Source organism: Chenopodium quinoa, unplaced genomic scaffold (genome assembly GCF_001683475.1).
Source record: "Chenopodium quinoa cultivar QQ74 unplaced genomic scaffold, ASM168347v1, whole genome shotgun sequence".
Classification (NCBI taxonomy): Eukaryota; Viridiplantae; Streptophyta; class Magnoliopsida; order Caryophyllales; family Amaranthaceae; genus Chenopodium; species Chenopodium quinoa.
The window spans coordinates 335,626-407,714 of NW_018742589.1; the positions used below are offsets into that span (position 1 = coordinate 335,626).

The 72,089-nt window shown below is 34.1% G+C and overlaps 4 protein-coding genes across 4 annotated transcripts; 3 read left to right on the forward strand and 1 right to left on the reverse strand.

The window, feature by feature from the left end:
• Positions 1-8,071: 8,071 nt before the first annotated feature.
• Positions 8,072-9,374, reverse strand: LOC110721059 (uncharacterized mitochondrial protein AtMg00810-like). Its single transcript, XM_021900176.1, has 2 exons — positions 9,290-9,374; positions 8,072-9,057 (listed from the first exon to the last, which is right to left on the reverse strand). Exons 1-2 carry the CDS (start codon positions 9,372-9,374, stop codon positions 8,072-8,074), a joined length of 1,071 nt encoding a protein of 356 aa, XP_021755868.1.
• Positions 9,375-12,048: 2,674 nt separating this feature from the next.
• Positions 12,049-13,230, forward strand: LOC110721081 (protein GLUTAMINE DUMPER 4-like). The gene has a single exon (XM_021900201.1). It carries the CDS (start codon positions 12,190-12,192, stop codon positions 12,673-12,675), a length of 486 nt encoding a protein of 161 aa, XP_021755893.1. The 5' UTR covers positions 12,049-12,189; the 3' UTR covers positions 12,676-13,230.
• Positions 13,231-22,735: 9,505 nt separating this feature from the next.
• On the forward strand, positions 22,736-29,397 carry LOC110721083 (probable receptor-like serine/threonine-protein kinase At5g57670). Its single transcript, XM_021900202.1, has 9 exons — positions 22,736-23,293; positions 23,541-23,659; positions 23,807-23,925; positions 24,207-24,715; positions 26,436-26,690; positions 26,897-27,054; positions 27,165-27,386; positions 27,548-27,697; positions 28,049-29,397. The coding sequence occupies exons 1-9, from the start codon at positions 23,155-23,157 to the stop codon at positions 28,208-28,210; spliced, it is 1,833 nt and encodes a 610-aa protein (XP_021755894.1). The 5' UTR covers positions 22,736-23,154; the 3' UTR covers positions 28,211-29,397.
• A 28,001-nt stretch (positions 29,398-57,398) lies between these two features.
• On the forward strand, positions 57,399-59,321 carry LOC110721084 (zinc finger protein CONSTANS-LIKE 5-like). The gene is made up of 2 exons (XM_021900203.1): positions 57,399-58,481; positions 58,588-59,321. Exons 1-2 carry the CDS (start codon positions 57,630-57,632, stop codon positions 58,903-58,905), a joined length of 1,170 nt encoding a protein of 389 aa, XP_021755895.1. The 5' UTR covers positions 57,399-57,629; the 3' UTR covers positions 58,906-59,321.
• Positions 59,322-72,089: the final 12,768 nt, after the last annotated feature.

Genomic DNA, 72,089 nt, shown 5'->3' on the forward strand with positions numbered 1-72,089 from the left:
GAACAAAATACTTATGGGGTACGGTGCACCAGGGTGTATATAACAAATTCCACAAGCTCGATGATTGCAATTCTAAATCATATGATTGATTGAATTGTGTGTTTGGTGCGTAAATACTTTAGATTTTTTGTTAGTTACTAGTATCCGTTTTCTAATAATATGTCTAATATCGATCTCCTCCTTTAAGGGTCTGTTCATGTTTACTGAGTTTAACTGAACTAAACTCAATTGATTGGAGCTGAACTAATTTGAATGTTTTATGAGAGAAAGGAACTAGGAACTGAACTGAACTGAATATTTTATGGGAGAAGGAATTTAGGAACTGAACTGATTGGAGCTAAACTGAACTGAACTGAACTGAACTGGACTGAAATTAAGCTGAAGTGAGCCTTTATAAAAATATCTTAGTAAATAATGGAACAATGCCAACAATAGCTAAATTATTGACATGTCTAATTGTTAGTTATATTATCAAATATGGACGGAAATCCTACATAATCGAATATAATAAGGAGTTATTAAAAAAAATACTGAAAATAAAAGACAAAATACTCCTCTGAGCGGTGAAAAACAGGAAATTTCCCATTAAATTGTGAATTAGTGTGTGCAAAACCAATTTAACAATCCAGCAAACTTACCAACAAAACTATAGTGGTGAGCTATTATTGGAGAATTTGAGATGTTGGTTGCTTAAATATTTGGGGCCATAGTCCACAAGAAGCACTTGCAAGTTGCTAATTTGTACTACCAACTTAGTACGATAGATAATGCGGAATGTGCATCACAACATTCCATGATTGGCTACTTTATATCATCTTATTGCTGTAGCTAGTTCATTCTCTTAAGCATGTGCAATAATGTTTAATGGGTTTAGTAACTTGAATGTGTACCTTAAAAAAAAAAAAAAAAAAAAAAAAACCTTGTATCTGTGATTCAAATAATATTAAAATAATTTCATCCAGTCGATAGAAAAACCTTTATCTGAATAGTAAAAATTAGTGAAATTCAACTAAGTAGTTGACGATAAATCATAACTATTACTTTTTCACATCTTGTGGGCAGATTATTACTTCTTAAGTAAATACAAAAATCACCGTCACTAACTAGTTGGCGAATGGCGATAAATCATTCTTTACAATGTTAATACAAGTGTTTTATACTGTAATTTTAAATTCTATTATCCCTTTTTAAAACTAAATCATGCTTTGCAAATAATAGAAAATCGGCACGAGGTAAAATATATTCTCCACTACCATCACTTCTCATGTCAAGAATGTAAGCCATTAACGAAGTAAATTTTGGGTGCACAATATATTTTAATTGTACGATAAATGTGCCATGATTAGCCAAACATATTCTCATCTTATAAATATCTTACAACTTCTTGTCTACCTACTTCGATTCATAATTTCATATCCTACATTCCTACGTATTAATATGGCATATATGTTCCTTTATTTTGTACTGCTTGGGGAAAAATAATGATAGAATTGTCCTTAAATTATTTATTAAATTAAGAAAAGTTGCATACTTTTGTATTTGTATTGATTAATTTTATAAAAGTCATTTTTGTATAGATATTTCTATAATATATTATGTATTTTGTAGTAATTTAATAGAAATAATGATAGGACTGTTGACACTGAGTTTGCTTTTACACTAGTTATCCACTACATAGTTGAGGTTATATTGTTGGTCCCTCAAATCCTCTATAATGTTGTTGAGATTATATTAGTATGGACTAAGCTAAGGGATAGTTGAACTCAAATGGATTGCACTACCATACATTCCATTAATATGCTATATTGAGAACAAAAGCAAGGGAGGTGAAAATTATCAATAAAGGAAACCTTGTTATTAACTAGATGACTTTCCGGCTAAAATAACAATATACTTTTAGGGTATTATTTGTGAGATATAAAAAATTTCAAAGTTGCAGATAACCTTGTTGGAGAGACAATTTGACGATCCTTTGTAGTCGTGAGGATGTTTTTATTCAATTAGTGCTTCATACACACAAGTGTACTGTATGAAGGAGAGAAGCGGTGAGTATTTTGCATTAGCTTCATGAAGTATTTATATACAAGCTATGTAACTAACCTAAGCTATAGTCAGCCTTACAAAGCCTATAAACTAGGAGTAGATATGTACTAAGTAGAATAATAAACTAACAGAAGCTAAAAGATATACATCTAAAAGATAAGAATATAATCTAAGAGATAATTACAAGAGTTAACTAGTTTGACTCAATTATCACTATCATACTGTACCATGCGCATGGTACATCTGGATTAAAGCGAATGAACATCGTATGTAGTTATAAAGAGCATCATGAATTTATAAAAGAACATATACTAAAATACAAAGAACAAAGTAATTTATGATAAATGGTATTTAAAAAAGGTAAAATAATAATTACTAATTGAGTTTTACCAAAAATTTAATGTCAAATCATTTCAAAATTACTCCTTATTTAGATATATTCAAGTGTAAAGAGCATACTTAATTTATATACCTTGAAGAACATTGTTTGTAATATAAAGAATATATAGTTAGGACTCAAAAAACATATTGATTAGACTCCAAAACATATTTGATTCCATTTTAAAAAATGATAAAAGAACATTCATCAGAATATGAAGAACATCATCTTCAACCTTTGAAAATATTACCAAATAAAAAAAAAGTGAAAAATACTTTTCTTCAACAACGAATTCGTCAATTACACCTATTCATGGGAATGATAAAATCAACATGGTAATAACATTAAATCACTTCAAAATCCAAAATTTATCATGGCTTATCTCTCTATAAAAACTATATTTCTCTCTGTTAACAAAAAAAATGAAATATATACTAAAAGTAATATAGAATGTAAATAATAAATCAATTTCATAAATCAAGGAATATAAGTAACAAACCAATACCTTAAATCAAGGAGAGAATCGTTTTTTTTTTCACTCGTGTACTTTGTATTTGCACACGATGTTCTTTCTGCGTTTATATAACTCTTGTATTCTAAGTGGGTGTACTATGAGCATGGTACACCCGGGTGTATAATATAAATTTCAGTTTTTCTTTTGTTTTATTTGTATGCATTCGAAAACTTGATAACTTTTTCACCAAAGAAATAATTTCACGACAATCCATTAGATCTAATATCATGGATTCAAAAGTAAGAAATTTCTCCCCCGAAAGGAGGAGATAAACCTTGTCTTTCGAAGGAGGTCGAAAAACCCTTGTCTTTCGAAGGAGATCGGAAACCCTTTCTTTCGAGGGTGAAAAGTTCCTCCCAAAAGGAGGAAGTATTATTATAAAACCTAAAAAAACTTTCCACCGGTTAAAACCGATGAAAGCCCCTTTAAAATTCAACAATGGAGGCTAGGGTTTTGGAGAAGGGAAGGAGGTAAGAGGAGAGGTTTTTTATATTGTAAACATTTAGTTAAGTTAGTATTGTACTTAATAGACCTTGAAATTTGATTGGTGGGTCAAGCTTTTCCTACCTATCCACTTATATATGTCTCTTTATTTGAAATAGGTATAAGAATTTAATTATGTGAATCTTAGAGGATTCTCAGGTATTGTAAATACTTTTTATTATTATTATAATCCTTTTTTGATTTTATTTTATTTTATTCTATATTCAAAAGAAGAATAAATTCCTGAAGAAAGAAACAAAATAAATAAATTGATTTGGGGAGTACTAAATGCAGGCATAATTTTACCTAAATGCAGAATAAATTATTTTTAACAAAAAAAATTATATTCCATATTTGCCCTTGTTTTAATTTAACCCCTTACACTTTTTTTAAGGATTAAAATTAAATCCTTAACACTCCTAACTATATAATCATCCCTACCGTTTAATTTACAACCATATTCTAACGTATTCAACCTTTTATCCTATTAAATATTCAATGCGTTACAAATTCATGGATAATAATAAAGTGCATTACGACGATTTTTTTGAGATATGAAAATTATGTGCTGTAATTTTTTTTTCTTCGCAAAATCTAAGTTATAGATGAACAATCAAACAAAATAAAATTTCCATCTTAAACGGAACTTTTTATTCATGGGCATGTATCACGGTGCCGGTTGTGTTGTCGGGGCTCAACAGTACCCCCGGCTATGATTTCCGGGGGTCAACAATACCCCCCGGCTACCATTTCCGGGGGTCTCCAGCACCCCCCGACTACGATTTCCGGGGTCTCCAGCACCCCCCGGCTATGATTTCCGGGGGTCTTTAGTACCCCTTGGAAATCATAGTCGGGGTAAAATAGTACCCCTTGGAAATCATAGCCGACTGTGAACGACTTCTTCGTCTCTATGGCTTAGATTGAAATTTTTTGAGGGAAATGATGAAATGAAATGAATAGCAAAAAAAAATGGCGACTGAAATGGTGAATGAAATGGAAAAAAATAGCGAATGAAATGAATCACAAAAGGGAAAATGTAAAAAATAAAAGTCTGGTGAAATGACAAATCAATTTTTTCATTTTGGAAAAGGATATTTCAGTCTTTTATTATTTTCTTATCATTAATTAATTTCCGCATTTAGGTTATTTTGTACTGCATTTAGTACTTGCGATTGTTTTTATATGATTATACATAGCATAATCATTTTTTAGTAGTCTCGACACATGATTAAGTACTTTTGTACCTTTCATTATATTCATAGTATGTCATCATGATGAATTATGATGATGCTTATATATCCATTATTGTATTTGATAATGTTATGTAAATTATTTGAAATTTAATGAGGTTCAACATCAATTAATTATTTTCGTCCAAAAAAAAAACATCAATTAATTATTAAGTTTAATATATTTACAAGAATTTTATAATAATAATAAGTTCTTAATTAAGAAAATAAGTCCAATATTAATGCTTGTATAAAAAGATTTTCATTTAACTATTTAAGATGAATCAATTATTTGAGCCCTATCATCTATCTAATTTAAGCCGCCCTTTGAAAAAGAAGGTCGGATTTGGAAATTTTAATTTTTCTTCCAAGTCCGTACACATGTATGTTGAGATTGAGCAAGTCATTAGAAGTATTAGGAGATTTAGGACTCATTACCTACCTACCACCATAAATTCATATTTAATAAAAAACACTTTATTCCATATTTTATAAATTTCTTACCTATTTGGTACGAGTACATAAATATTGTAGGTAATTTGATTGTGTATGTAATAGCTCCGTTTTTATTTAGTTGACACGTTTTGACTTTAGCACTATTCACAGTTTCACACACTTTCCTTTGACCTTGTTTTGTGCTTTATACGTGATGAAAAATATAGTCTTATTGGGTGTCTTATGTGGATTGGGAAATTTGTAATTGCCTTTGAATTGGTTTAGTGAAAATGATATTTACTGTTCGAAAAAAATTTTTTTTACTGCAATCAAAGTTGTACACTTCATAATTTTTAATTTATTATTCTTTTCTACACCCTATGGCAATTATTTGAAGATTTGGCAAGAGCATTATATAATAATTTATATAGTATAATTAAAAATTGTTTTATTATTCATTCCATATTCACTAATTAATGAACAACATGTAACATGCATGTTAAACCCAAAGTTCACGTAAGCACTAGTGATTAGACTATTAGAAAAACACCAAATCTAATAAGTGACGTACTACCTAATTACTCCTTTAATTATCAAAGATTCACACCCCATTAATCTACAAACTAAAGATACTTTACTTCCATGCAATCAATCAAACGAATACATAATGAGTGCTATAATTACTGGGATTAGTGGATTTTTATCATATATCATTAATAAAAATATCATGGGTTGGATCTTGCTAACAAGCGTCCTCGAGGAATTAGAGCACCAATTATAATAATTTCTAAAGAAGGTATTAGTAGTTTGGAAATTCATGCCAAAATCAAGCGTCAATTGGTGTAAATAATACTTATTTTCTCAATATTTCTACTTTTAATTAGTCATCTTATCCAATGTCCCGGAGGCGTTTGTTAGCTTTTGTCTTTTATTATTAACTCATACAAATATCTTAAACTAAGATCAAATCTCATTTATATCATTACTCTTTAAATTTGAGTGTATGTTAAGTATATACAACTAAGTATTAAATGTGTGTTTGTTTTAAGTTTCTCATATAACCATATCGATCTATAATTGGTGAGTTAGTGAAGTATAACCACAAGTGTCATGTGTCCCGGCCTCTTCCCATTTTCTCTTTATATTTTTTATTTAGTTTACAAATACGACAAAAAATATTAATTTTGACTCACATACGTATTTAATATTTACTTCATATCCCCGAATTAATATAATTTATGTTGTTTGTGAAAATTTTGGTGATACCCTTAATTTTTTTTCTTCCTACCACAATAATAAAATTCTTTTATTTTTTATTTTTTGGAAAAAAAAAAAAATAAACCCCAACATTTGGTCCAAAATTGAATTGTAATACTATACGTATTCAACTAGCTTTACCTTGTATTTATCCTACCTTTCGTCATGGTTATCAACTGAATTATAGAGATTCATGAATTGGTTGACTTCTTGGATACATGAAATTAATTAATTGTCAACTTTCCGATTAGCTAGCATGCTCTTATTTTGCTACGTCCGCTATCAATAAAGTAAATATAAACTTCTAATAATATTTTATATTTATAATACATAAAGCTTGTAATTTTTTTATCATATAAAAGGTTCGGCAGCTTGTTACAAAAACATTAGAATGAATTGTGGAATTCAATTCATCCATTCAATTCAAACCTAAAATGAAGAAAGTTAAATGCTACTATTGATTCAAAAAAGGACCAAATCATGTTATAAAACGAATTTCTTATCCCTCTAAAAGTATTCCATCCCATGAATTTGTAAGCTAGAACTCGCACTAGCTCACTCGTGATCAAAGCATCTTAAATTTCTAAATATGATGACAGTCTTTTATTGAACCTAAAATATGTTGAGTCGTGTCATACTAATATACTATATTATATCCTTCCTCGGTTATGAGTGAGTACCAACTTTAATACTACCTCCGAACCTCCGGTCCAAATTACTCGCAACTTTGGAATATTTTATAACTCACAAATAATACCCCAAAGTTGCGAGTAATTTGAACCGGAGGTAGTAATCTATTTGGACAAAAGAGCATATATATAATATTATATATATGCTATTCAAGAAGTTGAGAATAATAAGTGTTAGGCTCGATACCGTCACCCACTATGTTCCTAATTGGTTGTTGGAATCACCTGAACCAATTCTGCAAGTACTATACCTTATTGAAAAATAGATTTCAAAAAGAGAAGATTATCCAAAGGAAAAAAAAAATACTAAAGGATACTAAAGGTGAACCATTCCTTTACTTTATTAGTTGAGACTGAGATAACATTCATTAATCACATTTTATTATACATATAAACAAAGGCAATTATCCACCAACTACTAAAGAAATTTATAATTTTATCCGAAAAACGCAACACATTAATAATGTAAGCCATATAATAGTAACTAGTACGACGTAGCATCATGATGTTGAGCTAATTTCATCTTTTATAAAGAATTATTATTATTGTATACTCCGTGGTACATTAGTACTCCTACAATTAATTTATATTGTGCAAAGAAATGAAGGGTATGTATCATATCATCTTTTATATGGGCGGATGTCCTACTTAGTAAATATTACAATAACAAGTAAGGAATAATAAATATATTTGCTGTTCAATTTTGTTGAGCATTTTTGGATCAACAATTATATTGCCTCTTGTTGTCAATTTTAGGTAGTTAGGGCCTTGTCGGGGTCACCTGTGGAGCTTACAAATTAAATTACGAGAGTCTCTGAGATATTGAAGTGAATCTTCTAATATTCAAACTAAGTTAGTTGCTAAGTTAGAGAGAATATATTAAATTGAACAAACTCAATTGCTTGATTTCCATTGATACGACCATAGCCAATATATAATACAAGGTTTCCCTAATCTGATAAAATTAGGAAATATCACAAAGATCTCAAAAGATTATATTCTAGGCACAAGATATAGCAACTAAATATTATCATATAATTTCCTAATATATAATATCCTCAATACCCCCTCTCAAGTTGGAGCATGGGGGATTGTAAATGTCCAACTTGGAAAGAAGATGATCAAACTGAGACTTCCCAAGCGCCTTAGTGAAAATGTCTGCAAGTTGCTCCTTAGTGGAAACATAGGAAGGATCAATTAAGCCCTCTGTAATGGCATCACGAACAATGTGACAATCAATCTCAATGTGCTTCGTACGTTCATGAAAAACTGGATTTCGAGCTATATATAAAGCAGATTGATTATCACAAAACAACTTGATCGCCTTAGGGTGTTCAACACCCAAACTCAAAAGCAAGGCCTTCAACCATTTCAACTCATGTGTGGTTGAAGACATGCAACGATACTCAGCCTCCGAAGAGGATGTGGCAACTGTGGGCCGTTTCTTGGTCTTCCAAGAAATAGGTGATTTACCAAGGAACACAAGCCAACCTGTCAACGAACGACGGGTAAGAGGACACGCCGCCCAAACAGAATCACACCATCCCTGCAAAGTCAGGTCACTATCTACACTCAACAAAATACCCTGTCCTGGGGTACCTTTTAAATAACGAACCACCCTGAGAGCTGCTTCCCAATGCTCAATCCGTGGCTTGTGCATAAATTGTGAAAGAATATGAACCGAATATGCCAAATCCGGTCTAGTCACCGAGAGATAAATAAACCGCCCTACCAGTCTACGATAAGACTCGGGATTCTCAAGTAACTCACCACTAGCAAGACTTAGCCTGTGGTTCTGCATCGGGAAACCACTTGGTTTCGCACCTAATAGCCCTGCTTCAGAAACAATATCCAAGGTGTATTTTCGTTGACACAAAAACAAACCTGATTTACTACGAGCAACTTCAATGCCCAAAAAATATTCCAAAGGACCAAGATCCTTCATCTTGAAACAATCACCAAGATAAGCTTTGAACACATTTAATGCAGCGGAATCATTCCCAGAAATAATAAGATCATCAACATAAACTAAGACATTAATCTAAACTTTGCCTTTAGTGTATGTGAAAAGAGAATAATCAGAGTAAGACTGAATAAAACCGTACCCTTTTAGAGCCGTAGTGAGTTTTTCAAACCAACATCTCGGAGCTTGTTTCAACCCATACAAAGACTTTCTCAAACGACACACCAAACTCGAATCCGAGCTCTCAAAACCTGGGGGTTATTTCATGTACACTTCCTCTTCTAGATCACCATGTACGTAGGAAAGCATTATGAACATCCATTTGCTGAATCTCCCAGTTTTTTGAAACTGCTATAGCAAGAAAAGCACGAATAGTAGTCATTTTTGCAACCGGAGCAAAGGTCTCACCATAATCAATGCCTTCTCGTTGATGATTACCAAAAACAACCAAACGAGATTTGAGACGTTCAATATCACCATTAGACAAAAATTTTGTCTTATACACCCATTGTCAACCTAGAGCTTTCTTGCCGGGAGGAAGATGCTCCAATGTCCAAGTCCCATTATCTTCCAATGCCCTTATTTCTTCTTTCATAGAACGTCGCCAACCTTCGGATTTCATCGCTTCTTTAAAGGATTTTGGATCCTTTCCCAAAACAACAGCTGCAAGAAATTTGCGATAATTCACATAAAACATGTCACAATTTATATAGTGTGCTAAAGGGTAAGGCGTACCTGAAGGAGGGATTGAAGACGGACTGGACGGAGACAGACTTTTAGCAAAAACTGAGTGAGTCACATAGTCACGATGACGAACATTGGGAATTTTTTGTCGAAATCCACGACCTATTTGATTATCATTGGAGTCGCTTAAATTATCTAACCCAAGTGAAGTGGGCTGATTTGGAGATGATGAAACGGGCTGCCCAATAGGCCCAACATGCGTTGTGTTGTCAGCATGAGCAATGGGTTGCGTTGGATCAGTGGCAGCGTTGGGCCGCGTATGAGAAGGCCCAGCAACCGATGGGTTTCCAGCGGCCTGAGCAGACTCCAACTCGGGTTGTTGGTTTGGAGACCCATTGGGCGCTGGTGATGATGGGCCTGTCGCTGGGTCTGGACTTGGGCCTAGTTGGACGACCTGGTCTCCAACATTTAATTCCTCCTCAAAATTAATGTCAGAAAAATCCTCATGAATTTGTTGAGCCTCATACTCACTATGTGAAATGTTCACAGCTTCAGGATTTTCAAAAGGGAAAACCTCTTCAATAAATTTGACATCCCTTGAAACAAAAAATTCTTTTGTAGTCAAATCAAATAACCTCCATCCCTTTTTACCAAACAGATATCCTACAAACACACACTTTCTACTGCGGCTAGCAAATTTGTCTCCATTTGTCTTTTGATTATGAGCAAAACACAAACATCCAAAAATACGAAGAGCATCAAATAAGGGTGGTTTATTGAACAAAATTTCAAATGGAGTTTTATTTTGTAACAAAGGAGTAGGTGTACGATTAATTAGGTGAGCAGCGGCAAGGACACATTCCCCCCAAAAATAAATAGGGAAATTAGCTTGAAACCTCAAAGCTCTCCCAACTTCAAGAATGTGTTTATGTTTTCTCTTAACCCTCCCATTATTAGTACACATACGACTTATATTTGAGATAAAATATAGGCTAAAAAATACATTAAACCCATATAAACACACTACATTAATTAATCAATAAAGAGTACTCGTACGAATTACAAAGTTAATGTAAAACCATGCTATACATGTTGACATAAAATTACAGGTAGGTAAAAAAAAAAAAAAAAAAAAAAGCCAGTAGTAAAATGTACGTACAATTCCGTAGTACACAATAAAGAGTGAAAAGAGCAAGGAACCAACAAGAGAAAGAGAAAGAAAAAGCAGTTATCCATTTCTGAATGCCTCGATGATGCGTATAAAACAAATACTATTCAGTACACAACTCCTCTTTTGTGAAACTTGACGTGGCATTTTTTACATCTTTTCTTCTTTATTTATTCAATAATCCTAAATTATGAGTAGCTTGTAACATGTTTAAATAATTAAGATATGAAGAATCTATATAGTAAAATTTGAAATAATGTTGATCTCTAATACATGTGTAAGTGTAACCCCATCAGCCCATGCATCTACTGTACAATTAAGTGATTGACTAAAGAAGTCTAGATTTCAAAAAAACAAAAAAATTACTACTTCCGTTACAGGTTATGTACAACGATTAGACATTTTTCCTCTCTGTTTTATGTCAAATCGTTGCACATTACTTGTAACGGAGATAGTACTTCATTTTTTTACATCATACTCTAAAGGGTAATTAAGGAGAAAATGTCTTCGTATCTCAACCCTTATGATTTTTAGTAATTTTCATTTATCACCAATTAATTTTCTACAATCCAATAAATCCTACAATATATAATTTTTGTATTGATTCATCCCTTAGCTTCCCTCAATGCAAATCCTAAAAACAAATTTAAAGGAGGAACAACATTCTTAGCTCCAAACATAAGATTTCCTTACATGACAAATGTACATAGTAATAGAAGTCCGGCTTGTCTAACGTTATTAATTGTTTTCAACGGCTTCGCCAAGCTATCAATTTAAAAGGAAAAAAATATATAGAGAAGGGAGTAAATACGGGATTGATAAACTTTAAAAGAAAATTTTAAAATTTGGATTAATTAAGTATAAAAAAATTCTGCTTTCAAAAAAAAAAAAAAAAAAAAAAAAAAACTCATTTTATTGGATTGTTAGAATATTTTTATTTCTGTAATCCACTCATATAATTTTATTACTTACCATTAGTTTCATCACACTCCACACACATTTATTATCACCTACCAAAAGAGAGATGCGTGAGGTCAATACATCATTATCGATATGTCAATCAACGAACAATCCCATATAATTTAACCACTAAAAAAAATCTAATAGCTTTTCCCTAGATATGTACATACTCTTAAGCAAGTCTCCTAACCCAAAAAAACATATTTTATAAGAGACACTAACAATAACATAACATAAAATGAAAAGATGACACCACTTCCATTAATCACGAAAAACACCCCTTATTATTTTCCTCTCTTTTATTTTTCTCTATAAATAACAACTTTTACTCACTAATCACCTCTCAACCAACTCTCATTTTTTTTTCTCTCTCTAAAACATAAAAATGAGGGCAAGGGTTACAATAGTACATCTAGGAGGTTCATTTGGACCACAACAACACACACCACCACTACAACACCACCACCATGTAACACCGCCCGCGGCCGGGTGGAAGTCCCCGGTGCCATACCTATTCGGAGGCCTAGCCGCCATGCTCGGGTTAATCGCCTTTGCATTGCTTATCCTCGCTTGTTCGTATTGGAAACTCTCCGGCTACCTTGACGCCGGCGAGGATTCCGGCGAGTTCGCCGGAGACGAGAAACTCAAGGAAAATAATGTTACCATGACGGCGATTCCGAGTAGTGTATTGGTGATCATGGCGGGGGAGGCGAAACCTACGTTCTTGGCCATGCCGGCGAGTAGTAAGGCTTCTTCGTTAGCGAGTTGTAGTAGCGGAGGAACAAATGGTAGTGGTAGCGAAAGCGATGGCGGTGGCGGGGAAGAGAAAGTGGGCGGTGAAGAAGAGAAAAGTAGAGAAAGGACAACCTGAGTATGTTGGTGGAAGGTATAGTGAAGGGTGTATGTTGTGGTGGGTCAATATTTGTCAATTATTGTTATTGCTCAGGTATGTCATGGGATATATTAAGGTTGGACCCCATGCATAAATTAAATTACCCCCCAAAAAAAAAAAAACTTTTTGGAGGAGAAAAAAAAAAGAGAGAAAATCAAGAAAAAGAAATTATATGGTGGTATTAGTAAAGGCAATTAGGTTTGGAATGAGAGGATTAGGTACATAAGTACAAAGGTTTATAGGTAGGTAACTCTTTTTTTTTTTTTTTTGGTTATTTTTTCGACTGGAATTAAGAGTTATGTAACAGGTTAATCAGATGGAGGGAGTTTTTTCTTTTCGTTTTAGTTGCTGATGATAGAGATAGATAGCGATTAGATTTGATCATTTATTAAAGTATTTTAGGAACATAGGTAACTTTTTCGGTTTTGTGTTGTTAAAGTGGTTGCAAATTGCTAATTGCTATATAGAGGTTGAAGTGAAAAAGAGAGATTTCATGAAATTGTGCAAAAGTTAAGCATGCTTTGTTCGTTTTTCTTTTAATGTCTGCCGGATATTACGATCAGTTGGGTTGGTTACGAAATGAGACAAATTTTGTTGAAACTAAAAAATCATAATAACTTTTATGTGTTTAGATTTAGAATAAATGTGAATGATGTACAATAGTAATAGATGGAATGGTAAGATCCTTATGACACACATGAAAATAATTACAAGTAATCAAAGAGAAGAAACTCAAAAAAAAATTTAGATAAAAATAGGAAAATGCTATATATAAGAAGCTTATAAAAAAAATCTTTAATTTGGAAAAATAGTTTAGTCTTAAAATTAAATTTATATCAACTTAGAAAATTATTTTTAATTCTTGCACAAGTAATAAAAAATAAAATGAGGAAGATTGTTGTTGTTAAGGCGTTGAAAGTTCCAATGTTTTCTGCGGCGAGCCGAGACTGCCTTGCACTTCACTTGTTGCGTATTCTCATCACCGGGTATCAAGTATCCGCCACCCTAGAGATGTGAGCCTACCTTAAATAATGTATTTACATTCTCTACCAACAAAATACGAACTATTATTTTTCTACTTAAAAACAAGTACAATTAAAATTTAAAAATAAAATTGTACACTAAGGCCTGATTTACATTTATTGAATTGAATTAAACTAAACTGATTGAAGTTGAATAGAGCTGAAATGAATATTTTATGAGAGAAGGAAATTAGGAGCTGAACTGAACTGATTGGAGTTGATCTGAAATAATTGAAGCTAAATTGAACTGAACTGAAATTAAGTTGAAATGAACATGCCCTAATTATATACACATTGCGATGAAATGAACATGCCCTAATTTCCTTCAACTTAATGAATATTTTATGAGAGAAGGAAATTAGGAGCTGAACTGAACTGATTGGAGCTGATCTGAAATAATTGAAGCTAAATTGAACTGAAGTGAAATTAAGTTGAAATGAACATGCCCTAATTATATATATAACTGAACTATTGTACTTTGTAGTTGATATCTTATTATTTTGTCTTTTAGCATATACAAGTTTTGCGTTGTGTCCATTTTACAGTCATACACTGTACTGCTGAAGGCACATCGATCTGCACTCGTGCGGAAAATGTATAATTAGGGGTCGTAATATACAACTTGAGTGTGGGATAGAAATTAGATGATATTGCAATAGCTTTGAGTCAATCAATTTTCTCAACTCATAAAGTTAAGAAGCATTCCATGAAATCATACCCAATTCGATATAAACTATAGTTTGTTACATTAACTTGTTAGCTTAATTTGTCTTATATGTCGAATAAGTATAATTGCTTTAAGAATTTTCCCCTAATTGATCAACCAACAAATAAAAATATGACTTACTATAAAGTATTAAATTATTACATTTACAGAAAGGCCCATATATAATGAAGTTAGTTAGATTAGCAGGTAATTAATCACTATCTTCCAATTGTTCCTATCCCTAATATGAGTAACAATCCATTAAATTAAATTAAGGCCTAATAATGTTATCAAAATACAATCATTGGCTAAAGGACGTTTATAGTGCTTTTATATGTCATCCCACTAATTAAACAAATCAACAAAAAACTAACGACTAATATTAGTATATATACAAAGAAAGGTGATTTTTCCAACTTTACCTTATCTTTTTTAGCATTTTGTCATAAACAACACTAGGATATTCTACTTTAATTAATTCATCATTCAACTTGCATGACTGATTTTTTCTAGCTTTAATTTTAGTAATAGATATTTTTCTTTAAAAAGTAAATTATTTCATATGTAGTTCATAAGGATATACTACTAGTACTTTGCAATTTGTTTATGTCAATTTCAAGAGTAATACTTGTACGTCCTCGCTATAAAATGTACTTTTTCTTCAATTCAATGTTAACATTATCTATTAATGCTCCAGAAGTTATTGAGTACATTAAACTTGAACTTGATATCAAATGTGGTAATAAGCATTTACATTAAAATTTTCTTAATAAAACCACACACTTTTATAAAGTTAGTATAGTTATGCCTGGTTCGATCACTAAAATTTTACATAGCTAATTAAAGGCTGGTCTTTGTTCCACTCGTAACAGAAAAGCAAAATCAACAACTGAAATTCAAATATTTTAGCCAAACCTTTATGCATTAAGAATAATAAGGAATAGTGACAGCCTTTTTATTAAAAAAAAAAAAAAAAAAAAAAAAGAAAAGATACACGATTTACAATTAATTTCGTGTTTTCTCGAGAAATATAACAAATTGATCGTAATAATAATGAAGAAAATAAGAGAATAGAGTTAATCGATCTCTTGGTGATTATATTGTTTATTCGGTGTCTCACATAAGCTTGTTCATCGGTCCAAGACCGGACCGAAAAAATAAATATCTCGATTCGGAGACCAAACCGATTAATTTGGGTCCACGGTTCAGTCCTTTTATTTCGATCCGGATCAATTTTTGAACACCCCTAGTCCCAAATAAAGTACCTACATAATTACATGAGAAACGAGTATATTTAATTTCACATAAAAAATCACAAAAAACACCTGAAAATTCCACACCTTATTTACATGAAAGAAAGTGTACGTAGCACTTTAGATTAAGGAATCATACACACTTAGGCGTTAGTTAGGCCACCTTAATTGAAATTATTATTATTATTTGTAATTGATTGAATAGATAATTAAGAACATGATAAAGAATCATAGTTATTATATTGACGATGGCATTGTTGGATTCTTGGCGTGACTTCATCTTTGATATCTTTTAGAAGTTTGGAATCATTATGTTGTTGATGGATAATATGGAACAATAACTCAAAAATTAAAATACGAGTAATAAATTAAGAGCAAAGAAAGAAAGTGCGTTATCATGGGATCCATAGGCTATTATTGCAATAGAAATTTAAATGTTGTGGCCTGACAGGTTAAATAATTCACACTCCGTATTAAATAAAAAATTATTACAAATTATTAAAATGTACTGTTATAAATAATTGTGGAGAATATAGTCTTAGAATCTGTTCACATTTACTGAACTGAGCTGAACTGAACTGAACGAAACTGATTGGGCTGAGCTGAACTGATTGGAGCTGAATTGAACTGAGCTGAAATGAATATTTTATGATCGGGAGAGGGAAATTAGGAGCTGAGTTGAACTGAACTGATTGGAGCTGAACTGAACTGAATTGAAATGAAATTAAGTAAATGCATGTGAACAGACCCTTAGATTATCTAATGTTATGTTGAATTTATTGGATTTAATTTTTCAAAAGAAACAAATTATAAGGTGAAAATAACCAAGTATAATCATTTTACACAATGAATTTCAATGATCGATTAACAATCAGTTTTCCATTGTGATTATTAACCCCCAAATGATAGGGTTTTTTATGTCGTCTTCCTCCATTGAAGATGCTCATGCATGAGTATTGTATTTTTCATTAAAAAGTGAGCTTCAAATTCTCCATTAAATTGAAGCTAAATAACATTATATTAAGAAACTTTGTTAACTTATAAAACCAAGAAATATGGTAAATTACAACTCTACTCACATACTAAAATCGAAAATGACAAAAATACCCCAAAGATAAACATACATTTATCTCGCAGAAAAACCTTATACCATATGAAGTACTCGTATGTATTAACTCATAACAAAAATGTCTTTTTTTTTTTATATAAATCACACTTTTCTCAATACTTTCAATTGAAGCGGACATATGATAAAAACCCATCTCCTAGAATGATTTTAGTTGTAGTGCCCAAAATATAAGAAGTCAATGATTTTCCATGAAAAAATAAGTACGTAGTGGAACAAGCAAATATATATCAATAATACACATATATTTACGGTCTAACACTATATTCGTCACATCATGCTCACTAGACAATACAAAAATGTAAATAGTGTAATCAAACTAAAGTATATCAAAACAAAAAGAGGTGAGAGAAATTAGGAAGAAATTGAATAGATAAAGTTAAGGGATTAAGCAATTGTAGCTTTCCATTTATTTTAAAAAGGTAAAAGATTGAAAACTATACATAGATAGGTCCATTTATTTTTATTTGTATGCACGATAAAGTTTAAATACAGCTAAATATATTCCATACCTTTGCAAAATAACCCAAGTACGTACGTATGTTTATGAGCCCACTCACTTTTTTTTTTTTTTTTTTTTTTTTTTTTTTTTGGAAGCATAGTTTTGTACTATTGTACTACATGATTAGGTTGTAAATGACCATTTTATACATATATTGATCATGCACAAATTATACAAGTACATGTTTTGTTTTGTTCTTGATTGAATTTTTAAAAAGTTGATGGAGTCCATCTCATGACTATTGCCCCCACAATTTTTTACTATTTATCTAAGAATAAGACTATATTTTTTCTGTGATAAAAATCTCATTAGAATGCGCTAGAAATCAAGGATTTGAAACAAAAAATATCATTGATTGAAAACAACCTAATCATAAAACGACTTGTAAAATCATAACACTCTCTTCTATAAGTCGTGAACATTAATATGATGGATTATGTATATCCATATCTTTCGAAGACTTATCATTAGCTTGATCATGCTCCATCGGTAGATATTTTGATCTAATATACATTAAAAATCTAAGGCTAACTTAATAAACATCTTTAAGTCAAATGTCATACTTACAGATTGAGTAATTATTATGATATTCCGAAAATGTTCAAACATTATTCATGTTACTTTTTTCTATGGAATTTTAAATTGGGCCACATGGTTAGGCCGAACTAAAAGAACAAGGCGGAGATCTATCGATGAATTTCAATCTCGAGTTTCTTCTAAACCATTGAATAAATTATAATGTCAAATCGATTTTCAATTCCAATGGCCAGTTTGTCATTAATTTCATTCTATACCCAATAATTGTTTTGATTTCAGGTAGTAAATGGTTTGGAATTAATGATTTGGACAAAATAATGCACATCAAAGAGGAACTACATGTGATAAGCGGATAAGGTACGTAAGATTGTAGAGCCCAAGTATATTGCATGTAGGCTGTCAGCATGTTGGATGAGTATTATTGAACATTTCGACATTCAGATCTCGAGAAGCTCAATCTCAACACAATGAAATTACAAGAACAATGGAAAATACCAAGTAAATTTAACAAGAGCAAAGTGATTTCAATTGCTTTCATAGTTACTTGTATGGTTTTCTTCACCAAGAGATTATGAGCCTAGACGTAAGACAGTCTGACTACATGATAATAGTTTAAGAAAAAAGGGTTGACTTTGAGACAATATTTTAATTTATATACAGAATATTATAACTTAAACTGAAAAATGGGATACTTGAATACGAGATAGATTTGGAGTACGAGAAAGCATGTAATAACCCTATTAAATTCACCATAGACATTTTGTAAACGCTTGTAGAAAGCCAAAAGACGATTGATGTCTTCAACTAGAGTTTGAAACTTCCATTGACTATGAAGTTGACCTAACCAAACTTAATATAACTTAATGCAATGAGCTTTAATTTACATTCTTGAATTAAGCGACCTTCAAATTATAGCTCTTATAAGAGCTGCTAAACGACTCCATATCAACTACACCAAATACGATTAGGTTGATGCATTCTCTATTTCAAAATTCAACTTTGAGATATTCTATACAAGGGTGCCAAAATTATTGGCCCGAAACAAGTAACGCTAAATATGTTAAAAGATGTAGTAGAACAAGTGGAATTTAAAACCATTAAATATAAAAATGGACTGATCTAGTTGGGCCAGGTCTGGACATTTATATGATAGATGAGGCATATCATGGGCTTTCTGACCCAGCCCAATGTCAATTATCATTCCAGTATTCTATTGTATTGAAAATTACTTCGTAAATAAGATATTCGACTATTTCACCAAATGTCACTAAATACTTACAAAATTTACCAAATGCCATCAAGGTTTTCAAAATTCACCAAATGTCATCAAAATTTTAAAAAATTCACCAAATGTCATTAATGACTAACGGCCGTTAACTCCGTTTGTCATTAAGATTAAATCATGACACGTGTCATGATAAGATTGGTTCATTTTAATTATTTATTTTGATTGATAAAAATAATACTTTTTTCTTGATTTTCGTGGCAAAAATTGCTCGGGTATAGTTTGAGGGGTCATTTTGATCCTTTATGGTTACAAATTAAGCTCGGAATTGACAAAAAAATAACGTAAATGCTCTGTTTTGTGTTCTGAAAAATATTTCGATTAGCGTGTCATTATTTTTTAACCATCAAATTGACCGGGTAAGGTTTTGGGGGTCATTGTTGTTCTTTATGGGTACAAATTAAGCTCAGAATTGACAAAAAAAAAAAGTAGATGCTCCGTTGTACGTGTTAAAAAATATTTCGATTAGGGTGTCATTATTTTTTCAACCATGATTGATTGGGTAAGGTTTAGGGGGTCTTTAGATCCTTTATGAGTTCAATTTAAGCTCGGAATTGATAAAAAAAAAAAAAAACATATATGCCCCATTTTGTATGTCGAGATCATAATTTTTTCGGGAACAAAATGCAAAACGGGGTATTTACGTCATTTTTTTTGCCGATTTCGAGTTTAATTTGTACCCATAAAAGATCCAAATGACCACCAAAACCTTACCCGAACAATATTCGTCACGAAAATTGAAAAAAGTATTAATTTTATTCATTAAAATAAATAATTATTGTGTATTAATTTTAAAAAGTAATGGTATTTGGTGAAATAATTTTTCAAAGTAATGACATTGGGTGAAAACATAATTGCATTAACGGAAAACTAACGTTCATATGCTATTAGTGGCATGAAGTGTCATTGTATGGTTTGTCAGTGGCATTTGGTGAATTTTGAAAACCTTGATGGCATTTGGTGAATTTTGTAAGTATTTAGTGGGATTTAGTGAAATGGCCGTAAGATATTTTATGTTTTTATTGCTTTCCACTTAAAAACCTAGATTGTGCATATTGCTGCCAGAGAAGCTCCTAACAATTTAGTTTTATTTATAAAAGGTACCAACATTTTAGTATGGAAAATTTTGGACTAGATTTGACCCATAAGTCGTTATTAGTTTAGCTCAACACCAGTACACAGGGGCGGATCTAGGGGGGATTCAAGGGGGTTCATTGAACCCACAAATTTTTTGGAAAAAAATTATAAATTTTAATTTTTTTTTAAAAAAAAAAGGTTTAAAAGAAATTTTTGTGAGAATAATTATCACACGGGTAAGTTTGGTGCATTGGTAATTCTCTGAATAAAAGAGCAGCGCGCCCCTTTAATATATTAGGTCTTAGGTTCGACTCCTACTGCCCTCTTTTTTTTGTACTTTTTTTTTACTCCTTACATTCACATTTCAATATTTCATATTTCAAAAATCAAACATCAGACATTTTTCCCCAAATTCCCAAACACCAAAACCCTAACCTTGCTTGACACCCTATGACCCTAGCCAGTAGCCACTAGCCGCCGCGGCACCGCACACCGAGACACCGACCGGCGACCACCTCACGTCCACACGGAGACACGGACGAGTGGACGAGGGACGACTCACGACTGTTCTGTCTTCTACTCTTCTGAGTTCAGATTTCAAGTTCTTCTAGTTCTACAATTGTGAGTCCTCTTAATCTCTTATTCCTCTACTAGTCTACTCCTATTAATTCTTAATCTTGGTTTGCTTGTTTTATTTTTTAAATTGGTTTATGGTTTTGATATATTGTTGAATTGTTGAGAAATTGAATTGTAGAAAGTTAGAAGTTAGAAACTTAGAATTATAAATTTTTACTTGTTCTGTTAATTGAAATTTGATAATTAGAAGAAGTTTATATTGTCAAATTTGTGTTTATTGGGGACTTGTGATTTTAATTGATAATTAATTGTGTATTTTGTGTATTATTGTAGATTGTAGAGCTTTTGTTACTATGATTATAATTGATGATTAACGAGAAGTTTTTTTTTTTTATTGTGTAATCCATCCATTTGTAATAAAAAATTGAATTTATGTATTGAATTTTTAATCAATATATGATCATCGTTTTTTTTTTAAGATTTCGAACCCACAGTTCAGAAATGCTGGATACGCCACTGCCAGTACATGACTACATGATAATTTGAGTACGTATGCATTAATGTTAAGTACAATTGGAATAAGGTGAAAGCCTAATCACACTATTACATTCTTCAACGTAGACCTCCCGTAATTCATCATCTTCATAAATTACAAAAATGCCCTTAATGGGTGGAATGCTTACAAATCATACCTCTCTTATCGATCAGGCCCTTAGAAAAAGTGAAAATATCAATACTTAGAGAATCCAATATGAAAATTTGGCAAATGGATCTGTATACTAACAATAGCAATCTATAGATGATAATAATTATAATAACAAGAACAACAATGATGATGTGTTGGTGCAACACTTAACATGTAGTCTAAGACAAACAATTTCCAAGAGCAATCATTTACTTTATCATACTAAAATAAATCACCCTTTTATTTCTTCCTTCTTTATTTAATTTATCTCTCAATCTAACTAATTAACTAAAGTCTTCATCATATGCGTCAGTTACATCCTATTCCAACTGTTCATTCATTAAAAAAATTAAAAAGTTTATTTTCTTTCTTTCTTTTTTTTTTTTTAATTTTTTTAGTGCCACATTATCAATCTGCTCTTCTTCTACCAAACCCTAGAAAAGAATAGTAAAATTACAAACATTTAATTTGTAGCCAGTAAGAGATGAGGCTTTTCTCAATTTTATCGCTTTCATAGCAAGAAAAAATAATCAAATAATAAAATTGCAATTGCACTGTAATCCCACCACCTTTGCTTACCCCTTAAAGCACCCTACCTGTAACACTTAACCATTCTCCCAAAAAAATATATAAATTGATCATATTTTATTAGCTAGCCAATTATATTATCTTTTAGATTTACGACTATTAGATTTATGAAGTTTACACCTTATAGAAAATTTTGGTAGGGATCATAATATAGGACAATATTGCATGTTGTTGAACTTCTCATTTTATTTTGTGCTACAATAATATGCATTACAAATTTTTATAACATGAACGGTGTAACTTGTTATTTTGTTTAAATGGATGCGTTTTTTTTACTAGGAAACCTTTGTAGTTGTTGAATGAAACCAATTTATACCTATATAAAGTTCGAACTTTTCTAATTAGTTTGTTCTAAAATCATTTATATGCATTTTTAGCTTTTAATTATTTAACATTTTTTCAACCAATTACAAATTGAATTATCAATTCTCTGAAACAACTCGACATAATATGTAATATGGCATACATTTCTGCGCGGACAAAGTACATACAACTATTGATCTAAATTATCTATTTTTTCATTAAGGTAAGATACATCCTTATTCATTTTTATGATCAACACATATATGATGTCTCTTAAAGTGTAAAAAATCTATAATGATATTAAAGGGAAAAAAATTTAACACAAACAATAATACTTTCAATCCAATTACTTGAGTCTTGAAAGACAAATGATTGTACATGAAGTACAACTCAATTTCCTTCTATATTCAAACTTCCAAAACTAGTCATTTATATCAAACATGATTATCATCATTAAAAGTGGTTATAACCCTTTTTGTTAGTTATTCATTCTTAGAAATCAATTGAGTAAGTTTTTTTTATTTTTATTAAAAAAAAAAAAAAAAAACATGCTTGTATGAGAAGAATGACTAGTAAGTGAGGCAAGCAAATAAGGTGGTGGTCTCACTCCTCCCCACTATACCTAATCTACTCTTTTTTCATGCACATAAATAAAATTTCAAACTTCATTCTTTTTCCACTCGTGTACTTCTCATAATTTTAATCCAAGTTAATTTAAAAAAGAAATCAAAGTAACAAATTTTATTAAACACCCTTTAATTCCATTACTACTATTATTATTATTATTATTATATTGTGATGATCCCTTGTTCAACAGCTCCAGCAACAGTAATAGTTGCAACTTCATTAGAATTTGATGATGCAAAAGATCTTCTTTCTTGGGCTATCAACATTCTTTCTCATCCCAACGACACCATTATAGCACTACATGTTATAGGTTTGTCATATTTTTTTTTTATATATATATTAGATTAATTATGTTAAGTTTTGTCAAAAAAAAAAAAAAAAAAAATTATGTTAAGTTTAATTATAAGTATATTTCTTACAATTTATTTGGTGATCGTGCAAATTTTGATATCTTATCTTGTTACTATGGAGTAGTTGAATGTGATATTGTTTAATTTCCTTAGTTTATATTGATCTCTTAGCTTGTTATAATGAAATGTGTGGTATATATGTAACAGTAGGAAAGGAGCCTAAGAAACTTGTGCCTAAATCAAGAGATTATAGACGATTTCGCCGAGCTAAATCTTTTGTTCTTTCTGTCATGGGAGAGTTTGCCGAGACTTGCCAGTGTAAACAGGTACCTATCTATATACTTTGCCAATTGCTTAAAATCATCCAATATTAATTATATGGCTTTATTATTGTTCCATACATTATTGTTCTATACATATATGTGTTTCTTTTTCCCATGTTTGATTATATCGTGTTGAATGATATATTGTAGGTGTACTTGGAGGCTAGAGTTGTATATAGCTCGAGTATAGGGAGTGGTTTAATCGACGAGGCTAAGAGAACAACCGCGGAATTTCTAGTTCTAAAAGGATCAAAGCTTGAACCAAAAAGGTAGACATATTAACATAATACTTTTATTTGATTGGATTTCAAAATTTTCAATTATGCGGACTTTTTTTAGTTATCTAGGTTCTTTGGGAGACGTGAGAAATAATGTATAACAAACAAGTAATTTTGTAAATGTTGTTATGTACTTTTTTTATTAGAAGTTCATATACAATATGATACGTTACTCATGATAGAATTATCAATCATAATATCATATGATATCAATTTAATTACTATTTCATGTAAGTTACTGATGTTTTTTTTGGAATCTACATGACGAATAGAACAACAGGGGAAATTTCAAAGCATTGCATGAAATATGCCCCAAAAGGTTGCTCAATTATCACAATTGGGCAACTAGAAAAAGAAGCAACATTGGATTCATCATCAATCTTAAAGGAAGGTACATTAGAAGAGAAGTCTCCTAGGACAGTTTTGAATGGTGTTGAAGGGGAAAGTGCTCCTAGTACCGAAGATGATAACTCTAGTTTTGATGATTCGAGTAGCAACTCCGAATCATCTTTACCTGTATCACCACCAACATCAACAACAACGACAACAACAATAGTAAAAACAAAAACAACAACGACGACAACAACAACAACGACCAAGTTTAAGGAGTCGCCTTTGAGACGTGTAGCGTCATTTTTCTTGAAGAACACGTCAAGTGGAAGGAGAAGAAATAATGAGAAATGTAGCATTGGTGTTGGTGGAGTAGAAAAGCTCCCAAAACCTTCTTTAAAATACTTTAGTTATGATGAGATCTCACAAGCTACCAAAGATTTTCATCCAGGTAATTAATTTTAAATGATAGATCAATTTTTAGCTTTTTCTCTTCTTAAGCAATTATTTTTCGTTTCAATTTTTCTGTTATTTATTTTCTTATGTTTGGCTTAACTAGTCGAAATAATTATTACTTTATATATGATTAGGATTACTATCTCTTATGGAGTAAATAATAAAGTAATACGTATTTTTTCTATAAAAATTAATGTGGTGATTTTGTACCATCTGATATAATTTATGACACATAATTGTATCATGTTCTCTAAGAATTATCGATTTTTATAAAACACAAATGCATGTCACACACTCACACTAACTAATAGTGGCAATGCACAAAATATATGCAACGTCGTACGTACCTTTCAAAGTAGTATCAAAGAAGCACATTTATCATTGGCAAGAATGTCTTCATCATTTGAGATGTTTAAGGGTCTTCTAATTCTCCTATTGTACCTTAAATAAATAATGCATCATTACAATGACAAAAATAGATCGATTTAGACGTGATGCATTCTTTTTTCATGGTACATTAATTTGATATGTTACCGACATCTATAAACATTGACCAATATATTAAAAAAACAGAAATCTACCTGTACACTTTAGCAAAAGTTCAATTAATGTCTTAATCTACCACTACGGCCTCTAAATTATGCCATAATTAACTAACAAAAACCTTTAAGGCATCGTTTTTTGTTTAAAAAAAAAACAAAAAACCAAACATAGGAAACAAGGAAAATGTGTTTTCACTTTTCTGTCGGTTTTCAAAGTTATTATGATTTTAATAAAATTAGCTAATTTTTAATTCATTATATGACATGTATCATATGATTTTGAAAACAAAAAACCAAAAAATAGAAACTCACAGTGATGCCAAACGAACCCTTATTTATTTATTTATTTATTTATTTATTCCTTATAAAAAAATTGCATAAGACACTAAAAGTATAAAGAACAAGCATTACAAACAAAAAATAGTTAACATCAATCAACACATAATTTTGTCATAAATTCTTTAGTTAATATCAATTTATAACAAACGAAGTACTGTAGTTGTTTATACATAGTTTATAGATTTCCATTAAAGTTGCATACATCACAAACCGATGAATTTAATTAGGGATTAAATTTTGGTCATTCTAGTATATTGGATGCAATCTTATGTCCATTTGAGAGTATCATAAACAAGGGTTGTTTAAAAACAATAATAACATCAAGTTGACAAGTAGTGTGTGTTGCAAGAAATGACAGAAATTCGGGATTTTCTCAAACCTTCTTACCCTCTTTCTCTTTCTTGCATCATTACAATTTACGAGTACAAAATAAAATTTATGATAATCGGTATTTTAATTTTGCCTGTATCCCAACAATTAACGCTAAAATTAAGAATAATGGATCTAAGGAAATAGGGTTAAATTAACGTCTAAATCGATTTCACATTAAATTACTATGTATTGTTTATTTAATACAAAGTAGGTTTCTTTATAGTATTGAATTAAAGAATTATCTTAATAATAGTGACAATTTTTCATGAAAAAACACCTTTAATTTATACTCCATATTGGACTACTTAAGATGCATGCATGCTACGAGAAAAATTACTACGTATATTAGATCCATATTTTATTGAAAACTATCCGACATTATTATAAATTTGTATTTACATATGTTCTATGTTTACTAAAGTTTAAATAGTTTATAATCTTGAGTCATAAAAAATGATGCAGATAACATGATAGGACAAGGTGGATATTCGGAGGTATATAGAGGAGATATGCAAGATGGAAAGAGCATAGCAATTAAAAGATTAGCCAAAGACAACACTAATCCACACAAAGAGAAGGAATTTCTTATTGAATTGGGTATTATTACTCAAGTTTCTCATCCGAACACGGCTTCATTAATTGGTTACTGTATTGAAAATGGTCTCTATCTCATTTTCCCTTTCTCCTCTAATGGCAACCTCTTTGATGCCCTTCACGGTAATTTCAACTCTTCAACTGTATATCATGTTGTTAAAACTCATTATAATTAGGATACAACCATGATTTAACTAATGTATATATAGTTATTAGAGGGATAACATATTTGAAAATTCGAAGATATTTGCATTATTTCGACTTTACTAAGAAATGTGACAACTATTTTTATACATTTTATAAAAGTTTGCCTTTATTTTTTTTGCCAGATGACGAAAGAAAGTCATTAGAATGGGCAGTGCGGTACAAAATAGCAATAGGTATAGCAAAAGGACTCCATTACTTGCACAAGTGTTGCAAACATCGTATCATACATCGTGATATCAAAGCTTCCAACGTCCTTCTTGGACCAGATTATGAACCACAAGTAAGATTATATTACCAACCACAATTTAAATTGTTTATCAAGCAAAGTTTAATAATAAATACTTGGTACAATATAATCATGTCTAAATTTATAAACTTTGGGTGATGTAGATTACAGATTTTGGACTAGCAAAGTGGGTCCCAAGCAATAAGTCAAGTTATCAAAATGCATTTTTGCCAATAGAAGGCACATTTGGATACTTAGCACCAGAATATTTTTTGCATGGAATTGTGGATGAAAAGACCGATGTTTTTGCATTTGGCATTCTTCTTCTTGAGATTATCACCGGTCGAAGACCTATTGATTCTTCCACACAAAGTCTTCTATTATGGGTAATTATATTATTTAATTAAGCATAATTGAATAACACTAAGCAATGGATTTAATTTGTTAGAGCATTTGGTATTGCGGGTTTATATCAAATATGTTTGTTGATTTGTTAAACCCAAATTAAACTTGTTTTACCTTATATATGTTTGTGTCTCTCTTCTAGGCTATGCCATTAATGGAGAATGGGAAAATCTCAGAGCTAGTTGACACAAGATTAGAGGGTGAATATGACCAAGACCAATTACACAAAATTCTACTTACAGCTTCTTGTTGTGTGAGACATTCCTCTACATGGCGTCCCTCAATGAATGAGGTAAATTAAGCTACAATACATTAAGGGGGCACTTGGTATAAAAATTGCAACGTTACCTTTTTTTATTTGTTTGGTTTAAACAAGAAAAGTAATCACCTAAACCCAACTCTCATTATTTTTTGTTTGATCGATAAAGTTAAAGGTATTTGTTACCTTAGCTTGGCTTTTAGATAGGTAGCAAATAGGTGGAAACCATTACCCTTATGTAATGGTAATTGTTACCCAAGCCTTCTAACCAAACACTCGGTAACAATAATAGTTTTAATGAATCCTTAAAAATACTCTTAGCAAACATGCTTTATTTTCTTCTCCCGTCAAATCTTAATTTGGTTATTTTGTGTACGTGTGTAGGTGTTGGAGTTGTTATCAGAAGGCCAAAACTCTGAAATTGCTCGGATATGGGGTGTTCAAAAGAGTTCATCGGACGAAATAGATGATTATTCTATGATTTTTGGCTATAATGTCCCTATTGATAAGGAATTAGAAAAGGCAATAGCAGAACTTGAAATTTAGAAGATTTATAAACTCTAATTTCGCATGAGATTGTGTTATAATACTAGTATTTCATTTTGTGAGACAGGGTGACTTTTTTTTCTAATTTGTAGGGGGTAACTTAATTGTTCCTTTATCGGATATTCAAGCTATCTTTTGTAATTTGTACTCGTGATAAATTAATGTAGATTGTTAGCTTAAAACTTGTTATATATATTAATACCCTGGTCTTTATTAGCTAAGCTATCTGTTCAGTGTGTATATTACTATTAGGCTTTTTTTTATTTTATTTTGTCCAAACTTTTTTCAAGAACATAGAGCCAATATAGTCATTTGGAACAAATAACCGGATGATCCACATGTTCTACATGTCATTAACGACATATTTCTAACTGTGCAACTTTACATTATTAAAGGAACGAATAAAGTAGAAAGAGTTGTAGCCTTGTAATGTACCGCAGCAATGGTGAAAATGATTGTTAATACCTTTGCAAGTTGTTTTCGACTTTTGGTTAAGTTGATTCTTTGATATGATTCTTAGGTTTTTTTTAGCGTGGTCTTTGACAATTTATTTTGTAAGATTGACATAAAGTAGAATTGAAAAATGCACTACATGAATTAGCTTGATTTTTGTTGGCTTTGTATAAGCAAAGACCTTTTGTTGGGCAAAATACTTGGGGCATGTATGTATGATGTATCAAAAGCAACTTCAAACCAAACATGTTTTACTTGGGGCATTTGCAGAAGTGGGCTTTCCTTATAACATATTTAAAAATGGGCTTAAGTCCCTGTGATTACCCAACTTTTGATGCGAACCAACTCTTTGTTACTTGGTTGTATCTTTGATCTTTTAGCCTTTTAGGCTGTTGAGCTACTGTGTTGTGTATTATGTTAAGCCTATTTATTTTTTGTTATTTAAGTGCGGATCATTTACCTAACAAGGTTCAATCAGTAAGGTTGTGAGATTGCTTCCTAATCCTAGTTTTTTTTTTTTTTTTCCTAGCTCTATCACTATCACAATATACAGTTTATATGGGAATTTCTATAAATCATAACCTAATCTCCAATTTTAAGCTTTTAATTGTCCTTAATTACAAACCTAGCTGCCAATTAGCTAGCCCAAATCAGTTCATCAATTGTGCTTATCATCAAAGTTACATCCGAAGACATGTGTTAAGGCCTAATATTGTACTTAGTATTGTATTTAGTTAATGGGCCGGTTTATGTTTATAAGGCCTAATCTCTTTTCTTAGGGTGTATATATATATACTTTGTGCATAAGCTAATACAACATACAGAAATATTCATTCTCTAAAGTTTGACAACATGAGATGGAACATGAGCCTAATCTCTAGCCTAACCCTTTCTAAGTTTTATAATAAAAAAATTTTGTATTCCAAGTTCCAATTGCAATTAATTTTGTCGGGTCAAAGTTACCTTATCTATTTGGTTGTAAACATCAAGTAGAGTTGTCAATTCGGGTAAAAGGGTCGGGTTTGGGTTGGGTAAGGGTGGGTCGGGTCAACTCGGGTCAGATCAATTCGGATTAATTCCATAACCTATGCGGGTCGGGTTTGGGTTGGGTCATGCTTGAGTCGGGTCACGTCGGGTCATACTTCTTATCGGGTTTGGGTCGGGTTTAGGTCGGGTTAATAACAGGTCGGGTTACATTTGGGTCAGGTGAACAATAGGTCGGGTTTAATTCGGGTTTTCACAGGTTAAAACGGGTAAGGGTAATTCTCGGGTTCGAGTCGAGTTCGGTTCAAGTCAATAATTTGCGAGTTAGAATCAGGTCGGGTCATTCTCGGGTTTGAGTCGGGTTCGGTTTAAGTCAATAATTTGTGGATTATAATCAGGTCGGGTCATTTTCAAATTGGGTCATTCTCGGGTTCAAGTCAATAATTTGCGGGTTATAATCATATTGGGTCATTTCCAAGTCGGATCATTCTCGGATTCAAGTCAGATTATGTTCAAGTCAATAATTTGCAGGTTACAATCAGGTCAGGTCATTTTCAAGTCAGGTCATATTCGGGTTCAACTAAGTATAAATATATAATTATCATTTTTATCAAGCTAATTATTTCCTTTGACTATAATATATATGACAATATACTAGGGAACCATAGTCTATAATTTAGAAAGATAATTATCTATTTTGACCATACAACAAATATATATTATATTTAACTCTTAAATTTGAGGATAATGCTCCTTTTTTTTGCTAGCCTGGACCAACTTGGTCTCCCTAAACAAAATTCTTTGATCAAAAATTATAAGGTGGTCTAAATTGCATTTAAGATGATTTGAAATCGGGTCATGAAAATTTTGGGTTGAATTTAGGTCGGGTTTATAACAAGTCGTGTTAATTTTGAGTCGGGATAGTAACAGATTGGATTAAATTTTTGGGTAGGGTAAGTGGTAGGTCTGGTAAAATTTGGGTCGGGTCAATAACAAGTCGGATTAAATCGGGTCGGGTTTGTAATAGGTTGGGTTAAATTCGAATCGAGTTAGGAACGGGTCGTGCTGAATTCAGGCCAGGTTAGTAACAAGTTGGATTAAATTTGGGTTTTGATGGATTAAAACGGGTTAGGGTCAATTTCGGTTCAAGTCGAGTTTGGTGCAAGTTAATTTAATTAGCCGTTGTAAACCGGTAAATCGGTGCAAGTTGTAAACCGTTAAATTGGCCGTTTAACAGCAAATTGGATGGTTTCACACACCCAATTGAAATTCCGTAGGGTATTAAGGACCATGGTAAACATTTCGACAATTTTTATTTCCGGCCCAAAAACAGTCAAAAAATTCCAAATCGAAGGCTAATATCCACACATTTTGAGTAATTTTGGAGGCTTCAGGGCCCGGTGTCGAAAAGTCTTGAAATTCTATGGGATATATCTCGGGGTCATATAATGTCGTTTGGAACCATATATGATCATTAGTTGTTGTCATAAATGTTCGTGGTAGGCTTGAATTAATGAAATCGGTGTAAGTTGTAAACAGAATTTAGCCGTTTAACAGCAAATTGGATTGTTCCACACACCCAATTGGACTCCCGGAATGTAATAGGGACAATGGTAAACATTTCGGTAATTTTTATTTCCAGGCGAAAAAAGGCAAAAAATTCCAAAATTAAAGGCCAATATTCACGTTTTTCGAAAAAAATTGGAGGTTTTGGGGCCCAGTATAGAAAAGTCTTGATATTTTAAGGGATTCATCTTGGGGTCATTTAGGGCCTATTATCATTAACTGAACTCAGCTGAACTGAACTGAAATGAATTGAATTGAACTTAACTGAACTGAACTGAACTAAGCTGAACTGAACTAAGCTGAACTGAACTGAACTTAACTTAACTGAACTGAATTGAGCTGAATTGAACTGAACTGAACTGAAATGAATATTTTATAACAGAAGGAAATTTGGAGCTGAACTGAACTGAATTGAAATGAATATTTTATAAGAGACGGAAATTAGGAGCTGAACTGAACTGAACTGAGCTGAACTGAACTGAACTGAATTTCAACGTAAGAGAACAATCCCTTTATTTCGTTTGGAACTATATTTGATCATTATATGTTATCATAAATGTTCGTAGAATGCTTGAGTTAGTGAAATCCGTGCAAGTTGTAAACTGGTAAATTGTCCGTTTAAGGGCAAATTAAACGGTTCCACCAACCCAATTGGTCTCCTGGAGGATATTAGGGACCATAGTAAACATTTCGTCAATTTTTATTTGTGGACGAAAAAAACTCAAAAGCTTTCAAAATTGAAGACTAATATCCATGTTTTTTTAGAAATTTTGGAGGTTTCGGAGCCCAGTGTCGAAAAGTCTTGAAATTCTAGGGGACACGTTTCGAGGTTATATAATGTCGTTTGGAACCATATATGATCATTATTTATTGTCATAAAATGTTCGTGGTAAGCTTGAGTTAATGAAATCGGTGCAAGTTGTAAACCAGTAAATTTGCCATTTAAAGGCAAATTGGATGGTTCCACCCACCCAATGGGACTCCCGAACAGTATTCGGGATTATGGTAAATATTTCGGCAAATTTTATTTCCGGGCGAAAAAAAAGTCAAAAATTACAAAATTGAAGGCTAATATCCACGCTTTTTAAGAAATTTTTGGAGGATTCAGGGACCGGTGTTGAAAAGTCTTGAAATATATGGGATACATCTCGTGGTCATATAATATCGTTTGGAGCCATTATGATTATTATATGTTGTCATAAATGTTTGTGGTGGGCATGATTCAATGAAATCGGTGCAAGTTGCATTGTAAACCGGTAAATTAGCCGTTTAAAGCAAATCGGATAGTTTAACCCATAGAATTGGACTTCCGGAGGGTATTAGGGACCATGGTAAAAATTTCGGCAATTTTTATTTCCGGGCAAAAACGCTTTTTGAGAAATTTTTGAGGTTTCGGGGCACGGTGTTGAAAAGATTTGAGATTTTAGGAACTACATATCGGGGTCATATAATGACATTTGGAACCATATATGATCATTATATGTGTGTCATAAATGTTCGTGGTAGGTTTGATTTAATGAAATTGGTGCAAGTTACAAACCGTTAAATATGTCGTTTAAAGGCAAATTGGATGGTTCCACACACCCAATTAGACTTCCGAAGGGTATTAGAAACCATGGTAAAAATTTCAGCAATTAATATTTTTGAGGGAAAATGTCTAAAAATTCAAAAAATAAAGGCTAATATCTACTCTTTTTGAGAAATTTTGGACGTTTCGGGGCTCGGTGTCGAAAAGTATTGAGATTCCAAGGAATATATCTCAGGGTCATATAATGTCGTTTGGAACCATATATGATCATTATTTGTTGTCATAAATGTTCGTGGTAGGCTTGTGTTGATGAAATCGGTGCAAGTTGTATACCGGTAAATTGATCGTTTAAAGGCAAATTGGATGGTTCCATCCACCCAATTGGACTCCCGAAGGGTAATTGGGACCGTGGTAAACTATTCGCAATTTTTATTTCCGGGCGAAAAAAGTAAAAAAAAATTCCAAAATTGAAGGCTAATATCAACACTTTTTGAGAAATTTTGGAGGTTTCAAGGCCTGGTGTCGAAAAGCCTTGAAATTCTAGGGGATATATCTCGGGGCCATATATTGTCATTTGGAATCATATATGATCATTATTTGTTGCTATAAATGTTCATGGTAGGCTTAAATTAATGAAATCGATGCAAGTTGTAAACCGTTAAATTTGTCGTTTAAAGGCAAATTGGATGGTTCCACCCATCCAATTGGACTCTCGGAGGTTATTAAGGAACGAGGTAAACATTTCGTCAATTTTTAATTCTGGGTGAAAAAATGTCAAAAAATTCCAAAATTGAAGTCCAATATCCACACTTTTTGAGAAATTTTGGAGGTTTCGAGACCTGGTATCGAAAAGTCTTGAAATTCTAAGGGAAACATTTCGGGGTCAAATAATGTTGTTTGGAACCATATATGATCATTCTTTGTTGTCATAAATGTTCATGGTAGGCTTGAGTTAATGAAATCCGTGCAAGTTGTAAATCGGTAAATTGGCCGTTTGAAGGCAAATTAGATGGTTCCACCCGCCCAATTGGACTCCCGAAGGGTATTAGAGACCGTGGTAAATATTCTGGAAATTATTATTTCCGAGCGAGAAAGTCTAAAAATTTCAAAAATTAAGGCTAATATCCATGGTTTTTGAGAAATTTTGGAGGTTTTAGGGCCCGGTATCGAAATTCCAGGGAATATATCTCAGGGTCATATGATGTCGTTTGGAACCATATATGATCATTATTTGTTGTCATAAATATTCGTGGTAGGCTTGAGTTGATGAAATCGGTGCAAGTTGTATACCGGTAAATTGGTAATTTAAAGGCAAATTGGATGGTTCTATCCACCTAATTGGACTCCCGGAGGGTATTAGGGACCATGTTAAACAATTCAGAAATTTTTATTTCAGGGAGAAAAAAGTCAAAAAAATTCCAAAATTGAAGGCTAATATCTAGGGCTGGCAAAAGCTGACCCGACCCGACAACCCGACCCGAACCCAACCCGAAATAAATGGGTTTTGATAGAGATTTTCAACCCGTTTATGTAATTGGGTCAACCCGAACCCAACCTGAAGTTAAACGGGTCGGGTTCAGGTTGAAAATCCCAACCCGAAACCAACCCGCATAAACCCGTTTATTTAATTGGGTCGGTTTCAGGTCGGGTCAACCCGAACCCAACCCGCTTAACTTAAAACACTAATTTAAAAATATGGGCCAAGCCCAAATTATCTAACCCTAAGCTTTTCCTCTTTCACTCGCCGCTTTCTTTCAGACTTTCACTCAAACTCTCTTTCTTCTCAGTTTCTCTCTCTTCTCTCCTCTCTTTTCTCTCTCTAACTCTTGAAGATTGAAATAAAAATTCTTGAACCTTGAAGATTGAAGCTTCATCTCAAACATTCTGAAGGTAATAATCCTATTATTCGATTTTTTATGAGTTTGTTTGCTCATGAGTCATTTGTTTATGCAATTTCCTTGATTTGGTTATGCAATTTTCAGATTTCTTTGATTTTTTAAGCGATTTTTTGCTATTATGGTTTATGTATGCTTTGTTTATGTGATTTAATCATTTAATGTTGTTCGTTTGTTATTTTCTTACTCTGCAATTTCTTTCGAAGATTTGATTTGTTATTTACTTATTTTGCGATTATTTGCGATTTGTTTATGCGATTTTTTGCCCTGATTTGATTTTCTTACTCTGCAATTTCATGAGTTTGATTCTTTATGTCATGACTCATGAGTTTATACTTCTGTTTTTCATGTTTATACTTCGGATATGAGTGTAATTCTTTCTTTAATTTATTCACAGATGGCTAATAGCCCTAATCCTGATGAACCCATTGATCTTCCGGATTCTGATTCAGATGATGAAGTTTCTGATTCTCATCAAACGGAATCAAAGAAGAAAACCTCTAATGTCACCTCGCTGAATAAGCCTGGAATTCATTTCAAGCGCCAACGAAAGCTCACTTCAGATGTGTGGGCAAATTTTGAATTCCTTGATAAACCTGACGAACAAGGTAACATCATTTGCATGTGTAAAAAATGTGGGCAGAAATATAATGCTGAAAGTAGGCAAGGAACTGGTAATTTAAAACGCCACATTAAGAAATGTAAAAAAAGGACCTTTAAAGATGTGGGTCAGATGATTATTGATTCAAGCAGTTCTGGTTCTATGATGAATAGGGTTCCTACAATTGATTATGATATTGTTCGTGAGATGTTGTCTATTGCTGTGGTGAAACATGATTTGCCTTTTCAGTTTGCTGAATATAGTGCTGTTAGGAAGTTGATTAATTACATAAATCCTGATGTTAAACTTGTGTCTCGAAATACTTTGAAGGCTGATGTTCTGAAAATGTTTAAGAGGGAAAAAGATAAACTTAAGGAGGAGTTGAGTGTAGTTAAGGGTAGGATTTCTCTTACATCTGATTGTTGGACTTCAATTACTACTGATGGTTACATGTCTTTGACTGCCCATTTTGTTGATAATCAATGGAATTTGCAAAAAAAAATTCTGAACTTTCGTTTTTTGCCTCCACCTCATACCGGTGTCCATATGTCTGACCATGTCTATGATTTTCTTAAAGAGTGGGGTATCCAAAAGAAAATCATGTGTATTACTCTTGATAATGCTTCCTCTAATGATGTGTTTGCTGATGTAATTAAAAATGAACTTGATTTGGTATGTGGGGGGGATTATTTCCATGTGAGGTGTTGTGCACATATCCTAAATTTAATTGTGCAAGATGGGTTAAAAGAAATTAATGAGGCTGTTGTTAAGGTGAGAGAAACTGTGAAGTATTGTAAAGGGTCTCAGGCTAGAAAGCAACGTTTTTTGACTTGTGTGGCACATGTTGAACTAGACTCAAGTAGAGGATTGAGACAAGATGTCCCTACTAGATGGAATTCAACTTATTTGATGTTAGAGAATGTTTTGTACTACAAAAAAGCTTTTCTTCATTTTCAAAAGGTTGATGCCAATTACATTCATTGTCCAACAAATGAGGAGTGGGGGAGAATAGAGAAGTTATTTAGATTTTTGAAGGTCTTTTTTGATGTGACAAATGTTTTTTCGGGTACTAATTATCCTACCGCTAATGTATACTTCCCAAATGTGTTGAAAATCCGTTTACTCTTGAAAGAGGAGCTTGAAAATTCTGATAACTTCATGCATAAGATGGCAGCAAGAATGAATGAGAAATTTGCTAAATATTGGACCAACTTTAGCATAATCATGGCTGTGGCTGTTGTTTTAGACCCTCGATTTAAGTATGAGTTTGTGGAGTGGGCTTTTAAGAAGGTGTATGGGGAAATAGAGGGTACTAATGAGTTGGTGAAGTTCAAGGAAAGGTTGGATTATTTATATGGTGTTTATGTGACTGAGGCTTCCACAACAACACCACGAACAAGGCGTCGTTCTTCTAGACAGCCTAATGAAGAGCAAGTTGATGTTGCTTCTGATTCTTTTATGATGGTAACTGTGAACACTTGCTTTTTGTTTGATAATCAGCTTTAAATTCTGTTTTTTGTATGCTTTATTGTAATTTTTGTTTAAACATCTTTTAGGACTTTGATAACTTCTCTTCTAGCAAATCATATGTTGCTGCTAAATCTGACTTGCAAATCTACTTGGAAGAGCCATTGATTCCTCGTGCAACCAACATTAATATTCTATATCATTGGAAAACAAATGTTGTGAGGTATCCAATTCTTTCAAAGATGGCAAGGGACATCCTTGCAATCCCTATTTCAACAGTAGCTTCAGAATCTGCCTTCAGTACTGGTGGTCGAGTTTTGGACTGCTATAGAAGCTCTTTGAAACCAAACACAGCAGAAGCTATCATTTGCCTCAAAGATTGGACTTTTGGTGAAGGTATGAAAATAGTTTATGTATTTAAAATTACAATTTTTTTTGTTTCTTTTTTGTACTATTTTATTTATGCTTAAGGCTGAAATTAACTTTTGTATGTATTCTTTTGGTTGTAGCTAATATGGATCCGCAATTGCAAGATTTATGTGGAAAAATCATGGCCATGAAAGTCAACGATGATGTGGGGGATACTCCCAGCCCCAGCCCTCCACAAAGTGCACCAGAAAGTCCTGCTGTCATGGAGAGTCAAACCTGATTATGTTGTTAATTTCTTCTAAAATTAGTTGATGAAACTGTTACTGTTATTTTGGACATGTATTTGGTTTTCTAGTTGAACTTTTATTTGCCTACTTGGAAGTATTTTGGACATGTAACTCTTGAATTATGTTGTTAAGTTATGTTTGCTTGAATTATGTGTTGAATTTGAAGTCTTGAATACTTGAATCTTACAGGTTAAAGAAATTAGTCAAATTACAGGTTAAAAAAATTACAGTATAAAGAAATTAGTAAATTACAGGTTTTTATTTTATTTTTTTTTAATTAAAAAAAAATCAGGTTTAGGCGGGTCGGGTTCAGGTCGACCCGTTTATAATCAGGTCGGGTTCAGGTTGGTTTTTTTGACCTGTTTAAGTAAACAGGTCGGGTTCAGGTTGGGGGGTCCTGACCCGTTTATGTAAACAGGTCGACCTGAACCCGACCCGACCCGACCTGTTTGCCAGCCCTACTAATATCCATAGTGTTTGAGAAATTTTGGAGGTTTCAAGGCCTGGTGTCGAAAAGCCTTGAAATTCTAGGGGATATATATCGAGGCCATATATTGTCGTTTGGAATCATATATGATCATTATTTGTTGCCATAAATGTTCGTGGTAGGCTTAAATTAATGAAATCGATACAAGTTATAAACCGGTAAATTGGTCGTTTAAAGGCAAATTGATTGGATGGTTGGTTCCACCCACATAATGGAAATTTTCTGGCGAAAAAAGTCAAAAATTACAAAATTAAAGACTAATATCCACGCTTTTTGAGAAATTTTGGAAGATTCGGAGCTTGATGTCGAAAAGTCTTAATATTCTAGGGGATACATCTCGGGGTCATATAATTTCGTTTGGAGCCATTATGATTATTATATGTTGTCATAAATGTTCGTGGTAGGCTTGATTTAATGAAATCGGTGCAAGTTGTAAACCGATAAATTAGCCATTTAAAGACAAATTTAATAGTTTAACCCACACAATTGGAATCCCGGAGAGTATTAGGGACCATGGTAAAAATTTCGGCAATTTTTATTTCCGGGAGAACAAGCTTTTTGAGAAATTTTTGAGGTTCGGGGCATGGTGTCGAAAAGCCTTGAGATTTTAGGAACTACATATTGGGGTCATATAATGACGTTTGGAACCATATATGATTATTATATGTGTGTCATAAATGTTCGAGGTAGGTTTGATTTAATGAAATCGGTGCAAGTTATAAACCGGTAAATAGGCCGTTTAAAAGGAAATTGGTATAGTTCCACCCACCCAATAGGATTCCCGAAGGATATTAGGCACCTTGGTAAATATTTCGGCAATTATTATTTCCAGATGAAAAAGTCTAAAAATTCCAAAAATAAAGACTTATATCCACGCTTTTTGAGAAATTTTGGAGGTTTCGCGGCTTGGTATCGAAAAGCTTTGAGATTCCAGGTAATTTATCTCAGGGTCACAAAATGTCATTTAGAACCATATATGATCATTATTTGTTGTCATAAATGTTCTTGGTAGGCTTGAGTTGATGAAATCGGTGCAAGTTGTATACCGGTAAATTGGTCGTTTAAAGGCAAATTGGATGGTTTCATCCACCCAATTGTACTCTCGGAGGGTACTGGGGACCATGGTAAGCAATTCGGCCATTTTTATTTCCAGGCTAAAAAGGTAAAAAAAAAATTCCAAAATTGAAGGCTAATATCCATACTTTTTGAAAAATTTTGGAGGTTTCGGGGCACGGTGTGGAAAAGTCTTGAGATTTTAGGAATTACATATCGGGGTCCTATAATGATGTTTGGAAGCAAATATGATCATTTTATGTGTGTCATAAATGTTCGTGGTAGGTTTGATTTAATGAAATCGGTGCAAGTTATAAATCAGTAAATAGGTCGTTTAAAGGCAAATTGGATGGTTCCACCCACCCAATTGGACTCCCGAAGGATATCAGGGACCATGGTAAATATTTCGGCAATTATTATTTCCGAATAAAAAGTCTAAAAATTTCAAAAATTAAGGCTAATATCCATGGTTTTTGAGAAATTTTGGAGGTTTTAGGGCCCGGTATCGAAATTCCAGGGAATATATCTCAGGGTAATATAATGTCGTTTGGAACCATATATGATCATTATTTGTTGTCATAAATGTTCGTGTTAGGCTTGAGTTAATGAAATCCGTGCAAGTTGTATACCGGTAAATTGGTCGTTTAAAGGCAAATTGGGTGGCCATCCACCCAATTGGACTCCCGGAGGGTATTAGGGACCTTGGTAAACAATTCAGCAATTTTATTTCCGGTCGAAAAAGTCAAAAAATTCCAAAATTGAAGGCTAATATCCACACTTTTTGAGTAATTTTTGAGATTTAAAGACCTGGAGTCAAAAAGCCTTGAAATTCTAGGGGATATATCTCGGGGTCATATAATGTCGTTTGGAATCATATGTGATCATTATTTGTTGTCATAAATGTTCGTGGTTGGCTTAAATTAATGAAATCGATGCAAGTTGTAAACCGTTAAATTGGTCGTTTAAAGGTAAATATGATGGCTCCACCCATCCAATTAGACTCTCGGAATTTATTAAGGACCTTCGTAAACATTTCGTCAATTTTTATTTCAGGGTGAAAAAATGTCAATAAATTCCAAAATTGAAGTCTAATATCCACGCTTTTTGAGAAGTTTTGGAGATATCGGGGCCAGTGTCAAAAAGTCTTGAAATTCTAGGGGATACATTTCAGAGTCATACAATGTCGTTTGGAACCATATATGATCATTATTTGTTGTCATAAATGTTCGTGGTAGGCTTGAGTTAATGAAATCCGTACAAGATTAAACCGGTAAATTTGCCGTTTAAAGGAAAATTAGAGGATTCCACCTACCCAATGGGACTCCGGACGGTATTAGGGATCATGGTAAACATTTTGGCAATTTTTATTTCCGGGCTAAAAAAATGTCAAAAATTACAAAATTGAAGGCTAATATCCACGCTTTTTAACAAATTTTGGAGGATTCAGTGTCCGGTGTCGAAAATTCTTGAAATTCAAGGGGATACATCTCGGGGTCATATAATGTCGTTTGGAGCCATTATGATTATTATATGTTTCATAAATGTTTGTGGTAGGATTGATTCAATGAAATCGGTGCAAGTTGTAAACCGGTAAATTAGCCGTTTAAAGGCAAATTAGATAGTTTAACCAACACAATTGAATTCCCGGAGGGTATTAGGGACCATGGTAAAAATTTCAGCAATTTTTATTTTCGGGCAAAAACACTTTTTGAGAAATTTTGGAGGTTTTTGGGTACAGTGTGGAAAAGTCTTGAGATTTTAGAAATTACATATCGAGGTCATATAATGATGTTTGGAACCATATATGATCATTATATGTGTGTCTTAAATGTTCGTGGTAGGTTTGATTTAATGAAATCGGTGCAAGTTATAAACTAGTAAATAGGTCATTTAAAGGCAAATTGGATGGTTACATCCACCCAATTGGACTCCCGAAGGGTATCAGGGACCATGGTAAATATTTCGGCAATTATTATTTCCGGGCGAAAAAGTCTAAAAATTCCCAAAATAATTGCTAATATCAACGCTTTTTGAGAAATTTTGGAGGTTACGGGGCCCGGTATCGAGATTCCAGGGAATATATCTCAGGGTAATATAATGTCGTTTGGAACCATATCTGGTCATTATTTGTTGTCATAAGTGTTCGTGTTAGGCTTGAGTTAATGAAATCTGTGCAAGTTGTATACCGGTAAATTTTTTGTTTAAAGGCAAATTGGGTGGTTCCATCCACCCAATTGGACTCCCGGAGGGTATTAGGGGCCATGGTAAACAATTCGGCAATTTTTATTTCCGGGCGAAAAAAATTCTAAAAATTCAAAAATTGAAGGCTAACATCCACACTTTTTGAGTAATTTTGGAGGTTTAAAGGCCCGGTGTCAAAAAGCCTTGAAATTATAGGGGATATATCTTGGGGTTATATAATGTCGTTTGGAATCATATGTGATCATTATTTGTTGTCATAAATGTTCGTGGTAGGCTTAAATTAATGAAATCGTTGCAAGTTGTAAACCGTTAAATTGGTCGTTTAAAGGTAAATTGGATGGTTCCACCCATCCAATTAGACTCTCAGAAGTTATTAGGGACCTTGGTAAACATTTCGTCAATTTTAATTTTCGGGCGAAAAAATGTCAAAAAAATTCCAAAATTGAAGTCTAATATCCACGCTTTTTGAGAAATTTTGGAGATTTCGGGGACCGGTGTCGAAATGTCTTGAAATTTTAGGGGATACATTTCGGGGTCATATAATGCCATTTGGAACCATATATGATCATTATTTGTTGTCATAAATGTTCGTGGTAGGCTTGAGTTAATTAAATCCGTACAAGTTGTAAACCGGTAAATTAGTTGTTTAAAGGCAAATTGGATGGTTCCACCCAACCAATGGGACTCTCGGACGGTATTAGGGATCATGGTAAAAATTTTGGCAATTTTTAGGCGAAAAAACCAAAAAATTAAAAAATTGAAGGCTTAATATCCACGCTTTTTGAGAAATTTCGGACTATTCGGGGCCCGGTGTCGAAAAGTCTTGAAATCCTAGAGGATACATCTCAGGGTCATATAATGTCGTTTGGAGACATTATGATTGTTATATGTGGTCATAAATGTTCGTGGTAGGCTTGATTTAATGAAATCGGTGCAAGTTGTAAACCGGTAAATTAGCCGTTTAAAGGCAAATTTGATAGTTTAACCCACACAATTAAACTCTCGGAGGGTATTAGGTACCATGGTAAAAATTCTGGCAATTTTTATTTCCGGGAGAAAACGCTTTTTTCAGAAATTTTTGAGGTTTCGGGGCACAGTGTCGAAAAGCCTTGAGATTTTAGGAACTACATATCGGGGTCATATAATGATGTTTGGAACCATATATGATCATTATATGTGTGTCATAAATGTTCGTGGTAGGTTTGATTTAATGAAATCGCTGCAAGTTATAAACCAGTAAATAGGCCGTTTAAAGGCAAATTGGATGGTTTCACCCACCCAATTGGACTCTCGAAGGGTATTAGGGACCGTAGTAAATATTTCGGCAATTATTATTTCCGGACGAAAAAGTCTAAAAATTCCAAAAATAAAGACTAATATCCACGCTTTTTGAGAAATTTTGGAGGTTTCTGGGCTTGGTATCGAAAAGCCTTAAAATTCTAAGGGATATATCTCAGGGTCATATAATGCCGTTTGGAATCATATATGATCATTATTTGTGTATCATAAATGTTCGTGGTAAGCTTGAGTTAATGAAATCGGTGCAAGTTTAATTTGGTCGTTTAAAGGCAAATTGGATGGTTCCACCCATCCAATTGGAATCTCGGAGGTTATTAGGGACCATGATAAACATTTCAACAATAATTTCCGGGCAAAAAAATGTCAAAAAATTCCGAAATTGAAGTCTAATATCCATGCTTTTTGAGAAATTTTGGAAGTTTCGGGGCCCGATGTCAAAAAGCCTTGTAATTCTAAAGGACACATTTCGGGGTCATATAATGCTGTTTGGAACCATATATTATCATTATTTTTTCTCATAAATGTTCGTTGTAGGCTTGAGTTAATGAAATCCATGCACGTTCTAAACCAGTAAATTGGCCGTTTAAAGGCAAATTGGATGGTTCCTGAACCAATGGGACTCCCGGATGGTATTAGTGATCTTGGTAAATATTTTGGCAGTTTTTATTTCAGGATGAAAAAAAGTCAAAAATTAGAAAATTAAAGGCTAATATCCACGCTTTTTTTGAAATTTTGGAGGATTCGGGGCCTGGTGTCGAAAAGTCTTGAAATTCTAGGGGATACATATCGTGGTCGTATAATGCTGTTTCGAGAAATTATGATTATTATATGTTGTCATAAATGTTCTTGGTAGGCTTTATTTAATGAAATCGGTGCAAGTTGTAAACCGGTAAGTTAGTCGTTTAAAGGCAAATTTGATACTAGCTCCGGTCTAAATTACTCGCAACTTTGGGGTATTATTTGGGAGATATAAAATATTCCAAAGTTGCGAGTAATTTGGACCAAAGGTAGTAGTTTAACCCCACACAATTGGACTCCCGGAGGGTATTAAGGACCATGATAAAAAAAATTCGGCAATTTTTATTTCAGGGCGAAAACGCTTTTTGAGAAATTTTTGAGGTTTCATTGCATGGTGTCGAAAAGTCTTGAGTTTTTAGGAACTACATATCGGGGTCATATAATGACGTTTGGAACCATATATGATCATTGTATGTGTGTCATAAATGTTCGTGGTAGGTTTGATTTAATGAAATCGGTGCAAGTTATAAGCCGATAAATAGGCCGTTTAAAGGAAATTGGATGGTTCCATACACCCAATTGGACTCCCGAAAGGTATCAAGGACCATGGAAAATATTTCGGCAATTATTATTTTCGGTCGAAAAAGATTAAAAATTCCTAAAATAAAGGCTAATATCCACGCTTTTTGAGAAATTTTGGAGGTTTCGGGGCCTAGTATCGAAAAGATTTGAGATTCCAAGATATATATCTCAGGATCATATAATGTCGTTTGAAACCATATATGATCATTATTTTTGTGGTAGACTTGAATTGATGAAATCGGTGCAAGTTGTAATACCGGTAAATTGGTCGTTTAAAGGCAAATTGGATGGTTCCATCCACCCAATTGGACTCCCGGAGGGTATTAGGGATCATGGTAAACAATTCGACAATTTTTAGTTCAGGGTAAAAAAAAAGTCAAAAAGTTCTAAATTGAAGGCTAATAATATCCACACTTTTTGAGTAATTTTGGAGGTTTCGGGGCCTGGTGTTAAAAGCCTTGAAATTATAGGGGATACATTTCAGGGTCATATTTTGCTGTTTGTAACCATATATATATGATCATTATTTGTTGTCATAAATGTTCGTGGTAGGCTTGAGTTAATGAAATCGGTGCAAGTTTTAAAACGGTAAATTGGTCATTTAAGGCAAATTGGATGGTTCCACCCACCCAAAGGGAATCTCGAACAGTATTAGGGATCATGGTATATATTTTGGCAATTTTTATTTCCAGGCAAAAAAAAAAGTCAAAAATTATCAAATTCAAGGCTACTATCCACGTTTTTTGAGAAATTTTGGAGGATTTGGGGCCCGGTGTCGAAAAGTTTTGAAATTTAAGGGGATACATCTCGGGGTCATACAATGCGGTTTGGAGCCATTATGATTATTATATGTTGTCATAAATGTTCGTGGTAGGCTTGATTTAATGAAATCGATGCAAGTTGTAAACCGGTAACTTAGCCGTTTAAAGGCAAATTGGATAGGTTAACCCACACAATTGGACTCCCGAATGGTATTAGGGACCATGGTAAACATTTCGGCAATTTTTATATCCGGGCGAAAAAAAAGTCAAAAAATTCCAAATATGAAGGTTAATATCTACGCTTTTTAAGAAATTTTGAATATTTCGGGGCATGGTGTCTAAAAGCATTGAGATTTTAAGGGATACATCTCGGGGTCATTTAATGCTGTTTGTAACCATATATGATCAATATATGTTGTCATAATTGTTCGTGGTAGGATTGAGTTAATTAAATCGGTGCAAGTTGTAAACCGTTAAATTGATCGTTTAAAGGCAAATTGGATGGTTCCACCCAGCCAATTGGAATCCCTGAGGGTATTAGGGATCATGTTAAACATTTCGGTAATTTTTATTTTCGGGTGAAAAAAGTAAAAAAAAAATCCAAAATTTAAGACTAATATCCACTCTTTTTTAGAAATTTTGGAGGTTTCGGGTAGAGCTTTCAATTTGGGTAAACGGGTCTGGTTTCAGTGACAGTCGGTAAGAGTGGGTCAGGTCAACTCGGTTCGGGTCAATTCGTATTAATTACATAACCTATGCGAGTCAGATTTGGGTTGGGTCGTTCTTTAATCGGGTCATACTTCTTATCGAGTTTGGGTCGGGTTAATAACAAGTCGGGTTACATTCGAGTCGGGTGAACAATAGGTCGGGTTTTCACGGGTTAAAACGGATTAGGGTAATTCTCGGGTTCAAGTCGGGTTTGGTTCAAGTAAATAATTTGCGGGTTATAATCAGGTCGGGTCATTCTCGGGTTTTAGTCGGGTACGTTAAATTCAATAAATTGCGGGTTATAATTAGGTCGGGTCATTTTCAAGTCGGGTCATTCTCGGGTTCAGGTCGGGTTCAGTTCAAGTCAATAATTTGCGGGTTATAATTAGGTTGGGTCATTTTCAAGTTGGGTCATTCTCGGATTTAAGTCGGGTTATGTTCAAGTCAATAATTTGCAAGTTACAATCAGGTCAGGTCATTTCCAAGTGAGGTCATATTCGAGTTCAACTAACTATAAATAGATAATTATTATTTTTATCAAGCTAATTATTTCCTTTGACTATAATATATATGACAATATACTAGGGAACTATAGTCTATAATTTATGAAGATAATTATCTCCTTTGACCATACAACAAATATATAATATATTAATTCTTAAATTTGAGGATGATACTCCTTTCTTTTGTTGGACTGGAGCGACTTGGTCTCCCTAGACAAAATGCTTTGATCAACAATAATAAGGTGGTCTAAATTGCATTTAAGGTGAATTCAAATCGGGTCAGGAACAATTTGGGTTGAATTTAGGTCGGGTCAATAACAAGTCGTGTTGATTTCGAGTTGGGTTAGTAACAGATCGGGTTGAATTTTTGGATCAGGTTAGTAATATGTCTGGTAAAATTCGGGTCGAGTCAATAACAAGTCGGGTTTAATTTGGGTCAGGTCAATAATAAGTTGGGTTGATTTCGAGTCGGGTTTGTAAATGGTTTGGTTAAATTCGGGTCGGGTTGAATTCAGGTCAGGTTAGTAACTAGTCGAGTTAAATTTGGGTTTTGACGGGTTAAAACGGGTTTGAGTCAATTTCGGTTCAAGTCGGGTTCGATTCAGGTCAATAATTTACGGGTTACATTCGGGTCGGGTCATCTTTGGTCAGTTCATGTTCGGGTTTGGGTCTCACATACTCGGGTCTAGGGTTGTTTTTTGGTCAGGTTTGGGTCACCATTTTTTCGGGTTCAGATTAATCGGTTAATGATCAGGTTTGATTCGGTTATTCGGGTCGAGTCAACTTTTGACAGCTCTAATATCAAGTAGGTTAATTAGGAAAATATTCTACATTTTTGAATTTTTCTTTCATAATAGAACACAATGTTTAATTCGGTTTATAGTTTACAGTTTATATGGCAATTTCAATAAATCATAACCTGATCTCCATTTTTTCTTTCATAAGATTTAAAAGTATGATAATTCATGCAATACCCAATGAGAAAAAAAATAAAGCATTTATGTGATTCTACACTTCAAATTCACATTCTTAAACAATTAAAAAGGGTATTATTTTCAAGGGCAAAACTTTAGCAAAAACTTGTATACAACATCACACAGGCTTTACAACAAAAATTATACTTCGTATGAAAGTTAATTTTACAAATGATTGACATGTTAACGACTTCTATGTTAAACCCTAATATATACGACATTTATTTTCAATATATATTAAATACACATTGAATATCGATGATTATTATTATTATTATTATTATTATTATTATTATTATATCTCAAAAACAAAAGTCATACAACCTACAATAAATTAGTGGGAAGCCGAGATACAATCTGGGCCCCCACTCCTCTAGCTATAGCAAATCCTACCCTAGTGAAGATATGAGCTGCAGCACGAGCCCAAATGTCTTGCGTCGTCGAGAACCTCTGAATCCGCTTCAGTAACGCAACAACCTCCTTCTCTAATTCCCCAAACGAAAAAAAGGAGAAGGGAATGAAACCATATTCAATCGCCTGAGCTTCGTAATTATCTTCTCTGAGCATTGAGTCTAATTTGGTACATCTTGGCATGATGCATGTGCCACACAACCACAATTACAGTTAGATTTTTGCTGCAGTCCAATAAAAAAAATACATATATTATATTATATAATATTGATTAATTCAATAATACTCCATTAATTATATAATTAGGGCAGACACGTAACGGAGTATTATTGAAGTATTGTTGAATTAATCAATATTATATAATTAATCAAATGTAGACGTGGACTTGAGTTTGACATATACAGTGAATCAATCTTGATAAGATTACTTACTTAAAATAGCAACTCTATTCTTATTTTATTAAAAGATACTCCATAATATTTTAAGCAAAAACGTAAGTAGTAAGGATACTAATTATGGAAAGAAAAAAGATGTAACGTAAAATGCACGAGCATAAGCAAATCCCGTGATTCCGCGAAAGGATGATTGATATATGTGAATTATTCATTTAAGGGGTCGCATATTCGCATTTTAACTTTGAGTTATTCTTAATTGGTCAAGTAAAAGACTTTTATCTGGTATTGAGTTATTCGTCTAGACTCTTGAACCAACGTCAATCAAGAGAATCCGATTCCCATTATGACTAACAGTTAAGTTTTGTGTCGAGTTCAAATATTCTAGTTTAGATTCAAAACTTAAGATCGAGAGACTGTTGAATATGTTAGTGGACCATCTCAACTAAAAGATTAAGCTGATGGTTGATGCCCAGAAATATGTTTTATACTCTATCACTTTCCCTCACATGAAATGTCTGGACCTTTGTGTCACGCTGGCTCCGATACCATGTTAGTGGACCAACTCAACCAAAAGCTTAAACTGATGGTTGAGGCCCAGGAATATATTTTATACTCTATCAGAATATAATGAAATTGAGTGTTACAAACCAAAATGATAAGAGTACAATAAATAGAATCACCTGATAAATTGGTATCATAGTTGTTGTCGTAGCCTAACAAAGAAGAGCAAATGGATGAGAAGTAGATTGATTCATATCTCTTCTCCCTCATTAATTTCACATGCATACACAAAATGAAGGACATAATAATTAAATTGATGGGTCTGCAAAATGCAAGTAGCAAAATACCAAAAAATCTTCAATTGACACATCACTCTCATTGTTGCCAGCTTATTTTCGTTGCCCCTATTATTAATTACAACTTTTTCGTCTTTATTTTTTCTTTATTACACTTATCAATTTTCCCCACATCCCATATCCGATCCCTGCCCTACTCTTGAAAATTCAACCATTGTATTATTGTAATACTCCCTCCGTTTTAATTTGTTAGTCCCATATAACTATTTTGGGCGTTTTAAAAAGATCTACCCATATTGAATATATTCTACTTTTAACTTAGTTTTTATTTCCTATTTTATACATAATAAATTTTGATTGCTTACATTAATTGATTGTGAGTTAATGAAATGACTCTAAGTAAAGAAATTACTCCCTTGATTTATACAATTATGACTAATGTTTTCCTAAAAAAAATCAAAAAAATTAAATAAAGTAAAACTATTTGTGAATTGTTTTTTACTTTAATGCTAGATTCCAAATATTCTCCTTTTCTTATTTTATGTGATTGATTCCATATGGGACTATCATATTGAAACGGAAGGAGTACTATTTACTTCCTTCGTTTAATTATGGGTTATAACCTTATAATAATATTTTAACTTTTACACGCTTTACTTTAATTTATTATCATTAGTGATGTATTCTTAATTAATTATACAATCATGTGAGATATTATTATTAGTGATCAATTAAATTAATAGTGATTGTAATTATGCATGTATTGATGGAAACTTGCTCCGTAGCAACTAAAAGTAAATGAAACATGTATTGGCTAGAAATGTGTACTCCTACAAATGAGGCATGGTAATTCCAAACTATATTGTACTAATTTATATATTCGTATTATTGTTCGATACAGATAATTACATTCGCTCTACCTATGAATGTACTTTGTAACGTCTTGTTAGGGTTGAACTATGGCCATGTTTGGAGAAAATTTAAGGTCATCCTTGGATTGGAGGTAAATAAATTAAAAGAATAATACAAGTCAAACTAGCTAGGAAAACATATAAAAGTGATTAGAGGTGATGTTATTTGAGAAAGGGTGTTTATAAATAAAATAAGACAATTGTAACATGAGGAAAAGAGAGAAATGAAGTTATTAATTACCCTCACTTTGCCCTCGGATAATTATCATCAGATCCCCAAAACATTTTCTTCACCTCTCACCAGTGAGTCATTCACCATAACATTACTACATAACCCACCTTTAGAATTATACCATCACTATATCATATATCTTTGATTCAAATTGACATTGCAATATAATATATCCTTGATTCAAATTAAATTGACTTGATTTCTTATAATTCTATCCTAGCTCGACCCTTGGTGGCCGCGTGTGTGAAAATAAAGGAATAACTAACCTTACCATTAGGCTAAACTTATAAATGTCTTATACGAAGGGGTCTTCAAAATTACAATATAATGAGCATATACACGTACTAAAGGTTACGTACGTGCTTAAGTGGCAAGCATGAGTAAATGGGAGCTATATACAAACCCTAATGACCGGGTACGGTGCATGAATCTGGCAAGAAAAGGCCAATTTTTTTGCCATTAAATCCACACTAATTAATCCTAATTTAGTCATGTTATGTTATGTAAAACTTTTTATACCCGGTATTATTTAATTATTAAAGGATGTTTTATCAAGATCTTCAAACCAGCAATCTTACTCAAATCAAAGAACTGACACATACATGAATACTATCCCATTTCTTCCAAGGGAATATAAAGATTCCATTTCATAACCAGAGATCTTACTTAAAATTGGATTATATCATTATTGTACTTTAGGAAATTTATATACTTCAATTTAGGCCATGTTCTTTAAATTTGTTTTTCACTCAAATGAATAAATTGTTACTCAACTTAGGGCTTATTTTGTTCAGCTTAATTTCAGTTTAGTTCATTTCAGTTTAGCTTAGCTCCTATCAGTTCAATTTAATTCAATTCTTTTATTTTGCTAATTTATTTCAGTTCAGTTCAGTTGTTTACAATAAATTGGAACATGTCCTATTACTGTATTAATATTGTGCTTTTAAAATGAAATATGATGTTTGTAAATTCAATTAATACTCGATAGTTTTATACGAGTATTAACAATGTCTAATTTTAGTTTAATTTATGATACAATAAGAAAATATCATAAGTTATAAAAACTTTCCTCTTCTCGCCTTTAATTTTCTCTTATAGGGTTTCTCCAAAATCTTGGTCGTTTAGGCCGAAAATAATCTAATTTCTTACCGTTTTCTCTTAATTTTCTTTAGTTTTGCAATTTAGGTTTCAATGAACATACACGAGTAGTGTAGATATTCGTCCGTCTCCCTATAGTGAAGTCTTTAGTTTTTGTTAGTTTAGGGTTCGTTTGGCATCACTATGGTTTTCTTTTTTTTTCAAATCATTTGATATATGTCATATTATCAATAAAAAAAATTAGTTAAATTTATTAATCTCAAAATAATTTTGAAAACTGACAACAGAAAAGTGGAAACACCTTTTTTTTTTGTTTCCTGTTTCCTGTTTCCTGTTTTTGGTTTTTTTTTTTTTTTTTGTTTCAAAAAAAAAACAAAAAACTGAAAACAAATAACAATGCCAAACAAGCCCTAGTTGTTTGTTTACGTTTAGAGTTTGTTTGTGTGTTAGGGTTTATGAAAAAGGTAATCATCTTTTGCTCTATTATCAGTTCGTTGGTAAAGATTTGTTCGAGATTGCAACGGTTGTCAAGTTTTCATATGCGTTTAAGCGAATCAGATGAAAATCATCCTTACGCGCAACTACAATAAATCGTTAGACCGTCTCTTTGAAAAGGTTGTATATTCCAGGGATGTGTGCGAGAGATGTACCATAGTCTTTTCAACAGTCGTATTGTAGCTATGATGAACGAAACCCTAATTTGATTCAATTTTATGTATTTATTGATTTAGATTTCATTTGTAGATGTCGAATGACTTTCTATTAATGAATTGTTTGTTTTTAAATAAAAATAATAATACAGTAAAACACGTATTTATTTATTTAATATCTAAAGTTTTGAAAAGGACTATTACATGTAAATTTAGGACAACCAAAACAAGAGAAGTAATAGAACGTAAATGAAGTTTTGTAGGCTGTTTGGCAGCTATGTAGTTCTAGTAATGTAGTATTCCTAGTCAATTCCTATCATACTACTGTCCCATATCATCTTGCTACAATTATGATTTTTTCTACAAGTGCCCCACATTATTGGGTAATTTGGATCAATTGTCCTGATCATAGCGTGTTATGCCTGGACTTAGACCATTAATTTCATGGCCCACTTAATAATACTATTTGGTCAAATTTCAAAGGTTTCCTATGAATGAAAAAAAATCTCTAAAATGGTTAGAAATCGTATGAAGGGGATATTTTTTGGTGCAGAGAAACTCACAAAGATTATTCAGATATCATGCGTTGGACTATATATATGTGTTGTGTACTTGTGTAGCTTGAGAGTTGAGACGCTCATATGACATTAGTTTGCAAAAGTTAGAAAGATGAGAGCTAGGGGTCAGCTTAATTTCAGTTCAATTCAGCTCCAATCAGTTCAGTTCAGTTCTTAATCTTTCTCTCATAAACAATTTATTTAAGCTCTATTCAGTTCAATTCAGCCTCAATCAGTCCAGTTCAGTTCCATCCAATTGTTTTTAGTAAATCAAAATATGCCCTAAGTTTACCTCATATATTTGAGGAGTTACTAACTTAATTTAATTCCTAATTAAATTCGGGAAAGAACTTCAGTGGCATATACGAAGTATATGTATAGGTCAATGTTGAGCCAACACTGCACATACATATGGTATGTTATTTACGGAGTAAGTGATATTATAAGTGTCAAAAAGTAACCCGATCTAACTTAATTGATTCACATATAACTCATTTTATATACAACTATCAACTTCTAAATAATGATGTAGTATGACGCAAAACTCGAAATAGACTTGATCTGATCCGACTCAAATAAACTCGACTTAGTTATCTGTATCGACTTAGAGACTAAAATCCGGTCTAATTTACCATTTTTATCTACGTAATACATGCATGTGTCATCTACAATATGTCATGATTTTAGGTTTCTTTTTCTAGTTTAGGTACACAACGAACTTCACAAGTAATTTGTACTTTGTATTTGAGAAAGGACAAAGCTATGGCTTTCTAATATCGTATTATCGTGCATTCATGTGATGAATTTTGACTTGGTTATTATCATAATTAATGCCTAACTAATGACATGATTTTCTGTTTGCTTAAAAAAGAATAAGGACAAAGCTGGTTTATAACATGCATTAGGCAATTTAATAATAATTGTTTTATTTAATTTTTTTTAAAGGAACATTAGGCAATGCATTATCTTAAATACTAGGCCTAAAATGATTCATATAAACATCATTTGCCTAACAATCTGTTGAAAACCTTATTTCGTTACTGACGTACCAATCTAAATTTCGTTGACGTATGAATGTAATCAATGTATAATAACCTTTTTTTTTTTTTACACTTTTGTAATTTATTTCATTTTTGAAGAACGATCAAGTAATCATTGTAATTAATTAAGTTGGAACTTCAATATATTAGGTCTGATAAAGTTATTCCACTCAGAATGTGTGAAGTCCACTATACAAACATTATTCTAGCTACCAAGATCTGAGTAGTTTTCTTAAATCCTTATATGCATAGATAAGATTTAGGGGCCGTTTGGTTCGCACTGGGGAATCGGAATGGAATGAACAAAGGGAAAGACAAGGAATGGAATGAAAATCCCCCAATTTTGGGGTGTTGTTTGTTTTTAATAACAAAGGAATGGATTGAATAAAAGGTCACCAATCCAACCACCTTCACACCACCACATCACCACCTTCACACCAACCAACACCACTGGACAACCAGCCCAGACTACCGCCGCCCCTCCCCCGACCACCGCCAACTCTCCCCCGAGCCTCGCCGTCTTCCCCTCCCCCAAAAAAACCACCCCTAGCCCCGATCTCCCTTGACCCAGAAATTCGCCGCCCAACACCACCTCACTCCTTCACTGCTCCCATGCTCCGCAAAACTCACACTCCAACCACCAATTCACCGCAGCCAGCCACCAACCATCACCAGCCGCAACTGCATCTGCTAACGAACAACCCTAATCGCCAACAATCGCAGCGATTTACGCCGACTAGTTGGAGTTTTTCGGGGCTGGGGTGGAGTTTTTCGAGGCTAAGTTCAGGGCTAGGTGGGGTTTTACAAGTTGGGGTGGAGGTATTCGAGGCTGGGGGTAGAGTATTGGGTGGTGTTTTACGGGGCTGGGTGGTTTTTTCGGGGTGGTGGTGTTTTTCAGGGGTGCTAGTGTTTTCGTGGCTTGGGGTTGAGTTTTTTGAGGTTAGGTGGTGTTTTCAGGGCTAAGTGGGGGTTTTCAGGGTGGTTCTGGTGTGGTTGGAGAGTTTTTTCGGGTGAGGGTAGGGCGGCGAGGGTCAGCGGTGGTCGGGGGAGGGGCGGCTGTGGTCAGGGTAGGGGCGGCGGTGGTTAGGGCTGGTTATCCGGTGGTGTTGGTAGGTGTGAAGGTGGTGATGTGGTGGTGTAAAGTTTGGTAGGGAAAGGGAATGGAAAAGTCTAGGGGGGTGGGGAATGAAGTTGGAAGGATTTGGGGTAATGGAGAGGGTAAAGGGAATGATTAAAAGTGTTTAACAAACAACAACAAAGGGAATCGGGGCAGTTGATTCCCATTCCCTTTTCTGAATACCCCCAACCAAACGGCCCCTTAAGGTATACAAAAGGATAATCAATTATACAAGTCCAATTCGTTCAATCAATGCAAAAGTGTAAACTAAGAGGGTTTTTGTTTAGGGGGATAAAAGGAGGTGGGATAAGGATAAAAAAGTAGTGATAGAAGAAAAGTAGTGTTTATTTAGTAGGATGGGGATTAGAAGGAGACAAATTTTTGAATATGCATGGCTGGCCTTACCGTATGGCAAGATTACTCGAGTTACTCGGTCAGGAGTAACTCGAGTAACCCCTGACCGATTTACTCGAATAATCCTGGCCACATGGTGTGGCCAGCCACAAAAAAGAAAAACCCCCCTTACCCCTCTTATTTCTATCTCTCCAACCATATATCTATAATAGTTAAAGTCTAATAGTAGGTTCTCTATCCTATGAACTTACTCAACATTATAGTTAGTCTTGTGGAATATACCACCTAACCATCACCCAAAAAATCCCAGTAAAGGCTTGTTCTGTCAAGCTTAATTTCAATTCACTTCAATTCCTAATTTTCTTCTCTCATAAATAATTCATTTCAGTTTAGTTAAGTTGTTTTCAGTAAATCGGATCGAAACCGGCCCTAAAGCATCGTGCAACGAAATGCGTAGGTGTTGTCATAGCATTGCTCGTTGCTTCACCCTCCATCACATACTCTTTGTTTTCCCAATAATTTTGTAAATTTTAATAAAGTATTTTAGGAAATTAGTATTGTAATATAAATTAAAATGTTATTTTTTGAAAATTGTAAGGTCCTGTTCTATAATATTAAATAAAAATAATTTCAGTTCAGTAAAAATAAGTTCAATCCAGCAAAAATAAGTTCAGTTTAGTATAATTAAATAAGTTTAGTTTTGTAAAAATAAGTTTAGTTTAGTAAAAATAATTTCAGTTCAGAAAAAATCAGTAAATTCAAAGAAGAAATATAACATAGAATTAGTAAAAATAATTTCAGTTCAGAAAAAATAATTTCAATTTAGCAAAATTAATTTCAGTTCATTAAAAATAATTCCAGTTCAGCGAAAATAAGGTGAAGTGAATGAGGCCGAAATATAACGTGTGGCCCAAATTTTATAAGCCCTTTTTTGAAGGAATATTTATGCATATTCTAAAAGCTTCCAAAAAAATTAAGCCACGAGTGTGCTCGATCAATTTTCTAGAATAATCTACTTTACCGTTCTATATAAAATTCTTGACACTGCATGGAAGCAACTAGAAATACAGTTTTTGAACATTCTAGAATATTATGGCTCCAAGAATGATGAAGGAATTTCTAAAATTTTCCGATTATTTCTTCTAACCTCCATCTTTAACTATTAATATAGGTTATGAGCATTCAATTGGGGCATAGGAAGCGACACATAAGCCTTTCACATAAGCTCCATCTATTCTACAAATTTTCTATTATCTTCTTGTAATACGCCTTTGTGAGTTCTTATACTAAGAGTTCCCTTATTAGTTCATGACTCACCCTTTTAAAGATTATAGTACTCTCCTATTTTATAATATAGTGGATTTCAATGCTCGTCGTTAGTGGGTTGTTTACCTCTTAAGAAGGTTTTTTCGACGTGTAACTGTGTGTTGCCTTAATTTTTAGATACTTGTCTTGCTTGATTATTATAACTTATTATTTTTCTCAATCCATACATCTTTATTTCCACTACACAATCATCAATCCTAAAAATGAAATGAATTAAAATTATTTTGAGTTAAAAAAGTAGAAAAAAAATAGTGATATAAATAAATTTAATTAATCGCAAAGCTCTAGTTATAGCCATATTTGGAGAAATTATAGAGATAAAAATATTCCAAACATAAATAATAAAAAGGATGAGATTGAAAGAGTAATCAATTATTCCCAAATAATTAGATCAATATAATCTTTTAACCAATAATATTACAGGGGTGTTATCAATCAATACTTTATATATTATATATACTAAAAGATACGCCAATGACACGTGTCATTTCTTAGTTTATACCTTATCTTTTTATTTTTTTTTTAAAAAAAATTTCATATCAAAAATAAATTTTATACATAAAAAAAACTATAAAAGATTTGATGCATCCTTATATTTATTGTCAACAATAAATTTAAGTATGTTTTCAAAAAATATTATAGGTTTTTCACTAGGTTAGACCCATAGGCAAAATTGGTTGAATCACAAACTATTCGCTCGGGTGCGCTCAACAACACGACCTTTAAGTGGAGAAAATTAAAGTACATCACTACTTTGGGGGAGGGGTACGATTAATGACATAACTGGTTGCGAAACTAATAAGAATTCTTCTATTTCATATATAATTCTTTATTTATTCTAACCCATTCATCGCAAAATATAAGAGGGTTGACTTGTTGTGCTTGTGCCTAGTTAGACCAAAATTTGAAAAAAAAAAAAAAAATGTCCATGCATGCATGACCCATAAGAATGCTTCTGTTGTCGTAATTGGCTCATGCCGAATCAGGTCATTTTTTGTACTGTGCCTGATTATCCCTCACAACAACTCAACACGTGCCTAATTCTAGCTTGATTGAAATTAGAGATTTTATAAATCACATCAAAGTGTATAATAATAGTTTTTAAGACATTAATAAGACTGTAAATCATAGTCATAACTTTAGGTTGTCAAACACCATTATGCTAACAATTCTTCAAACAAATTTACGCGAGACTCTGTGATCAATCTCCACTAAGAATACTTTTTGGGTGGAGTGTTTCCTACCTTTATTCCTCTTCTTAACGAGTCTTGCTTGCTAACTCAGTTAGGTTAACTTATGCGAGATTTTATTCCAATAATTCACATTTCCTTACCTTAAATAACGAATTTTACCTTTCTTATGAAAACAAAATTAACTTTACATCACGTGCAACGGTTTATTTTTTTCCTAAATATTCGTCACTTTACCAAAAATAGTAATTCAATTAATAAACAAATTCCGATTAGCACAATTATCTACAAGTCTAACTTATTTACATTCTATTAACCCATATCTAAATTACTTGCCATTTTACCATCAATATCACAATCAACAAATAGTTATAAACAACACAAAATTAAGTTACTCACATTCCTAAAACCCCAAAATTATTACCAAGCAATAGCAAAACAAATTGACAACATCCCAATCTTAGCCCAAATTGCCAAGCTTTTGTGGGACCTACAAATGTCTTATGTCGGCACAGCCCCATGAATCCATGATAGCTACAACCCCTCCTCCCTCTTTCCCAAGTAAACAACCCAATTGATAAATTCATTACAAATCAACTCTTAAAATTAACTTAATTTAATCAAAATTAAACTAAAACCAAGAAATTGATTTTCCCAAATCATCATACTTGGCCATTATTCTTCCACGTGTCCTTTTGACCTCGTCATCACCTTCCCCCCATTTTTTGGTAAATTTGTACTACTACTACAACAACATTACAACACTATTACCATTTTCTCATTTTAACACCCCCTCTTTAAACTAAACTTCCCAATATAATCATTCTTTCACTCAAATAACCTCTTCATTTTGCTTCTCTCTCTACTTTCTAAAACCACCACTTATGGCAGCGACTCCTACTACAGACGACAACAACAGCATCAAGGGGTTGCTAACCGGGTGGGGCCTCACTCTCACGGGCAAGCCGTGCGACAATTGCAACATCGCCAATTCATTGTTGTATTGCAACACGGACTCCGCCTTCTTGTGCGGCCCGTGCGATGCCAAAATTCACCCTACTACCCGATATCCTCGTCACGAACGTGTTTGGGTTTGCGAGGTCTGCGAGTCACAACCTGCTCTCGTCTTTTGTAAGGCGGACGGAGCTAACCTCTGCTCTTCCTGTGACCATGACATCCACTCGGCTAACCCGCTGGCTCGCCGCCATGAGCGTGTTGCTGTTATCCCGTTTCTTGAATCACCCATCGACGCCGTTGCTGGCCGTTCCTCCGCCTTCCTCGTCCCGGATAACCTCGACGCTAGCCGTGATATTGTAGTCGGAAACAACAACAGCAACACGGCCGTGACGAATGACAGCAGCAGCGATGATGCGGACGCTTGGTTGATTCCGAATCCGAATAACAGCTTCCTCTACAATGAATCTGATATCCTTAATTATGACTTCGGTTGTTCGAAATTTCAGTTTCAGCCACAAATTGACACTAAACCGCAAATCATCGTTGATGACGATGCTCGTAATTACGCGTTTGCAGATAGCGTTGTTCCTTCACAATCGCAGGGAAATTCCAACAACAACAACAACAACTTTTCTATTAATAAGAATAGTATCAATTACGTGAACTCCGACAGTTTGTTCGATAATTGCTTCAACATCGATTTCACTCAACCAAACAAACACCACAAGAAGAACCACAACAACGAATCTCACCTCTTTTCGCCTTCATTCAATTACTCGGTAATTATATGTACATAATCTATATATGTTTATACAGGTGTTTGTTTTATTAAAACGCTTATTGCTATGGATGGTCAATTGATACTACTTATTTTTGTGATTATAGGTTTCGTCATCGGATATCGGAGTAGTTCCAGACGGAAGCGCAACATCGATGACCTCGGAGGTTTCGTACGGTTTTGCCAAATCGACGGCGCCGGACGGAGGTCCCACGATGAACAGAGAAGCGAGGGTGTTGAGGTACAGAGAGAAGAGGAAGAACAGAAAGTTCGAGAAGACGATTCGGTACGCTTCTAGAAAGGCTTATGCCGAAACGCGTCCTAGAGTCAAAGGACGTTTCGCGAAACGTAATGATTCTAACGAAACGTCGGAGATTGATTTCGCCGTTGATAATGGTGGATACGGCGTCGTTCCAGCATTTTGATTTTTAAATCAATTGTTTTTATTTTTATATACGAGTACTAATTGTTAAAAAAAAAAACAAAAAAGTTTATAAAAAAGAAAGTGTTAATTCTTCTTTTTAGAAAAAGAAAAGTAAGAAAGAAAGTTCTCGACCCTTCTAAGCTTCTCTGTAACACTATTTTTCTCTCTTAATTTTTTTTTCCTCTTTTCATGAAATATAATTTTAGTTTAATTATTTTCATGTTAGGTTAATTAATGTTGTATTTAATCAACAGCGGGTTTTTTCGCTGTTGATTGGATTGAAGGAGCAGGTCCACATCGGAAAGAAATTAAATTAAATGTAATTAAAAATTGTCCCTTCGAAATGTAAAGGGACTATGACGGAATTTCATGTAATAATATTAATTATTAATAATACAGAGTAATAAATTTAAAAAACTGGTCTTCTATTTCGTGGCTGTACTTAATCGAGAGGGGGTGGATCTATTGCTGGATTCTTATTGGCTGAAACTTGCTTTTTAGGGCAATTGTTATTTTCTTATTGTCTTTATTATATGATGATGATGTATTAGACTTAATAGGTGTATTATATTTTTTATAAATGTAATATATTTAATTTATGTCGACTAAACAAGATAAGGTTACTGTTGCTGAAAGCATTATTCAATTCAATCATGTTACTTAAAAAACTTCAATTATTGTTTGTAACAAGTGAGAACTTTATTTGAAGGTAAGGCTATGTTGTCTTGTTTCAAGATGGTGGTAACTTCTGAAATCTTTCACCAAGGCCCTGTTTGGTTTGATGTAAAAGATTTTCATGGAAAATAAATTTTCTATTTTTTCCCATTTTTCTTTGTTTGGTTTGTTAAGGAGTGGAAAACAATTTTTCAAGGGTGGAAAATTCCAACCTTAATGATGGAAAACATTTTCCTTCCAAAAACAAGCCACATTTTCCTCTCTCCTCTTTACCTCTTTTTTTACTTCCCTCTCATTCATCCTTACATTTCCACTTTTATTTTTTATTTTTCTTGGACTTTTCTTATATGCAACCAAACAAAGGAAAACTAATTTGCAATTGTGTTTTTCTTTGAAAATATGTTTTTCATGAAAACTAATTTTCCATTGAAAATGTTTTACATTAAACCAAACGGGGCCCTAGTACTGCTACTTTTCTCCCTTAATCATACATCTGCTACAAAGCGTGTTCCAAAATATATTGTAGTTTTGTATAGTCATATATTTACTCTAAGTTGTGTTTAACAAACCATCATTTGTTTCATATGTTGTAAATAAGTTGTGTTCAACAAAGCATTATTGATTTTTTTTGGATGATGTATTTTTAAAAACTACTGGTACAAAAATGAGTTTTTAAGAATATTAGTATTTATAATAAGGAAAAAGATATATGCAGCCCTAAGGGCTGCATATAAGAAGCTAAAAGTAGAAAGAATTGACAATAAATATACAATTATTACACCGATTTACTCGTGAATTGTTGATAAATTCCCAATTTAATACTTAAAAAGGAAAGATATTAAATGCTTATATGCAGCCCTAAGGGCTGCATATAGCATTACCCTTATAATAAATAAGAGGGAGGAATCGTCTTTCCAAAATGGAAATAAAAGAGAGAAGGATGATACTTTGTAATTTGACACAACGTATCAATACAAAACAAAGTATTATAGTATCAATTTCAACACTTCAACAACTAATTGCGCAAAGAACGCATTTAAAACATAGTTTGACTACTAACTTCTAAAATTAAACCCTAATAGATAGCATAAAGGATTACAACATCAACTTCTAAAATTAAATCCTAGTAGCTAGAAACAACATCAACTAATTTTTACTATTAATTCCACAATAAACTAATTTTCCACCTTATATGGTACTGCCTCCATCTTTGGTATGTACTAATTGTTTCAATTTGACTTTTGCCGCATATGTCTTGTATTGACCATATTTCAACAAACAAAAGCAAATTTAAAAAAAAATTACTATATAATTTTTATAATATTTCTCATTTCACTTATGTCAAATGTCAATGTTTTTTTTTTTTTTTTTTTTTTTTTGAAACCGTATCAATGTCTTGTTTCAATTACTCTTATATTTAATTATATGTATATTCCTCTATTTTCTTTGGCTTGTAAATGTGTTATTTTAACCATTAATATATTTCATTATTAATGTGTAAAAATTATAAAAACTTGATTAAAAGTACCGAGATGAATATAATAAGAACCCAGGTGTTTTTTTAAAAAAAAAAAAAAAATTAACAAAGCTGGTTAAATTGGAGTATATGAATAGCTCAAAACTCAAAGTATTGCATTTCAAAGAAAATATATGAGGAAGTATAAAAATTTGATATTTAAAACATATACGTCGAGACTAATCTAATAAGTAACATATAAGTATTTTTTTTCCATAACTACAAATCAGCATAGGTAAAATATATGAATAGTGTAAAAAAATGAAGTACAATTTTATACAATGATAATTCTTCTATTTTTTTTAAACTGCACTAAGGGTCTGTTCACTTCAGCTTAATTTCCGTTCAGTTCAGTTCAGTTCAACTTCTAATTTCCTTCTCTCATAAAATATTCATTTCATCTCTATTCAGTTCAGTTCAGCTCAGCTCCAATTAGTTCAGTTTATTTCAGCTCTACTTAGTTTAGTAAATGTGAACAGACTCTAATAGTGATTTCACGTTTGTTAATGTATTAAGTTGGTCATCGATATCTCTAATTATAGTTTTAGTTTTGGAACAAATAAATTTAGTTAAAATTAAAAAAAAAAATGATGATCGAAAAGTAGATAGATGAATTTAACTAGATTCCTCATGACTATATTTTTTCACATATAAATCACGAAAGGCGATGAAAGAAAATTGTGTGGATAGTGTAAGAGTCTAGGTGATATAATAATAGTACACAAACTAATCATATGATTTTTAATAAATGCTTTTTATATATTATATGTGGAAAATACGGGAAAAAGGCGGTAATTGAAAAAACTGGAAAAATTGCTAAAACGGTCCCAGAAGATGCGAAAAAGGTTTGGAATGGTAGGGGGATGTATTTTTGACACTGTGGTACATCCCATATTACCCTTACTGCTCGTTTTTCGAGGTTGATTTATACCTGGAATGTGCCAATTGACCCCGGGACATGGTGATTGAGGGACAGTTTGTGTTAATTGTTGATAGAATATGAGATGTGATACTTAGATTACAAACATGAATAGTACTACTATGATGATTCCATAAAAGTATAATTACTATCCATAGTCTATCAATCGACACATCAATCAATACACATGTGATGGAAGGTTAAGTATAGGCGCATAGCTGCTATTTACCTGCCAAGTAAATAGTAGCTATACGACAAAGTAGTGGTGAATTTTTTTTTCCCTAGTGGTACAATATTTGTACCACTGTTACCTATAATAGCTATAATAGTACTAGTAAAATAGCTTATACTCTATTAGTACTTTAAACATTCCACTATAAGTATAATAGTACATTAAAAATACCACTGTAGCAATAAATTAATCTCAAAAACTAAGTGAATTTAACAATTAATCCTCCTATATGCATCCTAAACATATATGAGCTATGCGCCTAGTTGCACTCGTGATGGAATAGTAGTATGATTATTCATACTTCATAGTTACATCATATATAACATGCGTTCTTTTCCAATTCCAAACCATAGTGTGAAGTCACATCACTTCAACATTGTCAAGTCCCATCATATTATGACATCACATCATTATAAATATAATTACATAATATGACATTATTATACTTATATTGACATCATTCTTGTCAAGTCACATCACTTCATTATACTTATAAGACATCATTATATTCATATGACATCATTATTGTCAAGTAATATCACTTCCATTATTATATTCATGACATCAAAGAATGGTAAATTATTATCACTTCCATCATTATATTCATATGACATCATTATTGTCAAGTCACATCATTTCAATATACTTTTATGACATCATAATATACTTTTATGATATCATTATATTCATATGACATAATTATATTCATATGACATCATAATTGTCAAGTACTATCACTTCAATATACTTTTGTGACATCATTATACCCCAAAATTTCAAAATAGAATCATAACTCATTCTTGGTACTTTATAGACATTTTTATAGGTTTGTTATGAGTTTAAACCACCTTATATGATCCCGGAAGTCACCCCATGTATTCAGTTCAGTTTTCGAAAAAATGTCAAAATTGACTCGAAATCGTGTATTAGGGTATAACCTTCAATTTTAGACAATTTTTCACCTTTTTAAACCCGGAAATAAAAATTGATGAGATCCTTCCCATGGACCCTAATACACCCCAGGAGTCCATTTGGGTGGTTAAAGACATCCAATATACCTTCAAACTGTCAATTTACACGTTTACAACTTGCACCAATTTCATAAAATCGAGGCTACCACGAACATTTATGGAAACATATAATGATCATATATGGTTCCAAACACATTATATGATCCCTTGTATCTCGAGACTTTTCGACACCAGGTCCCAAAACCTCCGAAATTGGCCAAAAAGCGTGTATTATAGCCTTTAATTTTGCCATTTTTTGACTTTTTTTGACCGGGATAAAAAATTGACGAGAAGCTACCTATAGACCCTGATAACCTCCCGGAGTCCAATTGGCTGGGTTAAACCATCCAATTTGCCTTTAAGCATCCAATTTACTAGTTTCCGTACACGCCACTTGTATTGGCTATAAGCTTTTACGGAGCCTTTATGTAGCTCACTTATGGTTGTATATGGGTCTTAACAACATCATGTGAACCCGGGATGCATCCCGTAAAATTCTGTGAATTTCTGACACTGGGTCCGGACACCTACTAAATTGCTCCGATTTCGTGTATTATAGCCTTCAAATTTGGCCTCCTTACATCATTTTTTCACTCGACAAGATTATACATCCAAGTACTTCCATGAGTTCCCAAAGGGCCTTGGGAGTCATGGATGATGCCCAAAACCATCTAATTGATCCTTAATCACCATGTCTTAAGGCAGCGATGGCATACCCTCAAACGACAAAATTAAACTAGTTGTTTGTATGCCTTGTCCTTGGGTGCACATGTCTTGTGCACATGCAACACACCCCAAAACTTTGGCTTTGTCACTAGTCTCAATCCACTACTTAGAATTTTTTAGCATATAAGAAGCAACGCAAACCTCGTTTTCCAAAAATATAGGCGTTTTAGGAAATACGGTAGGATGGAGGGACGAATTGAAGCGACATAGGGTTGAATCTTAGTGGATCGTGGAAGCAAGGCCACTCTACCACTTACAATACCCCGTCGCGTATTTTAGTCGTCTATAAAGGATTCAACACGTCTCTCGGTAGGAATTGTACTTCAAGGCAGTTTTCACGGCGCATCCACCGCGCGAGCTTAGCCTACGTGTCACGGTCCGGGAGTATGGACCACAAAACGTGCGGCGCGCTCTAGCCTTTTGGCGGCAAGAACACTAGCCTTGAGCAGAATAGGGGCTTTTGATCACAAAGAAACACAAGCGGGCAATTAAATCAAAGGAGAACTCACGTCTATTTGGGCGACGGAGTGCGGGAGGTCGGGACTTATGACGGCAGATAATTCAAGTCGGGCACAAGCGGGTCCAAACCACGAGTTCTCAATGCATCAAGTTAGTTTGGAGGGGAGCTAGTATGCAAGTAAGACATAATATCTATAAAGGTCTAACAACAAACAAGCATAAAACCAAAGCAACACTTGGTAGAAGGCTTAAAATTTCATTAATCATTCACCCTCTAAAGAGCTTTAATTTGATTACAAGGAGAATCCCTAGTGAACACTGAACTGACAGTAACACAATAATGGGACCTCAAGCTAAGAAAACATAAACTAAACTCTAAGAGAGCGCCTAAAGGAAAACAAATACATAGAAAGGAGTTGGATTCTAACACTACAACACGTGCCCTTGGGGGCCGAAGCCCCTACTATAGGACGACAATCGAGAGGCAGGCGCATGCATCGTTTCTGGCCTGGATTCTGACTTAGAGGCGTTTATTCATAATCCAGCACATGATAGCTTCGCACCACTAGATTTTCAACCAAGCGCGATGGCCAATGGTGTGAGTCAATGGTTCCTCTCGTACTAGGTTGAATTACCATTGCGACACTATCATCAGTAGGGTAAAACTAACCTATTTCATAACGGTCTAAACCCAGCTCACGTTCCCTATTGGTGGGTGAACAATCCAACACTTGGTGAATTCTGCTTCACAATGTTAGGAATAGCCGACATCAAAGGATTAAAAAGCAACATCGCTATGAACGCTTGGCTGCCACAAGCCACTTATCCCTGTGGTTTTCCGGGAGCGTCGTCCTCTCGATTGTGGTAGGCAGCGCGCTTCGTCATGACGTGCTTCGGCACCTGCGTGCTCCAGGCGTCGGCCTGTGGGCCCCCCATTCGACCCGTCTTGAAACACGTACCAAGGAGTCTGACATGTGTTCGAGTCAACGGGTGAGTAAACCCGTACGTCATAACTGTCTTCTAAGTATAGTTCGAGTGAGAGAATAACTGTCGGAACCCATAAGATGGTGATAATTGTAAATGGGTAAATTAGCTTTTTAAAAGCAAATTTGATAGTTTAATTTAACCCACACAATTGGACTCCCGTTGGGTATTAGGGACCATGGTAAAAATTTCGTCAATTTTTATTTTCGAGCGAAAACGCTTTTTTCAGAAATTTTTAGGTTTCGGGGCACGGTGTCGAAAAGCCTTGAGATTTTAGGAACTACATATCGGGATCATATAATGATGTTTGGAACCATATATGATCATTATATGTATGTACTAAATGTTCGTGCTAGGTTTGATTTAATGAAATCAGTGCAAGTTATAAACCAGTAAATAGGTCGTTTAAAGGCAAAATGGATTGTTCCACCCACCCAATTGGACTCCCGAAAGGTATTAGGAACCATGGTAAATATTTCGGAAATTATTATTTTTGGGCGAAAAAGTTTAAAAATTCCAAAAATAAAGGCTAATATCCACGCTTTTTGAGAAATTTTGGAGGTTTCGGGGCCCGGTATTGAAAAGTCTTGAGATTCCAGGGAATATGTCTCAGGGTCATATAATGTCGCTTGGAACCATATATGATCATATTTTATTGTCATAAATGTTCGTGGTAGGCTTTAGTTAATGAAATCGGTGCAAGTTGTAAACCGGTAAATTGGTCGTTTAAAGGAAAATCGGATGGTTCCACCCATCCAATTGGAATCTTGGAGGTTATTAGGGACCATGCTAAATATTTCCTAAAATTTTATTTCCGGGGGAAAAAATGTCAAAAAATTCAAAAATTGAAGTATAATATCCACACTTTTTAAGAAATTTTGGGGGTTTCTAGGCTCGGTGCCGAAAAGCCTTAAAATTCTAGGGGATACATTTTGGGGTCAGATAAATCCGTTTGGAATCATATTTGATCATTATTTGTTGTCATAAATGTTCGTGATCGGCTTGAATTAATGAAATCGGTGCAAGTTGTAAACCGTTAATTTGGTCGTTTAAAGGTGAATCGGATGGTTCCACCCATCCAATTGGACTCTCGGAAGTTATTAGGGACCATGGTAAACATTTCGTCAATTTTTATTTCTAGGCGAAAAAAGTCAAAAAATTCTAAAATTGAAGTCTAATATCCATGCTTTTTGAGAAATTTTGGAGGTTTTGGGGCCTGGTGTCGAAAAGTCTTGAAATTCTAGGGGATACATTTCGGGGTCATATAATGCCGTTTGGAACCATATATGATCATTATTTGTTGTCATAAATGATCGTGGTAGGCTTGAGTTAATGAAATCCTTGCAAGTTGTAAACCGTTTAATTGGTCGATTAAAGACAAATTGGATGGTTCCACTCACCCAGTGGGACTCCCGGACGGTATTGTGGATCATGGTAAATATTTTGGCAATTTTTATTAAAAAATCAAAAATTTCAAAACTGAAGGCTAATATCCACGCTTTTTGAGAAACTTTGGAGGATTCGAGGCTCTGTGTCAAAATGTCTTGAAATTATAGGGGATACATCTCGGGGTCATATAATGCCATTTGGAGTTATAATGATTATTATATGTTGTAATAAATGTTCGTGGTAGACTTATTTAATGAAATCGGTGCAAGTTGTGACCGGTAAATTAGCTGTTTAAAGGCAAATTTGATAATTTAACCCACACAAATGGAATCCCGTTGAGTATTAGGGACCATGGTAAAAATTTCGGCAATTTTTATTCCCGAGCGAAAACGCTTTTTGAGAAAATTTTGAGGTTTCGGGGCACGGTGTCGAAAAGCCTTGAGATTTTAGGGACTACATATCGGGGTCATATAATAACGTTTGGAACCATATAAGATCATTATATGTATGTCATAAATGTTCGTGCTAGGTTTGATTTATTGAAATCAGTGCAAGTAATAAACCGGTAAATAGGTCGTTTAAAGGCAAAATGGATTAATCCACCCACCCAATTGGACTCCCGAAGGGTATTAGGAACCATGGTAAATATTTCGGCAATTATTATTTCCGGGCGAAAAAGTCTTAAAATTCCAAAAATAAAGGCTTATATCCACACTTTTTGAGAAATTTTAGAGGTTTCGGGGCCTGGTATCGAAAAGCCTTGGATTCCAGGGAATATGTCTCGTGGTCATATAATGTTGTTTGGAACCATATATGATCATATTTTGTTGCCATAAATGTTCGTGTAAGGCTTGAGTTAATGAAATCGGTGCAAGTTCTAAACCGATAAATTAACCGTTTAAAGGAAAATTGGATGGTTCCACCCATCCAATTGGAATCTCGGAGGTTATTAGGGAGCATGGTAAATATTTCCTTAATTTTTATTTTCGGGATAAAAAAATGTCAAAAAATTCAAAAATTGAAGTCTATATCCACGTTTTTTGAGAAATTTTGGAGGTTTTGGGGCTAGGTGTAGAAATGTTTTGAAATTCTAGGGGATACATTTTGGGGTCATATAATGCCGTTTGGAATCATATATGATCATTATTTGTTGTCATAAATGTTCGTGATAGGCTTAAGTTAATGAAATCGGTGCAAGTTGTAAACCGTTAAATTGGTCGTTTAAAGGCAAATCGGATGGTTCCACCCATCTGATTGGACCCTCGGAGGTTATTAGGGACCATGGTAAACATTTCGTCAATTTTTATTTCCGGGCAAAAATTCCAAAATTGAATCTAATATCCACGCTTATTGAGATATTTTGGAGGTTTCGAGCCTAGTATTGAAAAGTCTTGAGATTCCAAGGAATATATCTAGGGATCTTATAATGTCGTTTGGAACCATATATGATCAATATTTGTTGTCATAAATGTTCGCGATAGGCTTGATTTAATAAAATCGGTGCAAGTTGTAAAATGGTATATTATCCGTTTAAAGACAAATAGGATGGTTCCATCCACCCAATTGGACTCCCGGAGGGTATTAGGGACCGTGGTAAAAAACCCCGAAACGAGCGGCTTGCTCTAGCCTTTTGGCGGCAAGAACTCTAGCCTTGAGCGGAAGAGGGGCTTGTGAGCACAAAGCAACACAAACGGGCAATTAAATCAAAGGAACACTCACATCTATTTGGGCGAAGGAGTGCGGGTGGTCGTGACTTGTGACGGCCGATAATTCAAGTTGGGCACAAGCGGGTCTGAACCACGAGTTCTCGATGCATCAAATTGGTTTGGAGAGGAGCTAGTATGCAAGTAAGACATAATATCTATAAAGGTCTAACAACAAACAAGCATAAAACCAAAGCAACACTTGGTAGAAGGCTTAAGATTTCATTAATCATTCACCCTCTAAAGAGCTTTAATTTGATTACAAGGAGAATCCCTAGTGAACACTGAACTGACAGTAAAACAATAATGGGATCTCAAGCTAAGAAAACATAAACTAAACTCTAAGAGAGCACCTAAAGGAAAATTTATACATCTAAAGGAGTTGGATTCTAACACTACGACACGTGCCCTTGGGGGCCGAAGCCCCTACTTTAGGACAACAATCGAGAGGTGTGCGCATGCATCGTTTCTGGCCTGGATTCTGACTTAGAGGCGTTTAATCATAATCCAGCACACGGTAGCTTCGCGCCATTGGCTTTTCAACCAAGCGCGATGACCAATTGTGTGAATCAACGGTTCCTCTCGTACTAGGTTAAATTATAATTGCGACACTATCATCAGTAGGGTAAAACTAACCTATCTCACAACGGTCTAAACCCAGCTCACGTTCCCTATTGGTGGGTGAACAATCCAACACTTGGTGAATTCTGCTTCACAATGTTAGGAAGAGCCGCCATCAAAGGATTAAAAAGCAACATCGCTATGAATGCTTGGCTGCCACAAGCCAGTTATCCCTGTGGTAACTTTTTTGACACCTCTAGCTTTAATTTTAAAAGTTCTAAAGGATCTCTAGGCCACACTTTCACAGTTCGTATTCGTACTGGAAAATCAAAATCAAACAAGCTTTTACCCTTTTGTTCCACACGAGATTTCTTTTCTTGTTGAGCTCACCCTAGGAACCTGCTTTATCTTTTAACAGATGTGCCACCCTAGCCAAAATCCCCAACTGACAATGTCCTCCGCCCGGATTGGCCTCAAAGCGGACCTTAGGTCTAAAAGGAGGGGCATTTCCCCGCTTCCGACTCAAGGAGTAAGTAAAATAACATTAAAAGTAGTGGTATTTCACTTGCGCCGAAGCTCCCACTTATCCTACACCTCTCAAGTCATTTCACAAAGTCGGACTAGAGTAAAACTCAATAGGGTCTTCTTTCCCCGCAGATTCTGCCAAGCCCGTTCCCTTGGCTGTGGTTTCGCTGGATAGTAGACACAGACAGTGGGAATCTCATTAATTTATTCATGCACGTCACTAATTAGATGACGAGGCATTTGGCTACCTTAAGAGAGTCATAGTTACTTCCACAATTTACCCGCGCTTGGTTGAATTTCTTCACTTTGACATTCAGAGCACTGGATAGAACTCACATTGCGTTAACATCCGTAGCAACCATCGCAATACTTTGTTTTAATTTAATAGTCGAATTCCCCTGGCCGGCAAGTGGCGACCCGCTCTCGTTACGGAAGCAGCTCGAGCTGTCTGCCGACAGCCGACGGGTTCAGGACTGGGACCCCCGTGCCCAACCCTCGGAGCCAATCCTTTTCCCGAAGTTATGGATTAATTTTACCGACTTCCCTTACCTACATTGTTTCATCGACCAGAGGATGTTCACCTTAGAGACCTGATGCGGCTATGAGTATGACAGGGTGTTGTCGGCACTTGGCCCTCCATATTTTCAGGGGCCGCCGAGGGCACACTGGACACCACAAAACGTGCGGTGCTATTCCAGATGCTGGACCCTACCTCTGGATGAGTCGATTCCAGGGTGGGCAGGCTGTTAAACAGAAAAGATAACTTTTCCCGAGGCCCCCGCCGACGTCTCCGGTCTTCCTAACGTTGTTGTCAACCACCAGGTCCCGGTTTAGGAATTTTAACCCAATTCCCTTTTGAAGCTCGAGTGAAACGCGCTTTCAGATAGGCTTCCCCCGTCTCTTTGGATCAATTAACCCATGTGCAAGTGCCGTTCACATGGAACCTTTTCCCTCTACGTCCTTCAAAGTTCTTATTTGAATATTTGCTACTATTACCAATATCTGCACCAACGGCCGCTCTGCGCTAGCTCACGCAACAGGTTTTTCAGCGACCGCTGTGCCCTCCTACTCATTGGGGTCTAGCACTTGCGCTGACGGCCGGGTATAGGTCACGCGTTTCAGCGCCATCCATTTTCTAGGCTAGTTGATTCGACACGTTGTATAGGTAGCACCAAGTCGTTTATAACATTGAATGAATCTCAGCAACAGATATCTCAGCTCTCGCATCGATGAATAACGTAGAGAAATGCGATACTTGGTGTGAATTGCAGAATCTTATGAACCATCGAGTCTTTGAACGCAGTTGCGCTCGGAGACTTTAGGTTGAGGGCACGCTTACCAGGCCGTCACCCATCGCGTCTCCCCCCACCCAGCTTGAGTGGGAGGTTTAGAGGATGATGGCCTCCTAAGTCTTACCGGGTGTGGATGGCCTAAATACGGAGCCCCCGGTTAAGAAGTTCCGCGACGATAGGTGGTAGATAAGGCCTAGCCTAGGATGCATCGCAATCCCACACTTTGTGGCTCTTGAGGACTCGCACGACCCTTAGTTTGTTCTCCCTTAGGGGCGGTAAATCGTTGCGACCTTAGGTTAGGCGGGGCTACCCACTGAGTTTAAGGATATCAATAAGAAAATGAAAAGAAGCTTATAAGGATTCCCCTAGTAACAACGAGCGAATAGATAACAACCTAGATTTTAAATCGGGCGGCTTCGTCGTCCAAATTGAAGTCTGGAGAAGCGTCCTCTGCGGCGTACCGGGCCCAAGTCCCCAAGAAAGGGGCTGCTAGAGAGGGTGAGAGCCCCGCCGTGTCAGGATCCTTTTGCACCACAAGGCACTGCCACCTGGTCGGGTTGTTTGGGAATGCAGCCCCAAGTGGGCGGTAAATTCCGTCCAAGGCTAAATACTGGCGAGAGACCGATAGCGAACAAGTACAGCAAGGGAAAGATGAAAAGGACTTTGAAAAGCGAGTCAAAGAGTTCTTGAAATTTTCGGGAGGGAAGCGAATATGGGCCGGTGATGCGCCCCGGTCGAATATGGAAAGGCCAATAGCCGGTCCGCCGATCAACTCGGAGTGCGGACCGACATGGATTGAGAGGGTGGCTAAACCTCGGTTTTCCGGGAGCGTCGTCCTCTCGATTGTGGTAGGCAGCGCGCTTCGTCATGACGTGCTTCGGCACCTGCGTGCTTCGGGCGTCGGCCTGCGGGCCCCCCATTCGACCCGTCTAGAAACACATACCAAGGAGTCTGACATGTGTGCGAGTGAACGGGCGAGTAAACCCGTACGTCATAACTGTCTTCTGAGTATGGTTTGAGTGAGAGAATAACTGTCGGAACCCATAAGACGGTGATAGTTGTAAACCAGTAAATTAGATTTTTTTAAGAAAATTTGATAGTTTAACACACACAATTGTACTCCCGTTGGGTATTAGGGACCATGGTAAAAATTTCGTCAATTTTTATTTTTGAACGAAAACGCTTTTTCAGAAA

Excerpts from the sequence above, each read along its gene's own strand:
- LOC110721059 (XM_021900176.1), bottom strand. The coding sequence starts at position 9,374 with ATGACTACTATTCGTGCTTTTCTTGCTATAGCAGTTTCAAAAAACTGG. Across the intron at positions 9,058-9,289 it reads TGTTCATAATGCTTTCCTAC|TTTATGTTGATGATCTTATT; the intron begins GTACATGGTGAT and ends TTAATGTCTTAG.
- LOC110721081 (XM_021900201.1), top strand. The coding sequence starts at position 12,190 with ATGAGGGCAAGGGTTACAATAGTACATCTAGGAGGTTCATTTGGACCA.
- LOC110721083 (XM_021900202.1), top strand. The coding sequence starts at position 23,155 with ATGATCCCTTGTTCAACAGCTCCAGCAACAGTAATAGTTGCAACTTCA. Across the intron at positions 24,716-26,435 it reads TACCAAAGATTTTCATCCAG|ATAACATGATAGGACAAGGT; the intron begins GTAATTAATTTT and ends AAAATGATGCAG. Across the intron at positions 26,691-26,896 it reads CCTCTTTGATGCCCTTCACG|ATGACGAAAGAAAGTCATTA; the intron begins GTAATTTCAACT and ends TTTTTTTGCCAG.
- LOC110721084 (XM_021900203.1), top strand. The coding sequence starts at position 57,630 with ATGGCAGCGACTCCTACTACAGACGACAACAACAGCATCAAGGGGTTG. Across the intron at positions 58,482-58,587 it reads CGCCTTCATTCAATTACTCG|GTTTCGTCATCGGATATCGG; the intron begins GTAATTATATGT and ends TTGTGATTATAG.